This window comes from Adiantum capillus-veneris, chromosome 28, assembly GCF_014529385.1.
Source record: "Adiantum capillus-veneris isolate H3 chromosome 28, ASM1452938v2, whole genome shotgun sequence".
Classification (NCBI taxonomy): domain Eukaryota; kingdom Viridiplantae; phylum Streptophyta; class Polypodiopsida; order Polypodiales; family Pteridaceae; genus Adiantum; species Adiantum capillus-veneris.
The window spans coordinates 102,650,472-102,722,560 of NC_140958.1; positions in this window are offsets into that span (position 1 = coordinate 102,650,472).

A 72,089-nucleotide genomic window follows, 5' to 3' on the forward strand; every position below is an offset into this window, starting at 1 on the left:
TTTTTTTTTTGGCAAATGAGATCAAAACTTGTGAAACATTTTCAAATTAGAATGTACCATTCAGATCTATGGATTGATATATAGCATGCCATTAGTTTCTCTATATTTTAGAAGATTCCATTTTTTTAATGTGACAACTTTGTCTTATAAATGAAATCTCTCCCCACATTTCAATTTTAGTGGAAAGGTCATAACTTTTGCAGATCAACTCCAAATTTTTTGGAGTTTTGACAAAGAGATCATGGACTTCACCGGATTGCCCACTTTAATAAGAGAGACAAATTCAAACATCCTTGTAGGGCCCATTAGAAAGTCCAAATTTTACATAATGATGCTTCAAAGTTGCCTCCACGCTCGTCTGCTCATCTGGGACAAAGAGACTAGATAGTGGAAAAGCAATGCTCTACATTGGTCTCTTTGGGACCAAATTTAACAAGGTCTTTTTCTTGATCGCCTTTGGACCAAGATTGGAAGAGAACTCAAAAATAAAGGTTTTGGCACCCTGACATCTTTATGGAATCATCAAAAAAAGAAGGGGGATGGTAGGTAGTATATAGAAAGATTGAAGGATTTCAATAGCCTATCCTTTCAAGAAGAGGTCTCCTTGTTGATAAAATTCTAGATCTCCATTCCCACATTTCCCTCCACCTTGCTCCATAGTAGTCGAGTGGAACGCGTGGAAGTGGCTTGGGGGAATTCTATCTTTTCTCCCTCAACAAAGATCATTTATGAGAAGTTGGCTTTCTCTATGCAATGGGTAAGCCATTTCAGCAAAAATTGGACCAAAAAGTCCGACAAGATCAAATGGGCCAAGTGTATGGTTGTTTGAATGTAAAGATGTTTGAAATATTTTCTTCTAGAAATTGATTTTTGCTTTTTTTTTGGCTAGGAACAAGGCAAACGTGAGGGGTCTTGTCCGTCGTACCTGCATTAGATACAACCAATGTCATGAATATTGTTGTTTGGCCTATCTCTTGTCCCCAAATCTCATGCGACCTATTGAAGGCACTTTAGCTCCTTTATTTTTCCTCTCTAACTAGAAAATCCTATGGATAACATCAGAGACTATCCGTTGTTACTCTTCGAGACTGGTGGCACTAGATGTAGATTGTACAACAGCTAACCAACTTGATTGACAAATACCCCATCTAGGATTGGGTTGTTGGAGGTTTCCTTTTGTAACATGCTGCCTCTACACTTACCAATGTACAAATTTACTATATAAAAAGTTTTTATGTTTGCCCAGTTGTCAAAATTTAATATATACACTATAGAAAATTCGATTTTGACTTAAAAATGTATTCTTCAGTAAAGAAAAAATGGGGGTAGGAATTTTCAAAATTGAAAATGGGCATTCCTTGTTGCCCTAGCGAAGAGTCAAAGTTTGTAGAAGTATATGTTTTGACTAGAAATAGTAAGTACTTGGAACGTCCATCTTTGTTTCGAAAGAGACCTTCATGACCCCTAAATCCGCTCATACATTTTTACTAAAAAATCCACCGATGGTCAACGGGTTCCCGTTGGGTAGCGAATGTGTGCCCCATCATGAGCATTGGCCATAACATCCCGAAACACTTTGCCTACCTCACTTGTCCTACCACTAGTAAAAAATGGTGGAAAAGGTCTCTTTTACCCTCGTTGCATAAGGTAATTATCCTCTTTGTCTGCGCAAAAATGTGCCATTATTCTACATGCTTGCATGATACACGTGTTCATGTGGTACCTACATGGTGCATATGTGTATCCATGTGGATCCCACCCTATGTGGCCTACCCATGCCCAATTCTATCCTAACCACCTCCATTCTTATCCTAACCATGGCCTACCCATACACCACCGTACATGTACCATGTGAAGGCACACATGCTTGCCTTCCATAGGTGCCAAGATGGAGCGCTCCATGTGTATGTAGACCCCACCATACCTCTACCATGTGAAGACACACATTTCAAGAAACACGTGCTTCCCTTCCATAGGTGTCAATGTGGCATAGTCCATGTGCACCCATACCTTACCATACGTCCACCATGTGAAGGCACACATGCTTTTCTTGCATCTGTGCCAAGTGGGAGACTCTATGTGAAGGCATACGCTCACAACATACACCTATCCCATGCGCACCCACACCTCTTAGACCCAACGTCCCTTCTTGGACATTTTCCCTAGAGTAGATATAAAAAAGGCCCCTCCTCTCAATATGCACAGATTCTAGATGCCTCTTTGTAACCCCCTCCCGATGAGTGCCCACTTCTTGCACACCCCATGGGAACAAGCTTAATTGTGCACCTTGCTTGTTTCCAACCTCAGTTTGAGGTAGCCTCTCCATTCCCTTAATCTTATCCGACTTTCAATCCATTAAGTGTGTTGCAATACTCATCGCGCTCTCTTTGAATTGGTGTAATACACGCACTCCTCACGCCTCTATTCAAAGAGGAGTTATCACCCAAGCCAGTAAGAACAGGCGAAGAAAAAGACGCAGGAGCAAGCGGCAAAGTTTTCAGTGAAAAAGATTGATACACTTTTGAAATTACCTAGTTTTGTATTAAGCATCCTTTATTCACATTTTGTATAGATAGAGTTGTTTTTGAGAAAAGAACAAAAACATTTTTGTTGCAAAGTTGTCTATTGCAAGTTGTTGAAGTATTATTGTCTATCTACTTGCAATGATTTAACTGTGAGAATAGGTTTTCTTCTCCCTCTTGGCTGACCGATGCTTGCTTCTGTAGCTTGGCGGGATCAATAGAGCAAGATTTGGAGCAGGCCTAGGGCATATTCCCTCCTGCATTGTTGGGGTTTCTGGCATCCTTTTATGGATGGGATTTTGTGCGGAGGTTGCGTAGTACTAAGGGCACATGCTAGGGTAGTTGGAACCTACCTCATGAGGAGACATCCCCTTCGAGGAGCAAGAGGGTTGGACGAGTGACCATGCCCGAGGAGGTGATAGGGCAGATCGACCCTCTTGGCTGTCTAGGAAGAGGGAGTATGGTCGGTGAGGCCAAGCAAGTTTTAGCTAGAAGTCCGTAATTCTAGACGTGGGGAGGTTGCTATTGGACACATAGCGTTTGTATAGTTGTACAATTTTCTAGCCGCATAGGATTTTAAGGCCGGTTAGGCCCTTGTACAGAGCCTCATAAGCTAAGGCTAGTCAGGTGTGAAATTCCCTAATCAAGAAACCTATTTGTATATGGCACACGAAGTGGTAGGTTAATACAAAGACAAAAAGATATTGGTGGTTTGCACGGGTGGAAAGTCGGTGGATGGACCAAATGAGTCGGGTAGCTTTCCACAAGTTAGATGCTAGACATGTAGAGTCCAGTGTAAACTCAATTTGCAAAGGTAATCTACGGTTGTTCCTCTTCAACATCGGGAAAAAAAGCATCATTTCTTTGAGTGGACTACATAGGTTACTCTTAGGAAAATAGTAGGTTGACAAATTCAAGATTTTGAGTCATGGTTTCCTTGCAAGGTAGAGATAGATTTGTTCTTGTTTTTCTGTTAGGATTTCAAATTATTAATATGGAAGCTGAGGTGCATACAAAAAAGAGAACTCTTAAATCTAGAGGAATACAAAAATGAGCCTCTTGGAGAATGTATCTAGAGGGCCTGTTACATTGATATCAGATCCGAGAATACTCCGAAGGACTATTTGTATATGTTTTTTGTGTTGAAGGACTGACCAAAGCTGTGATATCTATAGGAGAACGAGGATGGATACAAGTGTTTTTTGGTGTTTAACTATATGTTCTCTAGAGCTTGTCAGTCATCGGATTTGTACTTTAGAGAGTCGATGTGGTTTTCTCATGTAAAACCTGACTCTACCTCACTTTGCAAGAATTGAAAGAGGATGAAATAGAGGCAAGTTTTCACATCAGCATTTTGTCTATTTCAATAGCCGAGCTGAACAAGTTAAAATCTTAGGTTTAACTTGAGAAGGATCCAGTTTATAGAAAAGTTGACGATAGTCCCCTTGTTTTGGTTCATTGGCACTCCCCAAGATACTTATGTAACCATCAATGGTGTCGATATTCTCCAAAACACTTCAGTCCAAAATGGATTTGTCACATAGTGCCGCAAGATCGAGTAGCAATTTTTCGTCACAATCAAAGGGGATTACCACCTCTTCTAGAAACCTATCATCTTTTAGAAGAAACTAAGAACTCTCAAAATTATAGGACATTGACTGACAATCAACTCCAGGCTTGAATTGATATAAATTCAAGATGTTACAAGCTACCTAAGCACCTTGTACATATCTTGAATTTGAGAAGAACGAATGGTAGAAAAGTGTGAGTCCCAAAATTCTCTTTTAATTTATTGTTTTGCACAATTTCTAGGACCACTTGGATCCATACTCACACTTCTTGCTATTCTAAATCATATTTGAGACTTTGTGCAGGTCCCCTAGCTACACTTTCCATCATACTATGATGCTTATCATCGATAATATTACTCTTCGATGCTATCGGCATACTCTAGATGGTTGGCATAGACAATGGATTTGGCCAGACATATTTTCATGTCTTTTTATATGAGATGAACACACCTAAGATTTGAAGATCAATCTCATACGTATCAAGCTAATGGAGAAGCTCAAGATGATTAGCCTCTTCTCGTTTATTGTTACCCAACATAAAGATGATTATGTAATTAGAAATGAAGCTCAATTTTTACAATTCGTTGGGTATATGATGAAGCTACAAGAATATTATCACCTAATAGAGTAGCTATTAGGAGACTTTTGGCTCTGGTTTACCCTCCTTATCTAGAAAAATTCATATCCTGAAGATCTTTGAAAAAACTCCACCCTTTCGTATTGCATAAGCCTCTACCTAACTTGCTAAGTAATTTTCTAAATGACGTCTTGTAAATAACCCACACTTGTACATTATGTATGTATTAGATAATGAAACATGATTTTCTCACTCACATTCCATCATATTGAGATCTTAAGTCTTCTCATGAAAAGGGTAATCGTCATAATTCTCTATACAGTAGAGTACAAGAAAATAATCTCTTGCTTAAGAAAATGCAACCTCCGTCCTTCAATGGGACAGGTGCCAGTATTGAGAGAGATGCAGAAGTATGGATCAACGCACTAGATGATTACTTTCTAGTTTTTATACTAGAGATGAGAATCAAGGTATGCTTTCTCGATTCTTACGAACACGAGAAGCCAAGATTAGGTGGATTCAATGGTGTAAGGATAATACACCCAATAAGTTTCTCAAATTTGCCAAGGAGTGAATGCACCCTTAGATTCTCTGCTTGAGTCAATGAGACCAACTACCTTACAAGATGCCTTGATTAGTGTAGAGACTTTGTAAAAGAAGTCAAGAGTTTTCCTAACACAAAGAGGTTTTGAACCTATGAGCATAAATCTAGAGGATATAATCAAGCCACTTCCCATGCAAACCCACGAAACTCCTTTGTCCAACACCCTAGCAATCCACTTGTTAGAGCCTATACTGTTGCCGCCCCTAAATCCTATGAGGAGATCCAATGCTTCAATTGTAATGTGCTTGGTCATTACAAGAATAAATTACCAAAGCTACATGAAAATTTGGCCAGGAAAATGCCAAAGTATCAAATAAAAAAAGTTGTTTTTGTGGATGTGGAAAGAAAATTGCATCATGCTACTCATGCTTGTGCTATGATTGGAGAACTAACAGTGGATACTGTGGAAGAATTGAGAGTTACTATAGATGTAGTCATAGAGCATCAAGGCCCTAATTGACAATTTTCAGTCATCCAAATGTCAATTTTCAGTCATCCAACCCAGGAAAGCCACTAGGGTAACTCCTTTCAGCTTTTAATTGACTATGATAGCATTCATTCTTTTCTTTCACTAAGATTTTTGCGAAAGCTACAACTTGATCAAAAATTGGTAGAGAGAATGGTTGTAGGGATGGCTTGTGGGAAATGAAGAGATATCATGATATTTTTTGGGAAACTTAGAGTTTGATCTAAGAGGTGAACAAACATTTGAATCTTTAAGGGTACTTCCCCTAGGGATTTATGATGAGATAATTGGGTTGGGCTAGTTAGTCAAAAACAAGGCAGACATTCATTGTTCCAAGGCAAGTGTCTCATTTAAAAAGGAATGGAAATAGGGTGACGATTTATGGTGAAACAAGGAAGAAACTATCTTCTTTATGCAAAGATAAGTGGCTCCTCAATGGAGCAAGGAAGGGACAATAGATCTTTCTTATCAAACTAAACAAAATAGATGAATTCACAACTGATTCTAAACCCTTGTGTCTTTTGACAAAAGTTTTTAATATTTTCCTCGAGGAGCTGACTAGTCTTCCACTCCCAAGGGATATGGATCATGCCATCAATCTGAAACGTGGAGTAGAACCAGTTTCAAAAAGACCTTATAATATGTCTCTCCCTGAAGCAATTGAGTTGAAAGAGAAACTTTGCCTACTTCTAGAGCAAGGATTCATACCTCCTAGTAGATCACCTTGGGGAGCACCCATACTCTTTTCGAGAAAATAGGATGGTACACTTTGTCTATGTATTGTTTATAGAGGATTTAATCAAGTTACAATCAAGAATAAATATCCAATCCCAAGGATCGATGAGCTCCTTGATAGCCTAGATGGATCTAAAATATTCACTAATATTGATCTCAGGTCTAGCTATTACTAGATAAGAAGTAAGAATGAGGACACAACTTTCAATACTTGATATGGTCATTATGAATTTGCGATAATGTCTTCTGGGCTAACCAATGACCCCATAACCTTTAATCATCTTATGCAAAACATGTTTCATCCATATTTGGATGAATTTTTCTTGCATTCTTTGATGACATCCTTGTCTACTCCAAGTCAATGGAAGAGCATGAGAAGCATGTGCGTATTGTGCTTGAACTCTTACGTTATTACACGCTTTATGCTAAAAAGAGTAAATGTAGCTTCTTCACACCAAACTAGAGTATCTTGGATTCATTGTCTTGAAGGAATTCATTACAATAGATCCCGCTAAAGAAAAGGATATACTGGAATGACCAACGCCCAAGTTAGTCATGGAGATTTGCAGATTCCTAGGAATCATCGAATGGTAAAGAATTGTCGGCAAAGATTATTGTCAAATAACAGGCCCCTTGACATATCTTCTTAAAAAAGAATCCAAGACTGAGTGGCTATCCATCCAGAAACAATTTTTTGAGCAACTAAAGCTTATTCTCGCTACAACACCAGTCTTAAAGCTCCCAAGTTTCTCTAAGGAATTTGAAGTCACCATTGATGTCAGTAGTATTTCTCTTGGAGGTCAAACTTGATGAATGAAATTATTCTACCGATGAGTTGGAACTCTTATATGTAAACCAATGCCTCAAACTATGGAGATATTATCTCTTGGGATAGAAATTTGAACTTATGTCTGAGCACAAGAGTTTAAAGTGGATTTTTACATAGCCTACTCCCAACACAAGCTAGAGAAGATGGATAGAGATCTTACAATAATATGATTTTGATATTCATTCCCTTAATATAAGTTACTTTTGGAAGGAATAAAGAAATATGTTCTTCCGTATCTCAAGCAATGTCTTTCTTGCCACCAGATCAAAGCCAAGAGAATAAAGATGCCATGGAAACTATAACCTTTGAATATACCCCAAATGAAGTGGGAATTTATCATCATGGGTTTTGTTACAATCCTTCCCACCATTCAAGGAGGGTATGATTTCATTCTAGTAAAGTGGTAGGCATGCTCACAAAAGTTACCCATCTCATTTGCGTAAAGCTGACCTGAAACTCCTGAGACAGTGCCCGCATATTCATCAAGAAAATGATTAGGCTTCGTGGCCTACCAAAAAATATTGTAAGTGATCAAGACACATAGTTCACTTCTATTGGAGATCACTCTTCCAAGCTATTGGGACACAACTATGCTTTAACAAATCCGATGGCCAAATAGAGTACATCAACCATGTCATGGAAGACCTTTGATGAGACTACTATAGAAAAGAGCCAAAGAAGTGGATTCAATATCTTTCACTAGTGATTTTTTTCTACAAACCTTCTCATGATCATAGCATTGGCATGTCACGTGGCAGGGAAATGAATGCCCTACCACCCATCAACCATATTGAACATTGTTTCTAGAATAAAGATGCAAAACTAACAAAAGTATTTCGATGAAAGTGCATTGACAAAAGTAATACAATGACAAAATTATACACATCATAGGCAAAATCACCTGATTGTTAAGCTTTGACCAAAATGTAATAGCTACAACACAATTTTCATTATTGAGAAAATACATCATTGACCAATAGTTACAAAAATGATGTACACACGTCATCTCATTATACATGTTATGACAAAAGAAAACTAGTGCTATCTAGCTACGGCTAGATTGATAATTAAATGTCTCATCATGTCCAAGCGGCGTATCTGTCGGATTCTGCAAAAAAAACAATAAGACTTTTTGTAAGTATAAACATATGATTACTAAACAATCTATTTTTTAGCTTATTATTAAAATACAACAAATGTAAGAGAGTAAAGTTAAATACTAACCATCTCGGAGTGAGAACTGAGAATGTCCATAAGGGTGTTTAAGCCCTTTCTGCCCGCATGCTTGCGATCGTATGATGTGGGGTCACCTCCTATCAACTTATTATTAAAATATAACAAATGCAAGAGAGTAAAGTTAAATACTAACCATCTCGGAGTGAGAACTAAGGGTGTTTAAGCCCTTTATGCCCGCATTCTTGCGATCGTATGATGTGGGGTCACGTCCTATCAGCGACAACTGTTCAAAACATGCAAAGAATATGTTATGTTAAAGTACAATTATCCATAACTGCCAAACCTAAAGGACAATGAAAAAACACTTACAAATTCATCCTCAAATGATGTCCACCTGCCACTCCCCAAGTGGTGCGAGATCCCTACCTCTACTCGCGCTTTGGCTGCCTCCTTTTGTTGCTTCCACTTGTCAGAATTCTTGCATGCTGCTCGCTTTGCATTCTTCCAATCTTTTTTGGCCAGCAAATTTGGCATGTTCCACCCATTCTTTATTTCTTTTTTCACTTTAGAACGCTTATGCTTGTAAAATTCATGCATCCACACCTTCATCAAGTCTTCATTGAAGCGCTCATCCCGACATGACAAGGGAAACTTGTCATGCAGCATGCTGATGACTTTGTCTTTTAATTCATTTGGCACTTCACTCTAGGTGTTTAGTATGTAGTGTCAAAACACCTGAGAGAAAAGTCCGTGCATGCCCAAGATCACCTTCTTGTCGTCATCATCCAAGATGATGCTACTACTGATGTCAACCCAGTACACCAAGCCTTTTGGCCTATGACGCATGAACCTGGGTATCTTGACACCGGTCTCGAGTGGCAACTTGAGTGTTATCTCAATGGGGGTATGGATGATAGGTGTCTCCACTGGAGTATGGGCCCCGAAGCAAGGAGTGTCGACTGAGGTGACTCCCGGAGGAGTAGCGAGTGGTGTGTAGCCAGGAACAGTCAATAGTCGCGCAAAACATGGAGTAGAGGGCGATGTTGTGGTTGGTGTGGGGGCAGGCAAAGAAGGGGAAGATAAGGAGCCTCCTCAACTACAAGGCACGTTCGAAGCATCAGCGGTGGCATATCCACAGCAGCCGTCACCACCACCACTATAGCCTCGGTTCCTAGAAGAGTGTTTGGATTGTCTAGTCGACACCAAACTCTTAGAGAGTGCCGATTTCTCCGAAGGAGAGGGAGATGCTGAAGGAGTGGAATGATGCAACGGTGCCCTAGAGCGATGATGCTCCTTGTACCACCTTCTCTAATCGAGGTCCAAGGAAGAAAGAAATTGGTCATCATCCATACCTACATTAAATACACAAACATTAAATCTTATTGATGAATGGAGAAGAAAATCTAAACACGTTATAATTTGGTTAATCACAATTTAAATTTCACAACTATAGCATATAGACAAGAATGGACAAAACTCCACGTGAATACAATATGTATTATAAAACATAGCAAGATTGCTTGGATACAATGTTTATGGCTTTAAGAGGTCTCTCTCTTATCCTCGCATAACTCAGCATAACTTCCTATGTCTATATAGAGCTCTCCGTTGAGGCAGACTTCCTCCGTTTCATTTTGTAGGTCCTCCACATGCATCACATGGACAGTAGAAGCGCCATGCTCGTCCGGCACCACCTCACCTCTTCTTCAACTCTAAACCTTAAAGCTTGAGTTAAATCCTAAACCTAACCCCAAAGCACTAATATTAAATCTAAACCTAAACTCTAACTTAAATATAAAACCTAAATCTTAAACCTATGTTGACTCTCTCTCCCTCTCTATCTCTCTTTATCTCTATATGTCATAGTACTTCTATTTACAAAGACAGACATTGACGAAGCTCTTCACTGACTGATGCACTATTTCATTGGATAATGCACACAATATATTAGATCCACAAAGAGTTTATCAGATTGGTCTCATAAATCATTTTAAAATTTTGAAGACGTTCAATATAACATTTCATTTCATATTCTCTCTCTCTCTCTCTCTCTCTCTCTCTCTCTCTCTCTCTCTCTCTCTCTCTCTCTCTCTCTCTCTCAATTTGTGTTTGTATGTGTTTTTTGTTTATGCAAGTGTGTACATTCTTTGCTCTCCTCTCTCTCTCTCTCTCTCTCTCTCTCTCTCTCTCTCTCTCACACACACACACACACACACACAATGTGTGTGTTCGATTGAAAAATCCAATCATTTAGAATCATATACTAAGGGAACTTAAATACTGTTTGCATTTACCATTTTGTGTAAAGACCAAAGCAAAGTACAATCTTTTTTATTAAAAACTTATTACAAGATACTTCGATACATGAAAAAGTAGGAGCTTCTAGCCGGAACTCCTAGTAGATAAAAGCGGGGATCTTTACCTGCCAACCAACCACAAGTACAATTAATAAGAATTAATTTGCAATAAATAAGTGACAGGTATATCAAGCAATCCCCACTGCTTGTTATCGCTGTCACACCCTTGGGCCCCAACCTTACTCCTAGTTGTATGTTATGTTCTCCTTGGCTTGTCTATGTAAGTAGGGTCGATTACGGTTTTTGAAAGTTTTTATAGGTTTACAAGGTTGGGGCCCAAGGGTGTGACAAGGTTATGTCACACCCTTGGGCCCCAACCTTACTCCTAGTTGTATGTTATGTTCTCCTTGGCTTGTCTTTGTAAGTAGGGTCGATTACGGTTTGTGAAAGTTTTTATAGGTTTACAAGGTTTGGAGATGGGGTCCCTAATTGCTACTGGCTTGGTTCGCGTTTTTTCATGTGCTGCCATGAGCTTGTCCAGAATCTGTTGTAGCTTAAATTCATCCCGAGTGATGCTCATCCTAGTTGTCTGCCTGTATCCCAGTTTTTCACCAATGGTTAAACTTATGAGTTAAGCTTTTTTTTTATAGATATTTTACTAATTGTTTGCCATAAGGGAAACCCTATCTTTATGGTTTCTAAGTATGCTTTCCAAGATATAAGTACATCTAATTTGAAAAACATTGGCAGCATTTCGTTTAAAAATTCGATCATTTTTCAAAAACAATCTTATTATATAATGTCATCTATCCTTCCCAAAAGTTGTCATATATCTTTATTCGAAACCGTATCTCAATCTTATATAAGATGGTATTACAGAAAAGTAACTAAGGCAAACTCTCTAGTTTATAAGAATTATTGGACATAAACCTTTCACTAAAAAATTCAAAGTTTAGCAGTCTTATATGACATCTATGCAAAGAGGAAATTGGCATATACCTTACTTCACCTCTCCTAATGCTAGGTAGTAAAAAAAACAATGGTTACGAGTCTGAGTTTAACAAATGGTTATACCTGTTTAGCATTCTGAGAGAATACACTAAATGTTGCCTTAGGGCCATCCTTAGCCTTATGTTTTACAAGTCAAGCTAATACTTTATATGCATACTTAATCCGTGAAAATTTTGGCAGAATTCCGTTTGCACGACCTCTATATTTTCAAAATCTCACAGTCTTATACAATGTCATTTTTCCTCACAGGAGGCTGTAGTATACATCTTTGATTTTCATGCTAAATGATATTCAAAAAACTGATAAGAAAGACTTGTCATTCTTACTATTAGTGCATAATATTTCATATGAATAGTTAACTATATAAACCCTGTGAAAATTTTGGCAGCATTTTGTTTGCACGACCTCTATATTTTCAAAATCTCCCAGTCTTATACAATGTCATTTTTCCTCACAGGAGGCTGTCGTATACATCTTTGATTTTTCATGCTAAATGATATTCAAAAAACTGATAAGAAAGACTTGTCATTCTTACTTATTAGTGCATAATACTTTATATGCATACTTAATCTGTCAAAATTTTGCCATCATTCCGTTTGCACGACCTCTACATTTTCAAAATCTCCCAGTCTTATACAATGTCATTTTTCCTCACAGGAGGCTGTTGTATACATCTTTGATTTTTCATGCTAAATGATATTCAAAAAACTGATAAGAAAGACTTGTCATTCTTACTTATTAGTGCATAATACTTTATATGCATACTTAATCTGTCAAAATTTTGCCATCATTCCGTTTGCACGACCTCTACATTTTCAAAATCTCCCAGTCTTATACAATGTCATTTTTCCTCACATGAGGCAGTCGTATACATCTTTGATTTTTCATGCTAATCAAAAAAACTGATAAGAAAGACTTGTCATTCTTACTTATTAGTGCATAATTCTTTATATGCATACTTAATCTGTCAAAATTTTGCCAGCATTCCGTTTGCACGACCTCTATATTTTCAAAATCTCCCAGTCTTATACAATGTCATTTTTCCTCACAGGAGGCAGTCGTATACATCTTTGATTTTTCATGCTAAATGATATTCAAACAACTGATAAGAAGGACTTGTCATTCTTACTATTAGTGCTAACATACAATTGTATCTGAGGTTTCATGTAACAAATCACGTGGTTGTTGCTTGTAGTAGCCATTTGCAGTGCTCCTCCTTTTCACGTAGTGTTCAAGGTAATGTTTCACTTGACACTAGTATCCTCGTTATGGTATTGATACTGCTCCATTCATGGTATCAAAAAGAAAAACTTTTGTTTTAAAAAAACTGTGGACTTTTTTTACTCTGTTTATAACATGTATACGCATGCTTACGTTTGTATGGCCATGTACATGTTGGTGAGTCCCATCCTAAGTGTAATGTTTGTTTCTTAAGCTCCTGCATAAGTTTATGCGTGTGTGTGTGTGTGTGTGTATACATCTTACCATGTTTGTTCCTCAACCACACTAAGTGCATCGTGTAATGCTTTAAACACATGTATTCTAATACTAAATTTCAACAATGAAGCAGACAGTGTGCATTGTGGAATCGTTTATTTTCCTATTAAGGTGCATGGTTTCTTCTGCAATAAATTCGACATAGTATGAAAAAAACTCAGCGATTACCTTGTTGTGTTTGCTCAATTAGAGACTCAGCATCGTTCGGACCTTGAGGTGAGGAGTTGTTGCTTGCGGAAGGTTACTCGTATTGCTTGGCATCGTCGCCATGTGTGTGTGTGTGTGTGTGTGTGTGTGTGTGTGTGTGTGTGTGTGTGTGTGTGTGTGTGTGTGTGTGTGTGTGTGTGTGTGTGTGTGGTGTGTGTGTGTGTGTGTGTGTGTGTGTGTGTGTGTGTGTGTGTGTGTGTGTGTGTGTGTGTGTGTGTGTTGTTGGCCTCGGCTTGTGTGTGTGTGTGAGAGAGATAGAGAGAGAGATCACCGGCTGTGAATATCTTCTGCAGATTTGGCTTCTGGGTGAGAGAGAGAGAGAGAGAGAGTGAAAGGGTGTTGAGAACGCAGGTTACTACTATTGCCAATAGTGCAAGTTATATTTTCTTATTGCCAATAACGTAAACTGTTTATTGCCAATATCGTACACTACTGCCTATTGCCAATAGGGTGTTGAGAATGCAGGCTACTGCCTATTGCCAATAGCCTTATCAAAAAAATCTTATAGCAAGGATGTAAATGCTGCAGCTCTTGTTTCTCAGCAAGTGCGTGCTTGCCATAGGAAATCCATCGCTCCTATATAGGTGATGGGGTACGCGGCGCCTTAAAGGCCCTTGGGTGGGTTGCCATAATGGTTTGCAGGAGCGCTACTGGCCAAGGGATACTTGCCATATCATATCCAGCTTTTTTTAACAACGACTCCAGGTTTATGCTAAGTATAGAAGTATTGTATTTTACTCCTTTATTGCAGTCTTTTTTTCTTTGCTATACTATCAAATTGGTTTTAATGCACCAAGTGGTACTGGGCCAATCCCCATATAGTGAGTCCAATTGGAACCGAACCCAGCAATTGTGCCGGTACCCGACATAGGTCCGTGTACTCCTTAGTTTTCCGGATAACAACACAAGTATTTGTTATTGCCTAGTTACTCTTGATATATGCCAGGTACACTTGAGAGACGTCAATTATTTACTTAATGTTGGTTAAAAACAGATACAATCCAGGGTGCATACATGCTTCCGAAAATTCTAGATTAGTTACAAGATAAAAGAACTTGTTCATAAAAAGAGGGGGGTTATTTTGTGAAATCCATCCTGCTTTGGAGGTATCCGTCCTTCCATTACTCCTCCGCCAATGATGTCGTAGCCTGTAGCATGGTTAATGGAGCCATTGTTAACACATTTTACTTCAATTATTTGGATAGTACTTATATGAGCATGTGTGTGTTTTTTGTGTTTATAATATCACAAAGTGTATCTTAACCTGTACTATGTGTTCTACATATTATGTGTGTGTGTGCGTGTGTGTGCATGTGTGTGTGTTAAAAGATGTATAAATTTCCATATGCAGTCAAAGAACCATGTTAAACAAGGGGCCGAACCAAAAGACTAGGCCTGAAGTTCCAATCATATGCCGGAGGTCAATCTTTCCATCATGTGTGTGAGAGGAGTGGGAATTTGAGTGGGTGTTATGTGTGTACTATCCCAAGGTGTTTTTTCGTCATGCCTTTTGTGTTCCAATCATTGTGTGTGTGTGTGTGTGTGTGTGTGTGTGTGTGTGTGTGTGTGTGTGTGTGTGTGTGTGTGTGTGTGTGTGTGTGTGTGTGTGTGTGGCCCTCCCCCAACCCTGAGGAAAGATGCACTTGGTGGAGGATAGGCCACCAAGTGGACCTATCCTCTACCAATTCTTTGTTTTAAGGTATTGATGGTAAATCTAATGCCTTTGGAATTGATTTCCCTCGATGAAATCAGTAATACATGTAATTATCTTTTCTTCTTTGAACCCATTTTCTACAAACATAGAGATTAGTTTATTTAAATCTAATACTGCATACGATTCCTGGGATGCATTATATAATATGGGAAGAACCTGTGATATGCATACATTATATGCCATCTTTTTTGGCCGATTACTGGCTGCATGAATAAATGACACATTAGGGCAAGGTAACTTATCTTTTTTCCATGCGGTGTATGTTACATAGTCTCCTTCAATTGAATCGCACATTTGGATGTGTGTATTTAAATATGTGGTTTGGTTTTTTGTATGTGTGGCTTTAATCCCAATAATGTCCAAAGGGTAAATTGTAAAGGGGTCCTCTTGGGACAATGGTTTTTGGTGATTTAAACATTGTTCAATAAATGGATTATTAACATATAGCAAATCATCCATATACCTCCATGAATGTAAGAATGCCTTCATCATATCAAATTGTGTAAGCCGAGACATCTTTTTTATGTACTCAATTTCATACCATGCCAAATATAGATTACACCATAATGGTGAACAGTTGTATCCCATTGGTATACCCTTATCCTGGCGATAAATATGTGTGCCTAATTTTGTAAAGCAATCATTGATGTTATGTAAATACTCAAACGTCCAGACCACTTCTCTTTTCTTTCTGGTAAGTACAATTTGTTTGCGGCACTTCTTAAATCCATGATATTTCATAGTTTTTATGAGTTTAACAATGCTGTCTAGAATCTCGAGCAATCCATGGGTGCCTTTATGGGGGATAGCTTCGTAACAAGATGTTATATCAAAGGAATGAATGTTCGTAACCCGCTTTGGTAGATTAATCAAAAAGTCGTATTAATTATTAATCATCCAATACCCATTAGTTTGTGTACCAGAAAACAAATGTATCTTTTTATGTACAGTTTTTGTGTACTATATAAACCCTTGTATTAGTCCTTTGAGTAATTTTGTGATTATGGTTGTAGCAGGAGTAAATACACAATTATGCGCATTAGTGATCCATCTGAAATTCATTTTATGGATTTTAAAGTTTCCCATAAGATATGGGAGAGAGGACATAGATGGTGTATCTAACCCAATCTCTTGGGTATAAGATCCTATGGCCTGGAAAATTTCCTCCTCTTGTGAAGAGAGAAGATGGAATTCAGGAATTTCTAGCCTTTTCTTTGCTGCTAATTGAATGAGTTTATTACATATGAATACTGGAGTTTGGGCAGATTTATCGAGTAGGCATATAAATAGAAGTTGTAAAATATATTTTATTTCATCCATCAAATCTGTGTTCTTGTACCAGGGAGTTTGGTTTTGCCTGTAAAAGGGAAATCTTTGGGAGAACATTTCATTAACTGAACCTTGGATATAATTGTAATGAGTTTTGCTATCCTCGCATCCTAAAAGGTTACATAATATCTTCCACACCTTGCTAAGTTCTTTTATTATTGACTTAGGGTTTACTGGTATTAAAGGTATATTGACTTAGGGTTTACTGGTATTAAAGGTATATGGACTTAGGGTTTACTGGTATTATTGACTTAGGGTTTACTGGTATTATTGACTTAGGGTTTACTGGTATTAAAGGTATATGATTTAACCCTTTCTTGATAAACTCTTGGAAAGTTTTATGTTAGATATGCTAGGGTTCGTGGTGATAACATGTCTTCCAAAAGGTTCTAAGTCAACTAAAAAGTTGGAAAACCTTTTATGAGTTAAACACCCACATGCTTGTGCTTCATCAATAACTTGGGCAAATACAGAAGATGGTTTGTATAGAGTATGGTTCAAGTTTTTTGTGTACTTCCAACCAAAGCAAATCCTCATCTCGGACAGGTCTTTATTAATATGAAAATCTTTTATCAATGTTTGAAAAAACTTATGAGGATTAATAAAGTCCATAAATTTGTTACAAAATAATATGTGGACAAATCTTCCATGTATCTTAGCAGTGCGTTCAAAATGTAATAATCCATTATTTCTTGTGATAAGTAGACGTACCTGGTCTTCGGAATTTGGGTATTCAAGTGCTTTGGGAGTATCCCCATAATCTTCAGATCCTCTGAATTGTCTTGGCTTCTTGTTTGTTGACACCATGCTGCTTGGTGTGTGTGTGATCTTCTTTAGCTGCTCCTTGCCTTTGGGAGGTTTGAGTAGGGTTTCGACTGTATTGGACACGGGTGTGTTGTGTAGTTTTTGAAGAAGAGGCGTCCCAGGTGTGTATAGGACCAAAACCTTTGGTTGCTTCTAGCATGTATTCATGAAACTGATAATAGATGATTACTGCATGCCTTAATTCAGTTGGAAACGAAGCAACCCATGCAATAAAGGCATATACTTGGGCAGGTCCGTATGAAAATTGAAAAAACTTTGATAAATTCTGGAAGACGTACCACAAAAACTGATCAAACCAAATGATTGAAGAGAAACAACTAGAGTTTGGATCCACCCTTTTGCATTGGCATTTAAGGAAGGGTCTATATGAATTCCAACAGTTTGGATCCACCCTTTTGCATTGGCATTTAAGGAAGGGTCTATATGAATTCCAATCGTTTCTTAGAAACCTTTTCTGATCCTTAGCTCTATCCATAAGAGAAATTCCCTTGGTGCGAGCAATGATTGAAGAGCTTGGGCATTTTTTGCTATCAACATCGGATAATTTGACATGTTTAAGCTCGAAGAGAACATCTTGTGCTAAAAGGTGCTTGGAGTGTAAGGCCAAAGTTTTACACTGCTCAACAACATTAGTGGAAATACTACACAATAACCCTAGAGAGGAAATTGTAAAAGGTGCTCGATGGTTTAAAATTTCATAATCCGAGAGCTTATGTTCAAGTTGAATCGCATCCAACTCAACCTGCCTGGGTGGTAGTAAAGGGATTACCTCGGAAAAGAGTTTAGAGACTGTCCGTTTGGGGGATACACTATTTGAATCTGCTCAGAAGTTGAGAGCTTCCTTCTCTTCTTCCTCCAATAGCTCTAGATCAAGAAGGGGATTAATCACCTTTTCTGAGTGCTTGATTTCTATAGGCACTATTGGAAGGTTATTGATAAAATATAGCTTGTTTATAATAGTGGGTAGAGAAGAAAAATAAAAGTCAAGGTCTGAACTATCTTGTGTGTCAATATTGGGTAGCTTAGCTAAGAAGGTATTAAAGGCCTCTAAAAGCTTATCCTTCTCTTTTTTGGAAAGGATCAATAAGGAGAGCCAGTCATTTATAGAAGCAGTGTTTAATACAGATATAGAGTGGGTTCTCAAAGCTTGTTTTTCAAAGTCCAACAACTTTTTGTGAAACTCTACACCTTTGAAACAAGAAATAATACACTGGGTACCAACAGGTGGAATAGGGATGCCTTCTTCTATTCCATATCCCAGACGGGTGAGAGATGGAATCCAAAAGGCCTGAATAAATCACAATACAACAAATAAGAGAAAAATTATTTTTCACAAAACAAACCATACTAAGTTTCCTTATTATATGATGGGTACCCAACCAAAGGCATCCTGGGAAAATTGTGTGTGTGTTTGATTGAAAAATCCCATCATTTAGAATCATATACTAAGGGAACTTAAATACTGTTTGCATTTACCATTTTGTGTAAAGACCAAAGCAAAGTAAAATCTTTTTTATTAAAAACTTATTACAAGATACTTCGATACATGAAAAAGTAGGAGCTTCTAGCCGGAACTCCTAGTAGATGAAAGCGGGGATCTTTACCTGCCAACCAACCACAAGTATAATTAATTAGAATTAATTTGCACTAAATGGGTGACAGGCATATCAAGCAATCCCCACTGCTTGTTATCGTTGTCACACCCTTGGGCCCCAACCTTACTCCTAGTTGTATGTTATGTTCTCCTTGGCTTGTCTATGTAAGTAAGGTCGATTACGGTCTGTGAAAGTTTTTATAGGTTTACAAGGTTTGGAGATGGGGTCCATAATTGCTACTTGTTTGGTTCGCGTTTTTTCATGGGCTGCCATGAGCTTGTCCCGAATCTGTTGTAGCTTAAATTCATCCCAAGTGATGCTCATCCTAGCTATCTGCATGTATCCCTATTTGTCACCAATGGTTAAACTTATAAGTTAAGATTTTTTTTTTATAGATATTTTACTAATTGTTTGCCATAAGGGCAGCCCTATCTTTATGGTTTCTAAGTATGCTTTCCAAGATATAAGTACATCTAATTTAAAAAAATCTGGCAGCATTTCGTTTAAAAATTTGATCATTTTTCAAAAATAACCTTATTATATAATGTCATCTGTCCTTCCCAAAAGTTGTCATATATCTTTATTCCAAACCGTATCTCAGGCTTATATAAGATGGTATTACAGAAAAGTAACTAAGGCAAATTCTTCCTAGTTTATAACAATTACTGGACATAAACCTTTCACTAAAAATTTCAAAGTTTAGCAGTCTTATATGACATCTATGCAAAGAGTAAATTGGCATATACCTTACTTCACCTCTCCTAATGCTAGGTAGTAAAAAAAACAATGGTTACGAGTCTGAATTTAACAAATGGTTATACCTGTTTAGCATTCTGAGAGAATACACTAAATGTTGCCTTAGGGCCATCCTTAGCCTTATGTTTTACAAGTCAGCCTAATACTTTATATGCATACTTATTTCGACCTCTATATTTTCAAAATCTCCCAGTCTTATACAATGTCATTTTTCCTCACAGGAGGCTATCGTATACATCTTTGATTTTCATGCTAAATGATATTCAAAAAACAGATAAGAAAGACTTGTCATTCTTACTATTAGTGCATAATATTTCATATGAATACTTAATTTGTGAAAATTTTGGCAGCATTCTGTTTGCATGACCTCTATATTTTCAAAATATCCTAGTTTTATACAATGTCATTTTTCCTCACAGGAGGCTGTCGTATACATCTTTGATTTTTCATGCTAAATGATATTCAAAAAACTGATAAGAAAAACTTGTCATTCTTACTTATTAGTGCATAATACTTTATATGCATACTTAATCTGTCAAAATTTTGCCATCATTCCGTTTGCACGACCTCTACATTTTCAAAATCTCCCAGTCTTATACAATGTCATTTTTCCTCACAGGAGGCAGTCGTATACATCTTTGATTTTTCATTCTAAATGATATCAAAAAAATTGATAAGAAAGACTTGTCATTCTTACTTATTAGTGCATAATACTTTATATGCATACTTAATCTGAGAAAATTTTGCCAGCATTCCGTTTGCACGACCTCTATATTTTCAAAATCTCCCAGTCTTATACAATGTCATTTTTCCTCACAGGAGGCAGTCGTATACATCTTTGATTTTTCATGCTAAATGATATTCAAACAACTGATGAGAAGGACTTGTCATTCTTACTATTAGTGCTAACATACAATTGTATCTGAGGTTTCATGTAACAAATCACCTGGTTGTTGCTTGTTGTAGCCATTTGCAGTGCTCCTCCTTTTCACGTTGTCGAGAAATTTGCGGTCTTACCAGGAAAGCACCGGGCTTATGGCTGTGAGAGTTTGTGAGAGAACTCAACAAAAACTATATGAAGGAGTTAAACCATAGATGCCATGAAGACTAGGGTTTGGAAAGAAGTGCAATCAAAGAAGACTCACCCTTTCTCTCTTGCACTCACACACACACAAAGAAAGAACGCAAAAGAAAATGTCAAAACAATACGAAGATGAAAACATCAAGGCTATGGTCATATCGTATCATGGGTAATATAAAAGGGTTAATGGATGAGTTAATGGCATTCAATCTTGGCTGACCAAATAGGCTACGAATTGTTCTTTGGAATTGTAGTTTTGTGCTTACCATAATATATATATTTTGTCTCGTGATTGGGATTAATTGTGTGTACAAATCCTCTTGGTTCATAGCAAGATAACTACGCTTACGTCAAAAGAAAAGTTATAGTCTATGAGAGGTAGTATGATAGGATCCGGTGATAGAAGTATTTCATTGAGCCTTTCTGGGCCAAAGAGAAACACTATACGTTGTTGAAAGTGTATTTTACGGCTAATCCATACGTTAATTCTAATAGATCGTACAGAGTGAAAGCGATAGAAATTATCATCATGTGGGTTATTCATCTAGGATAGTATGTGAGAAATGTAGATATGAGAGAAGTGAAGAGATGAGAAGTTTCCCTCCCAAGCCCTATTCTTGCCCGTAAGCAATAAGAATACTACGGGGAGAGATGTACCTGTAGCAAAGAGAACCTAGAGAGGATGAATTACTAAGAATGAGAGAGATAGGTTTGGTTAAGGAGATGAGATTAGATACATATATATATGTTGGATTAGAGATGAAAATGAAAACAACAAGAAATCAAGAAAACATCAATGTAGAACACATCTTACTTGAAACCCTTCGGCACCATTATTGATGGGAGAGAGAAGAAGAGGGGAGAATTCAACGTTGATTGATACGCCAAGTACAACACCTTCTTTGATTAGAGTTGATCCTCCAAGGATGGCGTACAAGAATGGATAGGTTTCCTCTAGGGGAAAGTGTAGGCTTGGGCTTATGTTAATGGGGCTAAGTACAATTAGGCATTACTACTCACTCCCTCAAGAATTCCTCTCATCAATGGCTTGAATGCTTGAGTTCTTTCCAAGGAAGAAGAGGTCCCCTTTTATAGGTGAAGGGAACCCACAAGGGTTTACACAAGAAGACAGGAGCCAGTGTCAACAGGAATTGGAAAAGTTGGAAATGAGCTGTCCCTGCATGATGTGGGCAGACTGGGGTCCAGTATTTTAATCATATCTCCTCAACCGTGGCTCCAAATAAAAAATTAAAAATATGGGCAAAAACTTCAGCTCATTAGCTACGATTTTCATTTTAAAATCGTTTTCCAATTCGGATTGGAACCTTGTGTAAAAAATTCATCAAAATAGGGTCCATTTATGGCAGCAAAAGTCTTCATATGGTTTTCCTAGCCTAGACTTTCATTTAATTCCAAAGGACACCTCATGCCATATGAAAGCATGACATTGCTCCTTGACAAAGTTTTGTAATCATGCTTGCAATAATGCATTAAAATAAGTTTATCTTTGAAATCATGTCACCTAGTGTCCCACTAGGATTTGATTCTCTCCTAGTAGCTATTTAAAAAGAAATATAAAAAAAGTATAAAAAATACATAGAATATATATATATATTGGAGTTTACCCTAGATATAGGATCTAGCTAGGGTGTGAGATGATAATGAAATAGTAGAAATAAAGAATCAATGCTTTTTGCCCCAAGTTAAAGAGGCAGAGCTATTGATGCTTTTCCCATAGTATTTTCTGATGGTAAAGTAAGGATATGTTACCCTTGAGAAAAATAATAGGATGAGATAGAAGGCTTATTATTATACTTAAATATGCATATGTACACTATAGGAAATATAATTATGTATCTAAAAAAATACAAGATAGATCTTGTAGCATGCGTTCCCATTATGTACGTGTCACAGCACGACATCCACCCCCTCTAAACCTGCACATCCTCCGGTATGTGCCACATTGTCTCTTTGTAAGATTAGACCTCTTCTACATCTTCCTTGTCTTCTTCTTCACTGGATGATTCCAGAGCTTCATGTTCACTTTGATCTTCACCTGTGTTTTTCTCTTCTTCGTCATCCATATCTTCTAGATCATTGTCTCCTCTTCTCTTAAACATTTTGATCCTTTTTCCTGCAATGGGAATCTTTACTTCTGTACCATCTAGTTCATACAAGCTGTAAGTAGCATTTTCATGCACATGCTTTACAACATACGGTCCAAACCATCTTTTTGAGAACTTACGCATGACTGTGTGCTGGTTATCAAGGCTACTATCATACACTAAAACCCAGTCACCTTTGTCAATTGCTTTACTCCTGAGTCGATGTCGCTTATCAAAATAGTCCTTGTTTTTCAACCTTGCATTTTTGAGTCGTTCTTTTGCAGCTTCAATGTCTCCAGGTCTTCTCTCTAGCTGCCTTATACGCAGTGCAAGGAGATCTTCCCTACTAAGCCCCTCTTGCCAAGGTAGTACATTCCATGTGGGAATTGTATCCTCAATCGGCATCACTGGCTTTTGACCATGCATTAGCTCCGTAGGCATGTAGCCAGTTACTGAGCTATGTGTTGTACGATCAGCCCATAAAGCATATGGTAACAATTTTGGCCACTCACCAACTCTTCCTTCGCAAGCCTTGGCCAAAGCTTTGATGATAGGAGGATGCCCTCTTTCACTCTTTCCATTGCCTTCAGGGTTGTAAGATGTAGTAAGAGAAAGCTTGATCCCTAATCTAGAAAAGAACTCCCTTTCTTCTTCGGCATCTAGTTCATCCTCGATCTGCAGTGATTTTTCCCACACAACCATAATGGCAAATTACCTCATCAAGAAGGAATTTGCACACAGCTTCTGTGGTTTTAGCTCTTAATGCTCTTCCTTCAACCTGGTTAGTTAGGTCCTCTCGTGCAAGAACCAAGTATCTCATCTGCCAGAGTCCTAAAGGCATCGTGACTAGATCCACAACCCATTTATAGTGCATGGCTAGTGGATATGTAGGGTGCAATCCATCACGATGTCGAACATTTGAATACATGTGACAAGTTACACATGACTCTACAAACTAAGATACATCTTTATACATACCCTTCCACCAGTATTTTTCTTTCAACTTGGAGAAGGTTGCCCACACACCCCTATGTCCAGCCCATAGACTCTCATGAAACTCTTGCATGAGCTTTACTTGAGTCTCTTTTTTATATATAACCCGTTGTGGTGTAGTACCCTTTTGTTTAGGATGCTTCCACAAGTAACCATCCCTTAAAAAGTACCCATATGCTTTCCTGTGTATCCTCTTGAATTCTTGTTCAGACCAATCATCCTGTTTTGTTAGAGTACTCAAGTACCTTCCAATAGAAAGCCAATCACCTTCATAAAGATCTTTCAAGAACAATTCAAGTGAATTAGTCATGCAGACATTGTTACCTTTGACATGAGAGATAGAATAGAATTTTGTGCCTACATCATCTCCCTCATCAATCATTTGTGAATCATCTTCATACCTTGCCCTTGATAGCATATCTGCCACTGTATTGTCTTTACCTGCAATGTGCTTAAACTTGGGATTTAAGGACTTAATGTAGGCAATCCACCGCAACATAGCAATGTCTGGTGTTGAGCAGCTTGTAATCATCCCAAGAAGTGGTAGACAAACTGTTTCTACAACCACACATGCACCAATTAGGTACTCTTTCCCACTTTTCAAGGCTATAACCATACCCCATAACTCTCTCTTTATCTATGGATAGTTTCTTTGGCGATCACTTAGTACCTTTGCCTCAAATCTTACCACATACCTGTGTCCTTCTTTGTCATCTTGCCCTATTTCCCATCCAATCCCTGTAGGACTGGTATCTACTGTCACAATCACTAGCCTTTGACACTCATAGTCTACCTTTCTCAAAGTCGTTGCTGACTGGAGTAACTCCTTTAGCTTTTTCATGGATTTTACATGTGCTTCTGTCCATTTAAACTTTTGATTCTTTCTAAGCAGCTGATAAAGAGGATCAGCTACATGTGCATAATGTGGAATCCAAATAACATAGAAGACACATGCTCCCAGAAACCTTCTAACCTCAGTGATGCTAGTGCATGTTTCTTTCATTCTTTGGATGGCATCTACCTTTGATGGACAAGGTTTCCTACCATATGGCCCGCACATGTGCCCCACAATGAGCACTTCTTTGACACCAAACATAGACTTTTTCCCTGACAATGTAAGATTCACTTCTTCCAACCTAGACAAAATTTTATCACAATCATTTATGTGATTTACCACAAACCTGCGACATCCCTTGAGATCCAAAGCTTCATCTTTGTCATTTTCTTCACATCCTTTGATAGGCAAATCATCAATGAAAGGCATTGTGATTTGAGGAATAAAGTCACGTAAGACCTTATTCATCCCATTCATCATATGTGCAACTGAGTTGGTTGCTCCCTGTGGCAAGGTACACATTCTTACCGAACCCAAAGGTGTCCTCATGGTTGTCAAGTCTCTGCTTTCGATTGCAAGCTGAAATTGATCATACCCTGAGTAGAGATCCCCCATTGAGTAGATTGCCCTCCCTGCAAACGCCTCTGCAAATTCATCCACAATTGGACCTGTACCTACATTTCTAATTGTCACCTTGTTCACTGGTTGCATATCTTGGATGAAGCGTAGAGAACCATTCTTCTTTGGAACTGTGAACCACCTGTTTGAGTATGGAGCACAAGAAGGCTCCAAGATTCCCATTTTGATTTTCTCATTCAGTAGCTCTACTAACTTTGGCAAATGAGCCTTTGGAACCGGAATAGGCCGCAGATTCCAAGGCAAATGAGGTATTGTGAAAATTACCATAGGAGCTACAATATAAGGATCAACACATCCTATCTCATGTGGCTCAAATGCAAAAGCCTTATCATGCTTTGAAAGCATTTCTTTGAAGCACTTTGTCTCCTCCTGTGTTAGAAACTCCTCGCAACCAATCTGCAACTCTTGAAAAGACTCCTTTGTGAAGGTATGCCCGATCTTTTTAGGATTCCGCAAACTTGGTTGTAAAGACGCCTGTTCAATCTTTTCCCTGTTGTTGGGTGGTAAGGGTGAAGCTACTGGTTTCACCTTCTTTGCTACACTCTTGTATTTAGTTTCAACATGGACTTCTGGGCCAACTGTTTGGCTTTCTTTAAAGGCTTCTATTACTTGATACATTTCCATAGAGCAAACTTCCACAACTTCATTTTCAAGATGCAAACTAGACCTCATTATAGCATCAAGCTCACCCATAGTATCTACAAAAGAAACTTTTTCACACAAACCCAAAACATTTTCAGTAGGCTTTAGCAACCCACTCTTTTTCATGCCTATTTGTACATTATGCACATATTGCCTCTCACATCTCTTCAAATCTTCAAGTTTTGTAAAACATACTGATCCATTCTTTATTACCAAGGAGCTCGTTGAAAATGCTTCACCTATTTTTGGATCAGGCGAGACCCTTTTTCTTTCTGTACCACTGCAATCCCGCTTTACAATGGTACTTGGCCAAAACCCATCATTTCTCTATGATCATGAAACTCTTTGCTCACCTTTGGTAGAGGATGTTCTCTGAGGTTGTCACGATTTCTTTCATAGTTTATACAAACTGTGAGAAATTGGACATCACGTTTACCATCTTTGCTACGTATCCTAGCATATGCAGAACCATTGTCCATTACCTTTGTTTCCATTCGAACTCCCACAATGTAGGGCTGTCCAAGGATGAGATGATATGAAGATGTATCTTGTACAAAGAAGTTTTGGTCAATCTTTACATCACCTATTGTTACCTTCACACCTGGACATGCTGCATACAATTCACCGGATGAATTGTTTGCCACTTTTACCATCCAGCCATGATCTGTGTCCATCGGCCATTTGCACTTGTTGTAGAGACTCTTTGACATTATGTTTATTTCTGAACCATGGTCAATTAAGGCAACAAATGGCTCTTCAAGATCACCTACCTTGACCAAAGTTTCTGTACTAGCCCTTGCCCAATGAATTCGTGAATAGTAACTCCTAGGAATATCTTCAACTTCTTCATCATCATTTGAGAAATGCACTTGTTTCACTCTCCCACTAGATTGGTAGCATCCTACCATATCTCCATCATTCTCCTTATTTTGCAGTTGCATCCCTTGTGTCTTCGAGGTTTCCCCTTCAACCTGTGGACGAGAAACTTCAGCAAGGGTTTGCCTCTTCCTCTTGATGATGCCAATGATCTCCTCATGGAATTCACGCTTTGCAATGCCAAGAACTTCTCCCAGAGTGAACTCAATCTTGCTATTCAAGATCCTTTCCTCCAAGACATTCTTTAAATCTGTAGCAACCTCAATATCAGATTTTAGTTTATAAGTTGGGCCTTTTGTCTTACCTTTTGTTGGCTCTTTCTTCTTTCCTGTTGTAGACTCCTCCATGAGTACTTCAGGTGGAGATGCTCCTTTTGTTGAGGGTGTTTGAGAAGGAATTGAGTCACTTCTTCCCCCAGTTCTAGAAGCTCTTTTTGATGGTCCTTCATCAGCATTCTCACGTCTGCGCTTCTCTTCTACAATTGCCTCATTTTGTTGGCATTTTGTAATGTAGACATGCACTGACAATGAGTCCACTGGATCATTCCATCCTGTTTCTAGACGTATGCAATCACCTGCTTCATGTAGAATCTCATTTGTAAGCTTTCCCTTTTTAGCTAATTGCATGACATTTGGCCAAATTTGACCATGATGGTCACTCACCTCTTCATCACAAAAATGCTCAATTTTTACTCCATAAGTAGCTGCCTCAACTGAAGAGGTGGCATGCTTAGTTGCCATATCTTCAACTAAGGTTTGCATTCCCCCCTTCCCAAAGTTAGTTCTCAAGGGTAGACCTGTCTCTCTTAAGTGGATTTTACCATCCTTAAAAAAGACAACATCTTCTGACAAAGCATCACTAAAATCATCACAATCCCTTCTTACATGGTCTGTACTATCACACCAAATTCATCTATTAACAAACCCTTCTTTGGGCTGTTGTCTTTGCCTAGGAAGTGGCCCTAATGGTTGGCCTTTTTCTTCAAGCTTTGAAAACTTCACCTTCAAGTCACGCATTCCCTTCACAAGCTCATCTAGCATGGACTCATCAAACTTAGGAGCGATAAAAGTAGGCTTTACCATTTTGTCAGAAGTTGAGGTGGAAGGACTTGTAGTGTTTACTACCATCTTTTCCCTTCTTCTTTGTCGTTTGGCAAGCAGTGAGACAGCACCTTCAACCTCATTCCAGTCGGTCTTTAGTCCTTGCTCAGCATCTTTATCTTCAAGAAGAAGCTCCAAATTTTCTTGAAACTCTTTACCTGCAGCTTGTAAGAAAAGATCTGTCTTCTCTACATCTAGTGTGGCCCTTTCTGTCCTAGTGAGTTGTGCATAGCGCCGCTCAAATTCCCTAAGTAGCTCTGTTATTGATAGTCCTTGCTTTGGCTTGACTACCCATTCTAAGAATGTCCTTTTGGTCACTCTCTCCGAGTCCTCCATGAAATATTCCTCCTTTAAAGCTACTTTGAGTTCTTCCCAATTTCTCCCATGCCCATCTTTAATTGCCCTAACATGCTCTCTAATTTCTGGAGCAACAACTAGCTCAAAGCTTTGAATCATCTCACCTTCTGACACGCGATGCAGCTCCATCTCCTTTACATACTCGCGTAAGTACTTGGTTACATCTTTGCCATTGAACTGATCCATTCTGTTGTTGACCGCTTGTATGGCCTTCGTTGCTGAAATCTCCCTTCTTTCAGTAGCATGTTGTTGTTGCATGAACATTGCAAATGCTTGAAACATTTGCATTGTTGCTGGGTCAAAATGCATACCCTGTTGCTCAACATGATCACCCATGGTTACCCACAAACTCTCACCCTAGCAGATTCACGTCGGGCTCACCAAAAATATGTCGAGAAATTTGCAGTCTTGCAAGGAAAGCACCGGGCTTATGGCTGTGAGAGTTTGTGAGAGAACTCAACAAAAACTATATGAAGGAGTTAAACCATAGATGCCATGAAGACTAGGGTTTGGAAAGAAGTGCAATCAAAGAAGACTCACCCTTTCTCTCTTGCACTCACACACACACAAAGAAAGAACGCAAAAGAGAATGTCAAAACAATACGAAGATGAAAACATCAAGGCTATGATCATATCGTATCATGGGTAATATGAAAGGGTTAATGGATGAGTTAATGGCATTCAATCTTGGCTGACCAAATAGGCTACGAATTGTTCTTTGGAATTGTAGTTTTGTGCTTACCATAATATATATATTTTGTCTAGTGATTGGGATTAATTGTGTGTACAAATCCTCTTGGTTCATAGCAAGATAACTACGCTTACGTCAAAAGAAAAGTTATAGTCTATGAGAGGTAGTATGATGGGATCCGGTGATAGAAGTATTTCATTGAGCCTTTCTGGGCCAAAGAGAAACACTATACGTTGTTGAAAGTGTATTTTACGGCTAATCCATACGTTAATTCTAATAGATCGTACAGAGTGAAAGCGATAGAAATTATCATCATGTGGGTTATTCATCTAGGATAGTATGTGAGAAATGCAGATATGAGAGAAGTGAAGAGATGAGCAGTTTCCCTCCCAAGCCCTATTCTTGCCCGTAAGCAATAAGGATACTGCGGGGAGAGATGTACCTGTAGCAAAGAGAACCTAGAGAGGATGAATTACTAAGAATGAGAGAGATAGTTTTGGTTAAGGAGATGAGATTAGATACATATATATATGTTGGATTAGAGATGAAAATGAAAACAACAAGAAATCAAGAAAACATCAATGTAGAACACATCTTACTTGAAACCCTTCGGCACCATTATTGATGGGAGAGAGAAGAAGAGGGGAGAATTCAACGTTGATTGATACGCCAAGTACAACACCTTCTTTTATTAGAGTTGATCCTCCAAGGATGGCGTACAAGAATGGCTAGGTTTCCTCTAGGAGAAAGTGTAGGCTTGGGCTTATGTTAATGGGGCTAAGTACAATTAGGCATTACTACTCACTCCCTCAAGAATTCCTCTCATCAATGGCTTGAATGCTTGAGTTCTTTCCAAGGAAGAAGAGGTCCCCTTTTATAGGTGAAGGGAACCCACAAGGGTTTACACAAGAAGACAGGAGCCAGTGTGAACACAAATTGGAAAAGTTGGAAATGAGCTGTCCCTACATGATGTGGGCAGACTGGGGTCCAGTATTTTGATCATATCTCCTCAACCGTGGATTTAAATAAAAAAGTAAAAATATGGACAAAAACTTCAGCTCATTAGCTACAATTTTCATTTTAAAATTGTTTTCCAATTCGGATTGGAACCTTGTGTAAAAAATTCATCAAAATAGGGTCCATTTATGGCAGCAAAAGTCTTCATGTGGTCTTCTTAGCCTAAACTTTCATTTAATTCCAAAGGACACCTCATGCCATATGAAAGCATGACATTGCTCCTTGACAAAGTTTTGTAATCATGCTTGCAATAATGCATTAAAATAAGTGTATCTTTGAAATCATGCCACCTAGTGTCCCACTAGGATTTGATTCTCTCCTAGTAGCTATTTAAAAAGAAATATAAGAAAAGTATAAAAAATACATAGAATATATATATATATTGGAGTTTACCCTAGATATAGGATCTAGCTAGGGTATGAGATGATAATGAAATAGTAGAAATAAAGAATCAATGCTTTTTGCCCCAAGTTAAAGAGGCGGAGCTATTGATGCTTTTCCCATAGTATTTTCTGATGGTAAAGTAAGGATATGTTACCCTTGAGAAAAATAATAGGATGAGATAGAAGGCTTATTATTATACTTAAATATGCATATGTACACTATAGGAAATATAATTATGTATCTAAAAAAATACAAGATAGATCTTGTAGCATGCGTTCCCACTATGTACGTGTTACAGCACGACAACGTAGTGTTCAAGGTAATGTATCACTTGACACTAGTATCCTCGTTATGGTTATGATTTATAATTATATAAGTGACAATTTATGATGATATAATCGTTGCTGCTTCCATTTCCCTCACCCATTATTCAACCACTTGGTGTGGGCCACTTCTCTAAAACCTTTGCCCTGCTGCGCCGAATCTCCTCCATTCATCTCGCATTCCTACGGGGAATACAAACAGCTCTATCTCTCTTACTCACACACACACACACACACACATTCACACACAACTATCTTCGCTCTGCTTTATGACGAGCGCTCTCTGTGCTTAGCAATTTTACTCGAGTGTTGATACTTGCAAAGAACCTGCTACCCGCCCTTTTCATTCTAGGTGTGAAGCTCGCCATCATCGTCTCTCTGGAAAGCAAAGGCGGATTACAGCTCAACGCGTGAGTGCTACCCAATTTTACTCCTTCATGCCCTCCACAGCAGTACCGACCTATTGCATCCTTGTCACAAAACCGGCCAGTGCCTTCTGGGCATCTTCGCCCATTTACCAAACTACTACCCGTTTTTACTCCTCCATGCCCTCCACAGCAGTACCGACCTACTTGCTGCTAAGTATGGAGCCTGAGTTACCCTTGTAATTTTCTGTGGTAAAAGCGCACATTTGTAAGGCCCCCATTATGAGGAGAAGCCATCGTGCGTGAAGGAAAATCACTCACCGGAAACCAAAATTTTGATGGACAAGAATCAGGGGCAACTTTAAAGGCCTCGGGGACGGAGGCCCCCGAGACTTTTTTTTTCGCCGGAATATTATGGCCGGACGGCGGCCGAAAAGTGGTCGGAAAACAACCGATCGGTTGGCCGGTGGTCGGTAGTCAATGGCCGATGGCCGGTGGTCGAAAGTCAATGGCCGGTGGCCGCATTCAATGGCCGGTGGCCGAATTCAAAAGCGGACTTGTCTTCTCAAGGGCGGCCACACATGGGCGGATTGGAGGGTCCGATTTGGACTTATTCGCACAAGGGCGGCTACACATGGCTGTCTCTCATAAGAGAGGGCAGCCCTTTTGGCCTATAAAAGGAGGCCATTTCTACACACATTTCATAGTGTGAAGTTGATGCAACAAAGTGAGTGTGAGATGGTGAGAGTGAAGCAAGGCGGGAGCTCCATTAAGGGTATAATCCCTTTGTAAACTACTTCTTGTTTTGAAGTACTAAAGCCATTGAGTGGTTGCTTTCCCGTGGACGTAGCCCACATTGGGTGAACCACGTATATCGTGTGTACTCTCTCTCTCTCTCTCTACTCTATAATCTCGTGTATATAAATCTGTCTCTCTCCATTAAGTAATCTACTCAATTAACTATTTAGCTACGTCTTATTTCCTAACAACTGGTATCAGAGCAAGGTTTGCTCGTAGCTAAATTATCTCAAGGAAAGGATTCCTTGAATTGAGTGGGAGTTCTGGTGGAGGAAGGGAAGCTCAAGATTGAGAAGTTCAACGGCAAAAACTACCAACATTGGAAGATGTAGATTGAAGACTATCTCTACCAGAAGGACCTCTATTTGCCACTAGGCGGTCTTGCGAAGAAGCCGGCAACAATGGCAGATGAAGCATGGATTGTCCTTGATCGAAAGGCACTGGGAACAATCCGGTTAAGCTTGGCGTCAACGGTGGCCTTCAATGTTTCGGAGATGAAGACCACGGAGGACTTGATGAAGTCACTTGACGACTTCTACGAGAAACCATCGGCATCCAATAAGGTATTTCTTATGAAGCGCTTGTTCAATCTAAAGATGGCAGAGAATGGTTCAGTTGCAGAACACCTAAATGACTTTAACACAAACATAAGTCAACTTAGATCAGTGAAAATCAATTTCGATGACGAAGTGCGAGCTCTCCTTATACTATCATCTCTACCGGATAGTTGGGACAGCCTTGTGATGGCTGTAAGTAATTCTATCTCTGGCACAAATACTCTTAAGTTTGATGATGTTGTGGGTGTTCTCCTAAGCGAGAAAATGCGAAGGAGAAGCACAGGAGAATCATCAAGTGCTGCACTATCAGTGGAAACAAGAGGAAGGCTTAAGGAGAGGTTCAAAAACCAAAAGGGTCGTGATCGCTCAAGGCGGAGCAAGTCACGCACAAAGTCAGTTCTTGAATGTTGGAACTGCGGCAAGAAGGGCCACATCAAGAAGGATTGCTGGTCCAAGAAGAAGAAGGAGACAGAGTCTCAAGACAACAAGCCAACATCGGAGGCCAATGTGGCAGGTAAAGTAGAGCAAGATGCTCTAATTCTCTCATTAGACAATGTGTCTAAATCCTGGATAGTAGATTCCGGGGCTTCATTCCATGCTACACCACACAAGCAACATTTCCAAGACTACACCAAAGGTAATTTTGGGTATGTATACTTGGGAGATGATGAAGCTTGTGAGATTGTCGGCAAAGGTACAGTTTCTGTCAAAACTGCTAACGGAAATGAATGGAAGCTTAAAGATGTTAGGCATGTTCCTTCTCTTCGCAAAAATTTGATCTCTACAGGACAATTGGACGATGAAGGTCACAACATTGCATTCGGAAACAAACGGTGGAAGATCTCAAAGGGATCTTTGGTGGTTGCCAAGGGTGAAAAAGTCGGTACACTTTACTTGTGTATTGTTAGCACGCAACCTTCAGCTTGTGCAGCAACTACAGAAGTTGGCAGTGCGGTGTGGCACTACCGACTTGGGCATATGAGTGCCAAAGGAATGCAAATCCTTCAAACAAAGAAGCTTCTACCAGGTTTGAAAGAAGTGGACTTAGAGTTTTGTGAAGATTGTGTTTATGGTAAACAAAAGAGGGTAAAATTTCAAAAATCAGGAAATGAAAGAAAAAATAAAAAACTTGAGTTGGTTCATTCTGATGTTTGGGGTCCTGCAAGTACACCATCACTTGGTGGCTCATTGTACTATGTAACATTCATAGACAATGCGACTAGAAAAACATGGGTTTATGTCATGAAGAATAAATCCGATGTATTTTTCATATTTCAAAGGTGGAAAGCCTTTGTGGAGAATGAAACAGGTATCAAGGTTAAATGCCTCAGATCCGACAATGGAGGCGAATATTGCAGCCAAGCTTTTGAAAGCTTTTGTGCTAGCAATGGCATTCGGAGGCAAAGGACAACCCCAAGGACACCTCAACAAAATGGGATTTCGGAAAGGATGAACAGGACAATCATGGAACGAGCACGAAGCATGCGGCTACATGCAGGCCTACCGCTTGAGCTTTGGGTGGAAGCTGTAAGTACGTCTGTGTACTTAATCAATCGGTCACCCTCAACGGCATTGGATGGGGGATTTCCAGAAGAGGTATGGATAGGTAAACCGGTGAATTATGCATTTCTCAAAGTGTTTGGGTGTGAGGCTTTCATGCACATAGATAGAAGCCTAAGATCAAAGTTAGATGCAAAGTCCAAAAAGTGTTTCTTCATTGGCTATGGAGAAGGAGACTTTGGGTATCGCCTATGGAATCCTGAAGATGGTAAAATCTTAAGGAGTAGGGATGTAATTTTTAATGAACAAAATATGTACAAAGATTACTTGGAAAGAAAACAAACAAAAGAAATAGGTGATGAGTACATGGAGCTTGAGGACAGTGAAGACTCAAGGATTGCAAATGGTGACAATGTGCAACAACGTCAACCAAATGAGGAGCCTCAACCTATTCCCCAAAGATCTACAAGAGCAAGTAGACCTCCAGAAAGGTTTGTTCCTTCCTTCAACCATCTCTTGATCTCAGATTCTGGAGAGCCGGAATCATATGAAGAAGCTATGCAACATGAATCCAAAGAAGAATGGACGAAGAGCATGCAAGTGGATATGGACTCACTACATCGCAACCAAACATGGGAGTTGGTTGAGTTGCCTAAAGGTAAGCGGGTACTTCAAAACAAATGGGTGTACAAGCTAAAGGAAGAAGAAGGTGGGAAGAAAAGGTACAAGTCCAGGCTTGTGGTAAAAGGTTTTTCTCAAAAGAAAGGTATTGACTTCAATGAAATATTTTCTCCTATTGTAAAAATGAACTCAATTAGGCTTGTCTTAAGCCTTGTGGCTGCTCATGATCTAAATCTCGAGCAAATGGATGTAAATACGGCATTCCCTCACGGTGACTTAGAGGAGGAAATCTACATGCTTCAACCAAAGGGGTATGAAGTAAAAGGTAAGGAGAAAATGGTTTGTAGATTAAAGAAGAGCTTGTATGGTTTAAAGCAAGCATCAAGACAATGGTACTTGAAGTTTGATCGATGGATGTTGGATCATGGATTCACAAGATGCAACTCGGATCACTGCGTCTACACGGAGAATTTGGGAGATGGGAAATTCATCATCCTAATGTTGTATGTTGATGACATGTTGATTGCAAGTGCTAACATGCAGGACATCAAAGACCTAAAAGAGGAGTTGTCCAAATCTTTTTCAATGAAAGATTTAGGTGCTGCAAAGAGGATACTTGGTATGAAAATATCAAGGGACAGGACGAAGAAGACAATAAAGCTATCTCAAGAAGATTACATCAAGAAGGTACTAGAAAGGTTTGCAATGCAAAATGCAAAACCAGTTTCTACACCTTTGGCTGGTCATTTTAAACTAACAAAGGATATGTGTCCAAAGACACAAGAGGAGATAGCCTATATGTCTAAAGTTCCATATGCTGCAGCGGTAGGTTCTCTAATGTATGTTATGGTCTCGACAAGGCCAGACATTGCACATGCAGTGGGAGCTGTGAGTAGGTTCATGGACAACCCAGGTAAAGAGCATTGGCAAGCTGTGAAGTGGATACTTAGGTATCTAAAAGGGACAACAACAAATGCTTTGTATTTTGGAGGAACTGATATTTTTCTAGAAGGGTATGCTGATGCAGATATGGCAGGTGACAAAGATACTCGAAGGAGCACTACTGGCTATGTGTTCACGGTTGGAGGCACAACAGTAAGTTGGGCTTCAAAGCTGCAGAAAGTGGTTTCACTTTCTACCACGGAAGCAGAGTATGTAGCAATGACGGAGTCAAGCAAAGAAATTATGTGGCTTCACAGATTCTTAGAAGAGCTTGGATTCAAACAAGACAATTGTGTCTTGTACAGTGATAGCCAAAGCGCTATCCATCTTGCGAAGAACTCAGCCTTTCATTCAAGGACAAAGCACATTGAGGTGAGATATCACTTCATACGCACTCTTTTGGAAGAGGGACAACTAAAGCTAGGAAAGGTGTATACAAGTGAAAATCCTGCAGACATGTTTACAAAGGTGGTCAACAAGAAGAAGTTGAGCTTTTGCTCATCTTCAATCGGCATTCAAGGATAAGAAGCCAGAATGGAAAGCAGTCAGAGGTTTGGTTTGGAGATCAGTCTCCAAGTGGGAGATTGTTAAGTATGGAGCCTGATTTACCCTTGTAATTTTCTGTGGTAAAAGCGCACATTTGTAAGGCCCCCATTATGAGGAGAAGCCATCGTGCATGAAGGAAAATCACTCACCGAAAACCAAAATTTTGATGGACAAGAATCAGGGGCAACTTTAAAGGCCTCGGGGGCGGAGGCCCCCGAGACTTTTCTTTTCGCCGGAATATTATGGCCAGACGGCGACCGAAAAGTGGTCGTAAAACAACCGGTCGGTTGGCCGGTGGCCGGTAGTCAATGGCCGTTGGTCGGTGGTCGAAAGTCAATGGCCGGTGGCCGGTGGCCGCATTCAATGGCCGGTGGCCGAATTCAAAAGCGAACTTGTCTTCTCAAGGGTGGCCACACATGGGCGGATTGGAGGGTCTGATTTGGACTTATTCGCACAAGGGCGGCTACACATGGCTGTCTCTCATAAGAGAGGGCAGCCCTTTTGGCCTATAAAAGGAGGCCATTTCTACACACATTTCATAGTGTGAAGTTGATGCAACAAAGTGAGTGTGAGGTGGTGAGAGTGAAGCAAGGCGGAAGCTCCATTAAGGGTATAATCCCTTTGTAAACTACTTCTTGTTTTGAAGTACTAAAGCCATTGAGTGGCTGCTTTCCCGTGGATGTAGCCCACATTGGGTGAACCACGTATATCGTGTGTACTCTCTCTCTCTCTCTCTACTCTATAATCTCGTGTATATAAATCTTTCTCTCTCCATTAAGTAATCTACTCAATTATCTATTTAGCTACGTCTTATTTCCTAACACTTGCTTCCTTGTCGCAAAGCCAACCATTGCCTTCTGTGCATATTCGCCCACTTCCCAACCAGCTCCTTATGTGCATCTCCGCCCACTTCCCAACCTGCCTTTGTCCCTATGCCTTGTGCCACACCCATCAAAGCCACGGATTTTGGGTGCCTGTATACCCCTGTACCCACCACATCTAGAAGTACAAAGGCAGAACAGAACAGATAATGTTTTCCCTTGCCTTCATTCCCTTCCTCCCCCTTGCCCTCACTCCCTTCTTCCCTCTCTCGCTTGTTGCCGAGCCAACGAGTGCATTCTGTTCATCTTCACCCACTTCCCAACCTGCCTTTGTCCCTCTGCCTTGTGCCACACCCATCAAAGCCACGAATTTTGGGTGGCCATATACCCCTGTACCCCGCCACATCTAGTAGGAGAAAGGCATAATAGGTAAGTGTTTCCCCTTGCCCTCACTCCCTTCCTCCCTCTCTCGCTTCCTCTCAAGCTAGTTCACCTCTGCTTCAGAAACTCACTTATAGCAGCACCACCTAGCCTCATGTTGTATTGGCTTTTTGCAACCTTCAACATTGAAAATCTAAAATAGCTACAGCACCCACTATTGACGGTTCTACGGCCAATTGTCTGCGGGTCTGTCTCCAAGAGAGAGGGTTTTTCCTCAACATGATCGAGAAACTCATTTTCAAAGGGCCTGCAATGTGTAGGCCACCCATTACACAAGAGCATGCCATTTTTATTTCACAAGGATCAATGGAAATGCTTCATCAGCATTGGCCTGTGATACCCACGATTCCAGCTTGACATAATCTATTGTTCTCTCCCAATCCACTTCCCCTTTACTTTGGTAAGCACCTCTACCTAAACACTCTGATTTTGCTTAGCCAGGATTGACGAGGATGCTCCATCTGAGTTTTCTCATCCAAGGATGCTTCAGTATAATCATGCATCTGCCTAAACCCATGTTATAATACCTTTTTTTCCCCCCTCTCCAAAGCCCCATTCCCATTACTCAATAAAGTGCCTTTGCCAATTCTCCCTCTATACCTTACGTATGGTATTAAGTGAACCTTTTCCATGGTTATCTCCCTTGATTTACGCTTTTTTAGTTGTCACTTGAGCTAGGAAACAGGAAGTTAAGCATTGCAACATGCCCTTACTGCAAACCCCCGCCTCCCCCTCCCCCTCCCCCTCCCCCTTCCCCACCCCCCTCCTTGCCCGTTTGCTTCATTTTTCATTTTTTAGCTAATGAGTAACTTCTACTCATTATCTCCTACATTGCTTGTAGATGCAATGAGTATGTTCTGGAAAGAGTTTAGAAGATGAGAAACTTCTACTAAGTATCTCCTACATTGCTTGTAGATGCAATGAGTATGTTGTGGAAAGAGTTTAGAAGATGCGGCAAGCCAACAAACTTTAGCCACTTAATGAGACCAAAAGCCTGTTGGAGTGTCTAAGGTCTTTGAAACATCCAATAATTGCATCCACAAGTGATGATTCTTGCTCTTGTGGACTTCCTTTGTTCCACAAGTGATGATCCATGCCAGATCTAGGTCCCTTGCCCTTGCATGAACATCCAGTCTAACCAGTTTCTCTTGATGTTGAGACCTGAAGAGTAGCTAGCTCAAACTTTATTCCTTTGCCCTTTCAATAGTTAAAACTCCACTTGTTGCATAGATCTGCTCACTTCACACTACCCAAGCCGATCAATCGCCATTTCCATAAAACCCATGAGCAGAGAAAACCTCACTTTCCCACCTTCAAGCGCCCCTTATTGTCGCCATGCAATCATTTCTCTCTACTTGACTATCCACTACCATAACCAATTTTTCAACATACAAGGTCCTTTTTAGCTTTGCTAACCTCGAGGCAACTTTACTATCCTTTGCTAGAAGACCTTAGTGATTAACCTACCCTCACGGCCTTGCACCCCATCTTACAATTGTACAAATTGTCTATTAATCTCCACATGCATTCGGTGCAGATGTAGCCCTTCTAAGTAATTTATCACTTTACCCTCTTCTTAAAGGCACCAATCTTATAGCTATTTGTGGATTATATCCCCCTTCTACATGTGTTCTATCCCTTCATCTTGTACATCTGCACCTTGCTAAAATTTAATAGCTTTGTGTTCTTTGACCCCACCTTCCTTGTATGTTATAACCCACAACTTTAATCATCCTTGACCCTACCTTGAAAGATAATTCCATTTTTTCCACCTTGTAGATTCCCCGGTCTTTGCCTCACCTAGTTGGTGACCTAGAATTAAGTTGAACCTGACCTCATAAAACTCTAATGCTAAACCTTGCCCCTTCTTGGTTGACTTAAAACCTTGCATACTATAACCCACAACTTTAATCATCCTCGACCTTACCTTGAAAGATAATTCCTTTTTTCCACCTTGAGCATTCCCCGGTCTTTGCCTCACCTAGTTGGTGATCTAGAACTAAGTTGAACCTGACCTCATAAAACTCTAATGCTAAACCATATTAAACCTTGCCCCTTTTTGGTTGACTTAAAACCTTGAATACCTTAACCTATCTTAAAAATGCCCCTACCTGCTTTGTATTTGCACGTAGTTGGATACAGTGGTACTATCATAACCAACCTCTGTTTACTTAAATTATCCACTCGTAGGACACATTTAACAACCTACTGACACAGACTTACACCCCACGTTACAATTTTTAAGTCTCCACATACATCCGATGGAGATACAACCCTTCCAAGTCCGCATGCATCCATGGAGATGAAACCCTTCCAAGTTCATTTATAAGTTTAGCCTATGGTAAATCGCACCAATTTTATAGCTTGTCATCGCTTTTTGCCTCGCTAGGTTGGTGTCTGGTACTAAGATAGCCTTGACCTCATAAAAACTCTAATCCTAAGCAAAGTTAACCTTGCCCCCATAACCCCCCAAGTTTCTGTTAAGCTAAATGTTTGCCTCCACCAGACTCTTGGCCCAAACCTCAACCTAACCTTCCACCACACTCTGGGCCCAAACCTTAACCTAAGCTAGCCATGTACATCAAATTCATTGTTGCACAGCTCAAGAATTCAATCTTGTATAACAAAGGAGGGGTTACGAAAAAATCTCTTGGATAAATCTAATGTTTTGACCCTTATCAAGGATTCTAGTGCTTCATGAAACCCCCTAGCCATTGCTACCACTTTATGAAATCTCTCTAAAGACCACCAAAAGTTAACACCTTAAAAATTTCCCACTCCCAAGAAAATACACTTGACTTTCAACAAAGCCAATCTATTTTTCATCCATCACCATGAAGTTGTACACAAGCCCATTTAATTTTCAACTAGAGTAAGCCAATCTTTTTCTCGGTATACACCCATCACCATTTTAAACTCTTGAAGTGGTACACAAGCCCAATGAAGGCCCACCAAATCCAATCTATTTCTTGGTCTACATCCATCACCATCACCATTTAAACTCTTGAAACTGTACTCAAGCCCAATGAACGCCCAGCTACCCACATTTCCCTACAAAAGTCTTAGAAATTTTTCCCTCCAAAAGTGCTTATAAAACCAAAAGCCTAAAGAGAGGAATTTTTGTATTCATGGTATGCCCTGATGAGACTCAATAAGTTGAAACGCGTTGGCAAAAGCCATGTTTTTAGTGAAATTCTCTCTTTCCCTTTACCATTGTGTTTTTTTCAAATTACTCCTTTCGTATTTTCCCTTGGTGAAGTACTCGCACGCTTCATTTATAATTATATAATTGTTTGCCATAAGGGTAGCCCTATCTTTATGGTTTCTAAGTATGCTTTCCAAGATATAAGTACATCTAATTTGAAAAAATCTGGCAGCCTAGCATTAGGAGAATATATTTGCATGACCTCTATATTTTACTACCTAGCATTAGGAGAGGTGAAGTAAGGTATATGCCAATTTACTCTTTGCATAGATGTCAAATAAGACTGGTAAACTCTGAAATTTTTAGTGAAAGGTTTATGTCCAATAATTGTTATAAACTAGGAAGAGTTTGCCTTAGTTACTTTTCTGTAATACCATCTTATATAAGAATGAGATACGGTTTCGAATAAAGATATATGACAACTTTTGGCAAGGACAGATGACATTATATAATAAGGTTGTTTTATATGCATACTTAATCTAGAAAATTTTGCCAGCATTCTGTTTGCATAACCTCTATATTTTCAAAATCTCCCAGTCTTATACAATGTCATTTTTTCTCACCAGAGGCAGTCGTATACATCTTTGATTTTTCATGCTAAATGATATTCAAACAACTGATAAGAAGGACTTGTCATTCTTACTATTGATAGCCGTTTTTTCCGCTCTTTGTAATTGCCACAGTGAGTTACCTCACCCTACCAAAATCACCCAAACACAGTGGCTATCCCTACCATTTCACTGTACGTAGGCGTGCGTGAGTCACGGGACTTTTCCCATATCTTCTTTAAAAACCCTCAATTAGCTAGTCATTGGGCTAGTTGAGCCAAAAAAATAAAAATAAATAAAAAATATAAGTATATTATGGCCCATGCGTATGTAAATATTTCTTTGTATATAGTGCCTAAATAAAAGATTTTTTCATAATTATTTTGGTATTTATTTAAATATTTCTACCTAGGTGTGTGCTATTTATGCTCTGTACATTGCCTCACCATTACCACAATTTTTTCTTACCATTTTTTCATACTCTTTATTCCATATAGAAATATTTTCATGTAAGCTTCTCTTATATTTGGTGTAACTCCACCCCAACAAAAATCCAAAAAAACCAGTTTTATTTATGTGTATATTTTTTCACTATTGTGATTTTTCCCTTCCTACATCTATTTTGTTTTTTTTCTAAAAAATTAGAACACCAAAAATATTTATCTTTTTATGGTAGCCTCATAATGAGAGAGATTTCTTTTGACCCCTTTATATTTTTTTCCACTTATATTATTTATATTTGACATGTACATATTTTTTAGACCCCTCAATATTTGATTTTCTTAGTTGTACTATTCACTTATATCATGATCTCAACAATATCTTCAATTATAGACCTACCAAATAAGGTCAAGGGTAGGTGGCATGCATACATGCACTATGGAGGGCTCACTCTTGGAGGTATTCAAAAGAATCATCCAAAGAAGGACCCCAAAAGGACCTTGTGCAGTGGAAAAAAACGGTCGGTTTTGCTGAATATTTAAAGTTCACTTGCTCTTCGAATTTCACAAAGTGATACATACAAAAGTTGTAGCTCGTGGGCTGAAATTTTGCCTCAAATTTTTTCATGTTTTTTTGAGCTACGACCTGTGAGCTATGATTTTATTAGTGGACCCCAGTTTTCCCATGCTATGCAGCCACACTCTCTCTTCCACTTTATCATTTTCCTCTTTCACACACACTTCTCCACTCATCATCCCCACCTCTTTCACCACTCCTCTCTGCACCCTACTCACCTTCTCCTCAACCTTGAAGAATAAGAGAAACCATGGTGAACTCATACCTCCCACACACAATTCCATTCCAAAATTGACCACCTAGTCTCATTTTTCCTCCTCCAATTTACCCATATCTATCAAAAAAACCACAAAATTCAGCCTCTTCTCTTAAAAGACAGCATCATGGTGGTTGATTACTCAGCTTCAATTACCTTATCTCTCGAGGAAGGTCAAGAGTGGAGAAAAAATGTACCGTCAAAGCTAGTGGACCGTCAACAAGCGTCAAAAATTGGCCCTACTCAAGACACTTGGAGCATCAACCTTGTAAGAAATCCACCTTTTCTTACCTCTTAAGAGTTTTTCTTCCTTATTTGTATCCTACATGGATACTCCCATTGTAAATATCCAATTCCATTTGTAAATTAATACTAACTCTACTAACACTAACCCAGTATGAAAAGTCCTATCACCTCCATTTCTCTCCTCTCTCTTTCCCCACCAACTTCTTGATAATTCCAAGCAAAAGAAATTAGATAAATTGCGGAAAATCTAACCCAACCATGGTTAGAGGAGTAACCCTAGCCTTCAAAATTGCTATAAAATGAGGGTGTAGATAGCACAAAAAAGGAGCCATAAGCAAGAGCACTATGCTATAGCTTGAGAAGCCAAGCTCAACCTCTCTAGAAGGAGCTCTTGAGTGGAAGCTCATTGTCTTATGCATGTGCATGTGTTGTAATAGGGGATTAGCAAGGGAACTCTATGCCATTTGTAAGAGAGAGAGTGTTCATTCAATTGAGAGTAGGAAATCTATCATTTCTCCTACTAGTGTAAGCCCAACATTTGCTGAATCAAGGAGCGTGGATTTGGACTAAGCTTGGATACTTTGTCTCCCTTCCAACTTGAAGTAATGGACAACAATGATGCGTAAGTGTCTTGGTGTTCTTTGTTAAGTTCTTGATAGCTTGTCTCTGGTGTTGTCATCAATCTAGCCATAAATCCCACATACTGTAAGAGGGCGACAGGGTGGAGAGGACTCCCCTGGCCTTAAGACAGTGATTGGGGTGGTTTTTCTTGTGATGCGTTGTGGTGAAATTTACGCAAGCTATGTTGAACAAATACTAATCTCACTTTGATTTGTCATGACAGATTTGTAAGAAGGTATTAATGCAACAAGCACCCTCTCCCCCTTTTTCTCTCTTTCTTACATATATATATTTATGTTTTCTTGATCATTAACGATACACTTCAAAGCAGCCCGAGCACCATCTCTCTCTCTCTCTCTCTCTCTCTCTCTCTCTCTCTCTCTCTCTCTCTCTCTCTCTCTCTCTCTCTCTCTCTCTCTCTCTCGTATTTAGTGTGTGAGAGTATTCCATTGGTGTTAGGGTTAGTGTAAATTCCTTGCTTGTTTGTGGGTTGCTCTAACGATTCTCCTCTTTTGCGTCCTAGTTCGCTCTTAAACTAGGTGGTGCCCCTTGTGTAGTTGGGATTTGGCTGGGGGTTTGTTGTTTTGGTTTGTGTTGTGTTGTGCCCCAGCCCCATTGAGCAGCACGGGAGCCTTGAAGGGTGTCTAGAGGTTGCTCTTCTTGTTGCCCGCCCCGGACCGCTTCACTATTAGTGCTAACATACAATTGTATCTGAGGTTTCATGTAACAAATCACCTGGTTGTTTCTTGTAGTAGCCATTTTGAGTGCTCCTCCTTTTCACGTAGTGTTCAAGGTAATGTATCACTTGACACTAGTATCCTCGTTATGGTATTGATATTGCTCCATTCATGGTATCAAAAAGAAAAACTTTTGTTTTAAAAACACTGTGTACTTTTGTTACTCTGCTTATAACATGTATACACTTGCTTACATTTGGATGGCCATGTACATGTTGGTGAGTCCCATCCTAAGTGTAATGTTTGTTTCTTAAGCTCCTGCATAAGTGTATGCGTGTGTGTCTGTGTGTATACATCTTACCATGTTTGTTCCTCAACCACACTAAGTGCATCGTGTAATGCTTTAAACACATGTATTCTAATACTAAATTTCAACAATGAAGCAGACAGTGTGCATTGTGGAATCGTTTATTTTCCTATTAAGGTGCATGGTTTCTTCTGCAATAAATTCGGCATAGTATGAAAAAAACTCAGCTATTACCTTATTGTGTTTGCTCAATCAGAGACTCAGTAGCGTTCGGTCCTTGGGGTGAGGAGTTGTTGCTTGCGGAAGGTTACTCGTATTGCTTGGTGTTGGCACCGTGTGTGTGTGTGTGTGTGTGTGTGTGTGTGTGTGTGTGTGTGTGTGTGTGTGTGTGTGTGTGTGTGTGTGTGTGTGTGTGTGTGTGTGTGTGTGTGTGTGTGTGTGTGTGTGTGTGTGTGTGTGTGTGTCTGTGTGTGTGTGTGTGTGTGTGTGTGTGTGTGTTGTTGGCCTCGGCTTGTGTGCGTGTGAGAGAGATAGAGAGAGAGATCACCGGCTGTGAATATCTTCTATAGCTTTGGCTTGTGGGTGTGTGTGAGAGAGAGAGAGCGAAAGGGTGTTGAGAACGCAGGTTACTGCTTATTGCCAATAGCGCAAGTTATATTTTCTTATTGCCAATAACCTAAACTATTTATTGCCAATATCGCAAGCTACTGCCTATTGCCAATAGGGTGTTGAGAATGGAGGCTACTGCCTATTGCCAATAGCCTTATCAAAAAAATCTTATAGCAAGGATGTAAACGATGCAGCTCTTGTTTCTCAGCAAGTGTGTGCTTGCCGTAGGAAATCCATCGCTCCTTTATAGGTGATGGGGTACGCGGCGCCTTAAAGTCCCTTGGGTGGGTTGCCATAATGGTTTGCAGGAGCGCAACTGGCCAAGGGATACTCGCCAATTGGTTGGTACATACTACTGGTAGCTTCATCAGTTTATTCAATTCAACGCAGATTCCTATGTGAATCTCATCCTCTGGCTTCTGAGGAGTCAGGACCTCACCCTTTAAAAGTGGAATGCCAGGAATCGATCTCAAGCCCCAAGGGCGTGCGGAGAAAATTGCTACCAGGCCTAACCACAAGCACCGGTTGTTGGTGTTACCACCGCCGGTGATTCGTAAATTATAGAAAGAGCAGCAAACTCTCCACCTGCGCCATCTTCGCCTCTATCTCCTGCTGCTTCGCCACCTCATACTTTTTCATTGTGCATCGCCCACCTCTGCTTTTGAGGTATCCATCCTTCCATTACTCCTCCACCAATGATGTCGTAGCCTGTAGCATGGTTAATGGAGTCATTGTTATAACATTTTACTTCAATTATTTGGTTAGTACTTATATGAGAATGTGTGTGTTTTTGTGTTTATAATATCATAAAGTGTATCTTAACATGTACTATGTGTTCTACATATTATGTGTGTGTGTGTGCGTGTGTGTGCATGTCTGTGTGTTAAAAGATGTATAAATTTCCATATGCAATCAAAGAACCAAGTATTTTAAACAAGGGGCCGAAACAAAAGACTAGGCCTGAAGTGCCAATCATATGCCAGAGGTCAATCTTTCCATCATGTGTGTGAGAGGGGTGGGAATTTGAGTGGGTGTATTACAGGTTGCAGACTACAGGTTACAGGTTACAGGTTACAGGTTACAGGGACAGGTACAGCTACAGGTGATTCACACAGGTACAGGTAGCTGGAGTACAATGATATACTAGCAGTGGTGTCACTTGCAGTTGTTGTGGGTATGCATCATTTGGCACCGCCTGTTTGAGCGCATTGTCTACTAGTATTGTACGTTACTTGTGGAAACTGCAATTGTATGCCTTTGTGGAGCCTACTTGGTTTTATTTGGCAGTCCCAACCATTTCTAAGACTTGGTCTGGAAGATAGTCATTTCTGAGACTTGACTATACGCGATTTGCATAAGCCTTCGTGTGAGGGTCGATAGCGTGAGGTTTTATTGAGCTGGGGGATTCTCAAATGTGGAGATCCTTTCGGTGATATAGGTAGCTGGAGCACCCTTTTTGTGACCTCGCCATAGGCTATGTACTAGTGATTCCTACTTGATGCTCGGGTTCTATTGTTGGCAGTTTATGCATACATATACAGTCTATATTTTGGGTTCCTACTGCTCTACTTCTGAGGAAACTCTGTCAAAATTTTTCCAAGTTATGATGGCTAGTTTTTTGGTCTTTTGAGCCATTTATGTTGTTATGTTGCTGAAATTCTGGAAAAATCAGAGAATAAGTCAGGTGTGCCTTCTTGGGAGCTGCATGGTTGACTTTAATGGATGATCAAAATGGCCCTCAATTCACTCCTTTTCATTTAACTCAGAGAATCTAGATAAATGTTCATGTGTCCAGGAAGATTTTTTTCCAGCAGCATACAGTCTTTATATTCGGGCCAAGAAGATTATGAGAGATCCTGGAATGTCCTTTGCCTGTTGTAGTTTCAATGATTAACTATGAAAACTTCTTTGATGTGCATGTGTTTGTCCTTATCTAAAGCTGAGCTCCATTGAAGTTTCTGGGGATTGGGTAGTGAAAAGTTTTGGGTTCTTGCACGTGTGTTCGAAGGGGTTCTCAAAGCATTGAAACTTGGGTAGCCATGGCTTTAGGCTTATCCGGAGTTTCATGGAAGAAGTGATGAAGATGTGGAAGACTTTTTGGAAAAGATGAAGGTTGCCTGCATTAGCAACCAGATTCATGACCCGGCACAGATGTTACGTCTTCTTCAAATCTGTTTGAAGAGTGATGCACGAGTTTGGTCCAAAGCATTTGAAGAGGAGTTGTGTGTGGCTGATCCACCTATAAGATTGAGTTGGGACAATCTACGACATGGGTTGGAAGTGGAGTTTGTAAAGATAGAAGATCCTGATAAAGTGTGGCACGAAGTACAAGGTTTGGTGCCAAAGGAAGGTGAGCCAGTAGATGCGTACATACGTTGTCGTGCAAAAAGCATTGATTCTTTATTTCTACTATCTCATTATCATCTCACACCCTAGCTAGATCTTATATCTAGGGTAAACTCCAATATATATATATATATTCTATGTATTTTTTATACTTTTCTTATATTTCTTTTTAAATAGCTACTAGGAGGGAATCAAATCCTAGTGGGACACTAGGTGGCATGATTTCAAAGATACACTTATTTTAATGCATTATTGCAAGCATGATTACAAAACTTTGTCAAGGAGCAATGTCATGCTTTCATATGCCATGAGGTGTCCTTTGGAATTAAATGAAAGTTTAGGCTAAGGGGACCACGCGAAGACTTTTGCTGCCAGAAATGGACCCTATTTTGATGAATTTTTTACACAAGGTTCCAATCCAAATTGGAAAATGATTTTAAAATTAAAATCGTAGCTAATGAGCTGAAGTTTTTGCCCATATTTTTACTTTTTTATTTGGAGCCAAGATTGAGGAGATATGATCAAAATACTGGACCCTAGTCTGCCCACATCATGCAGGGACAGCTCATTTCCAACTTTTCCAATTCCTATTCACACTGGCTCCTCTCTTCTTGTGTAAACCCTTGGGGGTTCCCTTCACCTATAAAAGGGAACCTCTTCTTCCTTGAAAAGGAACTCAAGCATTCAAGCCATTGATGAGAGGAATTCTTAAGGGAGTGAGTAGTAATGCCTAATTGTACTTAGCCATTAACATAAGCCTAAGCCTACACTTTCTCCTAGAAGAAGACTAGCCATTCTTGCAACAAGCTAACCTTGCAAGATCAACTCTAATCAAAGAAGGTCTTGCACTTGATGTGTCAATCAAAGTGGAATTATCCACTCTTCTTCTCTCTCCATCAATAATGGTGCCGAAGGGTTTGTCAAGTAAGATGTGTTCTACATTGATGTTTTCTTGATTTCTTGTTGTTTCCATTTTCATCTCTAATCCAAAATATATATATATCTATCTAATGTCATCTCCTTAACCAAACCTATCTCTCTCACTCTTAGTAATTCATCATCTCTACAAATTTTAGGTTCTCCTTGCTACAGGTACATCTCTCCCCGCAGTATCCTTATTGCCTACGGGCAAGAATAGGGCTTGGGAGGGAAACTTCTCATCTCTTCACTTCTCTCATATCTACATTTTTCTCATATCTACATTTCCCACATACTATCCTAGATGAATAACCCCCATGATGATCATTTCTATCGCTTTCACTCTGTAAGATCTATTAGAATTAACGTATGGATTAGCCATAAAATACACTTTCAACAACGTATAGTGTTTCTCTTCGGCCCTGAAAGGCTCAATGAAATACTTCTATCACCGGATCCCATCATACTACCTCTCATAGACTATAATTTTTCTTTTGATGTAAGCGTAGTTATCTTGCTATGAACCAAGAGGATTTGTACACACAATTAATCCCAATCACTAGACAAAATATATATATTATGATAAGCACAAAACCAGAATTCCAAAGAACAATTCGTAGTCTATTTGGTCAGCCAAGATTGAATGCCATTAACTCATCTATTAACCCTTTCATATTACCCATGATACGATATGACCATAGCCTTGATGTTTTCATCTTCGTATTGTTTTGACATTCTCTTTTGTGTTCTTTCTTTGTGTGTGTGAGTGCAAGAGAGAAAGAGTGAGTCTTCTTTGATTGCACTTCTTTCCAAACCCTAGTCTTCATGGCATCTATGGTTTAACTCCTTCATATAGTTTTTATTGAGTTCTCTCACAAACTCTCACAGCCATAAGCCCGGTGCTTTCCTGGCAAGACCGCAAATTTCTCGACATATTTTTGGTGAACCCGATGCGAATCTGCTAGAGTGAGAGTTTGTGGGTAACCATGGGTGATCATGTTGAGCAACAGGGTATGCATTTTGACCCAGCAACAATGCAAATGTTTCAAGCATTTGCAATGTTTATGCAACAACAACATGCTACTGAAAGAAGGGAGATTTCAGCAACGAAGGCCATACAAGCGGTCGTCAATAGAATGGATCAATTCAATGACAAAGATGTAACCATGTACTTACGCGAGTATGTGAAGGAGATGGAGCTGCATCGTGTGTCAGAAGGTGAGATTATTCAAAGCTTTGAGCTAGTTGTTGCTCCAGAAATTAGGGAGCATGTTAGGGTTTTTAAAGATGGGCATGGGAGAAATTGGGAAGAACTCAAAGTATCTTTAAAGGAGGAATATTTCATGGAGGACTCGGAGAGAGTGACCAAAAGGACATTCTTAGAATGGTTAGTCAAGCCAAAGCAAGGACTATCAATAACAGAGCTACTTAGGGAATTTGAGCGGCGCAATGCACAACTCACTAGGACAGAAAGGGCCACACTAGATGCAGAGAAGACAGATCTTTTCTTACAAGTTGCAGGTAAAGAGTTTTAAGAAAATTTGGAGATTCTTCTTGAAGATAAAGATGGTGAGCAAGGACTAAAGATCGACTGAAATGAGGTTGAAGGTGTTGTCTCACTGCTTGCCAAACGACAAAGAAGAAGGGACAAGATGGTAGTAAACACTACAAGTCCTTCCACCTCAACTTCTGACAAAATGGTAAAGCCTACTTTTATCGCTGCTAAGTTTGGTGAGTCCATGCTAGATGAGCTTGTGAAGGGAATGCTTGACTTGAAGGTGAAGTTTGCAAAGCTTGAAGAAAAAGGCCAACCATCAGGGCCACTTCCTAGGCAAAGACAACAGCCCAAAGAAGGGTTTGTTAATAGATGTATTTGGTGTGATAGTACAGACCATGTAAGAAGGGGTTGTGATGATTTTAGTGATGCTTTGTCAAAAGATGTTGTCTTTTTTAAGGATGGTAAAATCCACTTAAGAGAGACAGGTCTACCCTTGAGAACTAACTTTGGGAAGGAGGGAATGCAAACCTTAGTTGAAGATATGGCAACCAAGCATGCCACCTCTTCAGTTGAGGCAGCTACTTATGAAGTAAAAATTGAACATTTTTGTGATGAAGAGGTGAGTGACCATCATGGTCAAATTTGGCCAAATGTCATGCAATTAGCTAAAAAGGGAAATCTTACAAAAGAGATTCTACATGAAGCAGGTGATTGCATACGTCTAGAAATAGGACGGAATGATCCAGTGGACTCATTGTCAGTGCATGCCTACATTACAAAATGCCAACAAAATGAGGCAATTGTAGAAGAGAAGCGCAGACGTGAGAATGTTGATGAAGGACCATCAAAAAAATCGTTTAGAAGTGGGGGAATAAGCGACTCAATACCTTCTCAAACACCCTCAACACAAGGAGAATCTCCACCTGAAGTACTCATGGAGGAGTCTACAACAGGAAAGAACAAAGAGCCAACGAAAGGTAAGACAAAAGGCCCAACTTATAAACTACAATCTGATATTGAGGTTGCTACAGATTTAAAGAAAGTCTTAGAGGAAAGGATCTTGAATAGCAAGATTGAGTTTACTCTGGGAGAAATTCTTGGCATTGCAAAGAGTGAATTCCATGAGGAGATCATTGACATCATCAAGAGGAAGAGGCAAACCCTTGCTGAAGTTTCTCGTCCATAGGTTGAAGGGGAAACCTCAAAGACACAAGGGATGCAACTGCAAAATAAGAAGAATGATGGAGTTGTGGTAGGATGTTACCAATCTAGTGGGAGAGCGAAGCAAGTGCATTGCAAAGCGTGAATTCCATGAGGAGATCATTGACATCATCAAGAGGAAGAGGCAAACCCTTGCTGAAGTTTCTCGTCCATAGGTTGAAGGGGAAACCTCAAAGACACAAGGGATGCAACTGCAAAATAAGGAGAATGATGGAGCTGTGGTAGGATGCTACCAATCTAGTGGGAGAGCGAAGCAAGTGCATTTCTCAAATGATGATGAAGAAGTTGAAGATATTCTTAGGAGCCACTATTCACGAAGTCATTGGGCAAGGGCTACTACAGAAACTTTGGTCAAGGTAGGTGATCTTGAAGAGCCATTTGTTGCCTTGATTGACCATGGTTCAGAAATAAACATAATGTCAAAGAGTCTCTACAACAAGTACAAATGGCCAATGGACACAGATCATGGCTGGATGGTAAAAGTGGCAAACAATTCATCCGGTGAATAGTATGCAGCATGTCCAGGTGTGAAGGTAAAAATAGGTGATGTAAAGATTGACCGAAACTTCTTTGTACAGGATACATCTTCATATCATCTCATCCTTGGACAGCCCTACATTGTGGGATTTTGAATGGAAACAAAGGTAATGGATGATGGTTCAGCATATGCTAGGATACGTAGCAAAGATGGTAAACGAACTGTCCAATTGCTCACAGTTTGTGTGAACCATGAAAGAAATCGTGACAACCTCAGAGAACATCCTCTACCAAAGGTGAGCAAAGAGTTTCATGATCATAGAGAAATGATGGGTTTTGGCCAAGTACCATTGTAAAGCGGGATTGCAGTGGTACAAAAAGAAAAAGGGTCTCGCCTGATCCAAAAATAGGTGAAGCGTTTTCAATGAGCTCCTTGGTAACAAAGAATGGATCAGTATGTTTTACAAAACTTGAAGATTTGAAGAGATGTGAGAGGCAATATGTGCATAATGTACAAATAGGCATGAAAAAGAGTGGGGTGCTAGAGCCTACTGAAAATGTTTTGGGTTTGTGTCAACAAGTTTCTTTTGTAGATACTATGGGTGAGCTTGATGCTATAATGAGGTCTAGTTTGCATCTTGAAAATGAAGTTGTGGAAGTTTGCTCTATGGAAATGTATCAAGTATTAGAAGCCTTTAAAGAAAGCCAAACAGTTGGCCCAGAAGTCCATGTTGAAACTAAATACAAGAGTGTAGCAAAGAAGGTGAAACCTGTAGCTTCACCCTTACCACCCAACAACAGGGAAAAGATTGAACAGGCTTCTTTACAACCAAGTTTGCGGAATCCTAAAAAGATCGGGCATACCTTCACAAAGGAGTCTTTTCAAAAGTTGCAGATTGGTTGCGAGGAGTTTCTAACACAGGAGGAGACAAAGTGCTTCAAAGAAATGCTTTCAAAGCATGATAAGGCTTTTGCATTTGAGCCACATGAGATAGGATGTGTTGATCCTTATATTGTAGCTCCTATGGTAATTTTCACAATACCTCATGTGCCTTGGAATCTGCGGCCTATTCCGGTTCCAAAGGCTCATTTGCCAAAGTTAGTAGAGCTACTGAATGAGAAAATCAAAATGGGAATCTTGGAGCCTTCTTGCGCTCCATACTCAAACAGGTGGTTCACAGTTCCAAAGAAGAATGGTTCTCTACGCTTCATCCAAGATATGCAACCAGTGAACAAGGTGACAATTAGAAATGTAGGTACAGGTCCAATTGTGGATGAATTTGCAGAGGCGTTTGCAGGGAGGGCAATCTACTCAATGGGGGATCTCTACTCAGGGTATGATCAATTTCAGCTTGCAATCTAAAGCAGAGACTTGACAACCATGAGGAAACCTTTGGGTTCAGTAAGGATGTGTACCTTGCCACAGGGAGCAACCAACTCAGTTGCACATATGATGAATGGGATGAATAAGGTCTTACGTGACTTTATTCCTCAAATCACAATGCCTTTCATTGATGATTTGCCTATCAAACGATGTGAAGAAAATGACAAAGATGAAGCTTTGGATCTCAAGGGATGTCGCAGGTTTGTGGTAAATCACATAAATGATTGTGATAAAATTTTGTCTAGGTTGGAAGAAGTGAATCTTACATTGTCAGGGAAAAAGTCTATGTTTGGTGTCAAAGAAGTGCTCATTGTGGGGCACATGTGCGGGCCATATGGTAGGAAACCTTGTCCATCAAAGGTAGATGCCATCCAAAGAATGAAAGAAACATGCACTAGCATCACTGAGGTTAGAAGGTTTCTAGGAGCATGTGTCTTCTATGTTATTTGGATTCCACATTATGCACATGTAGCTGATCCTCTTTATCAGCTGCTTAGAAAGAATCAAAAGTTTAAATGGACAGAAGCACATGTAAAATCCATGAAAAAGCTAAAGGAGTTACTCCAGTCAGCAACGACTTTGAGAAAGGTAGACTATGAGTGTCAAAGGCCAGTGATTGTGACAGTAGATACCAGTCCTACAGGGATTAGATGGGCAATAGGGCAAGATGACAAAGAAGGACACAGGTATGTGGTAAGATTTGGAGCAAAGGTACTAAGTGCTCACCAAAGAAACTATCCACAGATAAAGAGAGAGTTATGGGGTATGGTTACAGCCTTGAAAAGTGGGAAAGAGTACCTAATTGGTCTAACAAAACAGGATGATTGGTCTGAACAAGAATTCAAGAGGATACGCAGGAAAGCATATGGGTACTTTTTGAGGGATTTTTACTTGTGGAAGCATCCTAAACAAAAGGGTGCTACACCACAACGGGTTATATGCAAAAAAGAGACTCAAGTAAAGCTCATGCAAGAGTTTCATGAGAGTCTATGGGCTGGACACAAGGGTGTGTGGGCAACCTTCTCCAAGTTGAAAGAAAAATACTGGTGGAAGGGTATGTATAAAGATGTATCTCCGTTTGTAGAGTATTCAAATGTTCGACATCGTGATGGATTGCACCCTACATATCCACTAGCCATGCACTATAAATGGGTTGTGGATCTAGTCACAATGCCTTTAGGACTCTGGAAGATGAGATACTTGGTTCTTGCACGAGAAGACCTAACTAATCAGGTTGATGAAAGAGCATTAAGAGCTAAAACCACAGAAGCTGTGTGTAGATTCCTTCTTGATGAGGTGATTTGCCGTTATGGTTGTGTGGGAAAGATCACTGCAGATAGAGGTGAGCTGGATGCCGAAGAAGCAAGGGAGTTATTTTCTAGATTAGGAATCAAGCTTTCTCTTACCACAGCTTACAACCCTGAAGGCAATGGAAAGAGTGAAAGAGGGCATCCTCCTATCATCAAAGCTTTGGCCAATGCTTGTGAAGGAAGAGTTGGTGAGTGGACAAAACTGTTACCATATGCTTTATGGGCTGATCGTACAACACATAGCTCAGTAACTGGCTACATGCCTGCGGAGCTAATGTATGGTCAAAAGCCAGTGATGCCGATTGAAGATACAATTCCCACATGGAATGTACTACCTTGGCAAGAGAGGCTTAGCAGGGAAGATCTCCTTGCACTGCGTATAAGGCAACTACAGAGAAGACCTGGAGACATTGAAGCTGCAAAAGAATGACTCAAAAATGCAAGGTTGAAAAACAAGGACTACTTTGATAAGCGACATCGACTCAGGGGCAAAGCAATTGACAAAGGTGACTGGGTTTTAGTGTATGATAGTAGCCTTGATAACCAGCACACAGTCATGCGTAAGTTTTCAAAAAGATGGTTTGGACCGTATGTTGTAAAGCATGTGCAAGAAAATGCTACTTATAGCTTGTCTAAACTAGATGGTACAGAAGTAAAGATTCCCATTGCAGGAAAAAGGATCAAAATGTTTAAGAGAAGAGGAGACAATGATCCAGAAGATGTTGATGAGGAAGAAGAGCAAACCACAGGTAAAGATCAAAGTCAAGATGAAGATTTGGAATCATCTAGTGAAGAAGAAAGCAAGGACGATGTACAAGAGGGCTGATCTTACAAAGAAATAATGTGGCACATACCGGAGGATGTGCAGGTTCAGAGGGGGTGGATGTCGTGTTGTGACACGTACATAGTGGGAACGCGTGCTACAAGATCTATCTTGAAACTTTTTAGATACATAATTATCTTTTCTATAATGTACATATGCATATTTAAGTATAATAATAAGCTTTCTATCTCATCCTATTATTTTTCTCAAGGGTAACCTATCCTTACTTTACCATCAGAAAATACTATGGGAAAAGCTCAATAGCTCCGCCTCTTTAACTTGGGGCAAAAAGCATTGATTCTTAATTTCTACTATCTCATTATCATCTCACACCCTAGCTAGATCTTATATCTAGGGTAAACTCCAATATATATATATATTCTATGTATTTTTTACACTTTTCCTATATTTCTTTTTAAATAGCTACTAGGAGGGAATCAAATCCTAGTGGGACACTAGGTGGCGTTGATAGCCGTTTTTCGGCTCTCCATAATTTCCATACTAAGTTACTCCACCCTACCAAATTCACCTAAACGCTATGGCTATCCCTACCATTTCACTGTACATAGGCGTGTGTGAGTTAGGGGTTTTTCCCATATCTTCTTAAAAACCCTCAGCTAGCTAGTCACTGGGCTAGTTGAGCCAAAAAAATAAAAAAAATAAAAAAATAAAAGTATATTATGGCCTCTTTGTGTGTAAATATTTCATTGTATATATGGCCTAAATATAGGGATTTTTTATTATTATTTTGGTATTTTATTTAAATATTTCTACTTAGGTGTGTGTTTTATTAAACCTATGTACACCTTCTTTCATCCTCTTACACCATAATTATATTTTTTGCCAATATGCACATACTCTAACCTCATATTTTTCCTTTATACAAATCACTCCCACATTTTCATCCTCACCCTCGTGAAAACAAAAAATTGATTTCTACTCATTGGTTACGTTTATTATATTATTTACTTGCATACATTTTCCTCTTTCACCCAAAATAATTCAAGGAGGGACCATATCTTTCCATATCCATAACTCCTCCAATATCTTTCCATATCCATAACTCCTCCATATTTTTATTATTATTTTTACTCATTATTCTAACACCATGTGCTCATTGAGCTAAAGTCCATGAATAGTCCATACACTAGTCCCACCATGTATATATTTCTTTATTCACCAATAATCCTCCTCCATGCATGGGTCAAGGGCAACTTGGATGCTTTGTATTATAATATGACAAAGGAGGGGCTCACTTTTGGATGCATTGTACAAATTCAACAAAGGAGGGGGCCACTAAAAGACTTTTGCAGGCATAAAAACAGGCTTTTTTGGTGAAAATTTTGGCACCTATCTCCACTCTGAATTTGGAGTGGTAGTCAAACGTAAAAATGGAGCCCACGCTCTGAGTAATCACCTCAAATTTTTTCATGATTTTTGGAGCTACCAGCGGTGAGCTATGATTTTTTGAGTGGACCCCAGTCTGTCCACTTTTCTCACAAGTAGCCCTTAGTCTTCTCTCACCCTTCCACACACCTACTCACTCTTACACATCCCTCCCTCTCCTTCCCTCACTCAAACCTACAATTTCCATGGCTTCTCCCACCCTCTTCACCATTACCCTTCTCTCTCATCCCTATAGTTCTTTTATGAACCTCTACATACATACACCCTCTCCATGTCTCTCTCTATTGCTTCTATGTTACAATTTCATTTACCTCTCCTAAAAATATCTAAAATTCAGCATCTTAACCATGATAACTTCTGCAAATTGATGATTTTTCATCAACAAATCCTCTTTTCATCGTGGTGGTCAACCGTGGCGGCGGCGTAAAGAAGCGAAGAAGAAGAAGAAGACCAGCGGTCATTTTTTCCACAATCTACACAAGGGTGAGTTCAAGCTTCTTCAAAGCTTCACCATCTCAATGATTCTCTTTTAATTCACCCCTCTTCCTTCATCAAATCAACTCATCCTACCCATTGTAACTGTATCATTAACAATTCTAGTGATTATTACCACTAACAACTAACTTCTCTTGTAAAAATGCACCCACACTATCAACATATGGAGTAGGCAACCGCACAAGTAAACCAAATTCACTCACTCTCATGGAAGTTTCTCTCCTTTCACCACATCAATAATTCTCTTACTTGAGCCCACATCCATGTGACTCAAGAGAAAAGAGAGACCCCGTTCTCATTTGAAATTCATAAAAATTCATAATCCTTGATCTTTCCTAATAAAATTGATTAGGCTTAATCCTAATCAAGGCTTCTAAAACCTATAAATAGAACCCATTCCTCCTTGTAAAAGACATCACTATACCATTGCACACTAGATTGAACGTAGCACACGCCAGTTCTATCTTGGTTGTAAAGAGAGAGTAAGCTTTCTATACACCATCACTTTGGTGCATAGAAAAGCTTGAGCTAGTTTGAGTAAGTGCGAGTAGAAGATATTCTTCCTACCATTGTTGTATCTACCCCAACATCAATGAATTGGTAGTTTTGGGTGCAATTCATGTCCAAAGGCTCATGCTTCTCCTCCAATTTGGCTTGGCAAACTCATTCAGCTTCATAAGGTGACTTGTTTCATTGAAGGTTGTTGTTTTGTTTCTTGTGATTCATTGGCTATTGTTTGGCTACCATTGTAAAAGGGTGGATCGTGAGAGGGCTCCCATAACCCTAAGACAATGTGCTAGTGATGCTATAACCAAATCTTGTCACTTGATTCCGCAAGCTCTAAGTTCTTTTTTGTGCAAAATATAAAGTTGAAGCTAAGTTGTACACCATCTCTCTCTCTCTCTCTCTCTCTCTCTCTCTCTCTCTCTCTCTCTCTCTCTCGTGTTTTAGTGTGTGAGAGTGTTCCATTGGTGTTAGGGTTAGTATAAATTCCTTGCTTGTTTGTGGGTTGCTCTAACGATTCTCCTCTTTTGCATCCTAGTTCTCTCTTAAACTAAATGGTGCCCCTTGTGTAGTTGGGATTTGGCTGTGGGTTTGTTGTTTTGGTTTGTGTTGTGTTTTTCCCCAGCCCCATTGAGCAGCACGGGAGCCTTGAAGGGTGTCTAGAGGTTGCTCTTCTCGTTGCCCGCCCCGGACCACCTCAATTTTGGTGCCCCCACTGAGGACAGGCTTGTGTATGTTTTGTGAAGGCTCAACCTTTAGCATAATCAAGTAGCTTGCATGAATCACGAAAATTTGTATGATCCCTTCATTCCCATTGCAAGGCAAAAGGTACACATAATTGTTAGTACTAAGTTGCAATTTCAGCGAGTAATTCGTAGAATTTTAAGTCCTCTTAGGTTGGTAGAGATAAACGCATCAGTAAATCCTTTTAATTTGCCTCTCATTAGGTACGACCTTAGTTTGGACGTCTATATTTTTGTTTTGTTTTAAGAATTAGGTCATGCATAGACCATGAATAATGGCCCAAGAATACAGGTTTTTCCCTTTCATTTCACTCCACACATTAGAGTAAACATTGCAATTAGTAGAAAAATCCATTTTCAACAACCTATGGTATTCATGTTTGGTGCCCAAAGAGTAGGAGAAATTCTCGCGTCACCAAACCCTGTCATTCTACCTCTTATTGATTATCATAGATCATTTGATGTGAATATTTTTATTTTGTTGTAGAATAGATTGCAATTTAGAAAATATTATTGTGTAAATCTTTTAAAGAAAGAAAAAACAAAAACGCGTCACTTTGAAATCAATTCAATGGAGAGCCAACGCCAAATGTCTGGATATCCTCTTTTCTTTGGAGAGCCTGGACAGGATGCAGAATTATTTCTAGAGAATTTCAAGATGTCTTGCCGTATCAAGAGGATAGTAACTGATCAAGAACGTGTAGAAATGTTTGAGGTGGTCCTTAGGAAAGATGCTAGCACTTGGTTTGACTCTTTGCCTGAGGAAGTTAAAGGGAATTACACGGAAGTTTTGAATCGTTTCAAGAAATACTTCTTTGATCCCCAAAACACTCAGAAATTATAGCAAGACATTGTTTCTCATAAGCAAAAAGACTTAGATGACTACTACTTGTACAAGCAAGAGTTCCTACGTCTTTGGGCTCTATGGATATGAAATGTTGCTAACCCTGGTGATGGTGCAGAATTTCTAAAGAAGGAGAGGTTCATAGCCGGCCTCTTTCCTGACCTTAAGGTAAAAGTTGAGGCGGGTGCACCTGCTACCTTTGATGCAGCTGAAACTAGGGCTGCTGAGAAATATAGGAAACTCAAGTGCTTAAGGGGGTAGGTTTCAATAGAAGGTCTTAGACCCAAAGGTAAGTCACAAGCATCCACATCTAAGGAGCTTCCTGAGGTAACGGCGGAAGTGATTGAGAAGTTGAATGAATCTTTAAGCAGCTTGCAATTCACCTTGCACAAGCCGTAGGTCCAAAGGGACAAGCAAAGAAGTCTGAAGAGCGAGACCCACAACCTAGGAGAGTCTTGCAATGTTGGAATTGCGGTGAGTCTGGACATGGGATGTATAATTGTCCTTGGCCCCGTGGGGAGCCAGGGAGACCTAACTTGAATTACCCAGTGATGAATGCAGGTGAAGGAACTAGTCAGCAACCACGGCTTATACAAAGGCCAAATGGAGCAAGACCACCTCCACAAGGAGTGGAAGGAGTTCCACCTTTGCCAGACCCAAACGTGCATGTGGTAGAGGTGACAAATTCAAGAGAGGTTGACATGGAAGCAAATGGCATTAAGCGTGGCCGAGGGAAAGGTAAGGAGAAAGAAGGAGTTACATCACAAAGTGACCATGGACGACAAAAGAAGGCAAAGGAGACCAAGGAAGCTAAGAGGACTCGACGTCGTATCAACCTCCAAGACTTTCCTCTTGGACATGGAATGGCTCCATACAACCTGTTGGAAGACATGAGAGGTAAGGGTCCTGATATCTCATGGCCTCAATTTCTTGCATTATGTCCACAAGTTAGGAGGGATTTAACAAGGGCAGCTAGCACTAGGAGAAAGGTAAAAGAGAGTGTGCCTGTTGTAAAAATTGCACAAGCTGAAATGAATGAGGACATTACACCTGTGCTAGAATATTACATAAAAGGGAGATTGGTTAGGAAAGGTCTACTGGATGGGGGTGCATAAATTTGCATCATGACAGAGGGACTCATGCAAAAACTAGGCATGCACATCCATGAGACACCTGAAATTAAGGTCAAGATGGCAAACAATAGCAAGGCTAGGTGCGTAGGCATTTGTAAAAATGTTTTTGTGGAGGCCTTTGGCATTAAGAAGGCAGTGGATTTCTATGTCATGTCTACCAAAGGAAATGGTTACCCATTTATCCTAGGGAGACCATGGCTAATGAAAATGCGAGCTTTGCAAGATTGGGAGAGTGGAAAGCTAATTTGCAGGAACGAAAATCATAAGAAGGTTGTCTTTGACATAAAGGAGCAACGCCAAGAGGAGCTCCATGAAGAATCATCTCAAAGTGAGACGGAAGAAGGTTGGACCGATAACACTTCAGAAGAAGAAAGTAGCGGCAGCATTACTGAAGAGGAGTCTTCCATCGAAGTCATGGGGGTAAGGTTTAAGCCAACCAACCAAGAGACCTCTTGTCAAGGTTTGGAGGAGGTAGGTTCCCAAGAGAACCAAAAAGTGGAAGATGAAAGAATGCTAGAAGGTATGCTATCTACAACACTTACAAAGGATGAAAGAGAGGAGTTCAAATGTGTGCTAAGGAAATTTCCTAGGCTTTTTGCTAAAGACTACACCGATGTGCGTGGAGTAGATGCTGTTCAACACAAAATTGAGTTGAAGCCAGAGGCCACACCTAAGGCTCAGAAGCTACGAAGGCTAGGAGTCATCAAGGAGCAGGCTTTACTCAAGGAGGTAAGAAAGCTTCTAGCAGCAGGTTTCATTTAGCCAGTGGAGAATTCAGAGTGGGTATCTCTCGTTGTTGTCACTCCTAAGAAAATTGGAAAGTGGAGGGTGTGTGTGGATTACCGTCCACTCAATGAGGCAACAAAAAGAGATCACTTTCCCCTCCCATTTCAGGATGAGATACTAAATGAGGTAGCTGGTCATGAGAAGTACACTGTGTGTGATGGCTACTCAGGCTACTTTCAAATAGGTATTGCATTGGAAGATCAATTGAAAACAACCTTTATCACTCCTTGGGGTTGTTATGCTTTTAGAGTCATGCCATTTGGTCTGACAAATGCTCCTGCAACATTCCAACGTTTCATGAACATGGTGTTTCAAGCATTCTTTGGAAAGTCAATTAGAGTGTTCATTGATGATTTCTGCATTTATAGCTCAAAATCATTGCATCTACAAAGGGTAGAAGAAGGTTTAAAGAAGCTCTACGACATGGGAGGTCAACTCAACCCCGACAAGTGCCACATAGGCGAGGATGAAGTGATCTTGCTCGGTCACAAGGTTTCCTATAAAGGCATTGAGTTGGATCCTTCAAAGGCAAAGGCTCTTATTGACCTCCCATCACCGAAGAGTCTTAAGGAGGTCATCTCTTTCATTCAGAAGGTGAAGTATATGTCACGCTTCATTCACTTAGCCTCGGAGTTGCTTCATCCTTTGCAAAAGTTGACACAACAAGTAGAATTTGCATGGTCTGATGAGCTTGAAGAGTATTTTCGTAACATTAAAGTCATTTTGTCAGAGCTACCAACACTCATGCCTCCTTGTTGGGAGTACACATTCTTTGTTAGCTCTAGTGTTGGAAGGGAAACAATTGGTGCTGTGTTGCTACAACAAGATCCCCACAGTACAAGGATGCGACCCATCTACATTGCTAGTAGGGTCATGAATGCTTTGGAGAGAGACTACACAGAAGCAAAACTCATGATGCTTTCTCTCATGTTTGCGGTGAGAAAGTTTAGATCCTACCTGCTACCAAAACCTTTTGTAATTCTCACTGCAAAAAATTTGTTCCCTTGGGTGTCATCTCAAATGAATCTTAGTACTAGGATCTCAAAGTGGATTATGGAGTTGCAAGAGTTCCAATACTCTTTCAAGGTAGAAGATAGTGTGCGTGCACAATTGGCAAGGATTCTCACTTATAGGGTACATGAGAAGGAAATTAAGGTGCCTCAAGTAAAGACCCTACCATTGCCACCACCAAAAAGTATTCCCAATGCCTTTACCTTGTTCTTTGATGGAGCTTTTTGACGAGCCACAGGGAAAGCAGGGGGAGGGCTAGTGTTGCTCAACCCAAGTGGAGAGGTGGTCATGAAAGAGAAGGTCAATCTACCAGGTTCAACTAGCAAAAATGAAGCAGAATACGACACACTACTTCATGGTTTGAAGATGTGCATTGGCCAAGGGATAAAACGTCTCATGGTAAAGGGAGATGCACTTCTCATTGTTAAACAGATTTTAGGCATTTGGGCATGCAAGAATAAAAGCTTAAGGACAAAAGTTCACGCCATTCGTAAGATGTTTAATCAATTTGAAGAAGTGCAACTATATCATATTCCGAGGAAACAAAATGAAGATGCCGATTTACTTGCATAACAAGCAGTTACATGTGTTGAGAGAGAAGTGCAGGTCATCATGGTGGCAGCAGCTGTCAAGCAACCGAGATACCAGGGATTGGAGTCATTGGCTCCCATTATTGGCTAAATTTTGGAGGGTGAGTTTCCACAAGACTTCACGAAGGCTTAGAAGAGGAGACTCATGAAGAAGGCAGGTTTCTATCTCTTCCTAGAAGGCTCCCTCTATCAAAAAGGGAAGGATCAAGTGTGCAGAAGAGTACCAACTATCGAGGAAATTCCAGCCATTCTAAAAGGTTAGCATGAAGAGGCATGTGGTGGTCATTTTGCCCAAGAATCAACTGTGAAGAAGATTTTTCTTGCGGGGTATGTTTGGCCAAGTTGCATGTGGACGTTCAACATTGGTGTAAAAGCTGTCACAATTGTCAGATAAATGGAAATAGAAGGTTGGTGCATGGCCCGAGGCAAATAGTTCTTGCAAATGGACCCTTTGAAAAGTGGGGCATTGATGCTATGGGTCCTCTGCCTAGGAAAAAAAATGGTAAACTCTACATTCTAGTGGTTGTAGACTATATGACTAGGTGGGTGGAAGCTCAAAGTGTGGCAAGAGTGAATGAGAGGATAGTTAGCAAGTTTGTGTACAATCACATTTGTTGCAAATTTGGCACACCTTTGGAGATTGTTTCTGATAATGGTCCAGCATTTAGGAAGGGCTTGCTCACAGAAGTTTGTGAAGAGCTTCACATTCTACATCGTCATAGCACACCATACTACCCACAGTCAAATGGTTTGGTGGAGAAGGCTAATGGTGTCGTTGCAGCAATCATTAGAAAGATGGTGCAAAACAAGACAAAATTATGGGATAACTTCTTGGATGGTGCCTTGTAGGCATATCGAACCACATATAGGGAAGCCACGGAGTTCACACCATTTCACTTGGTCTATGGTCAAGAGGCTTTGCAGCCTATCGAGCTCAACATTCCAACAATGCGACTTCATAGCAAAGGAGCACAAGATGATCAAGAGGTATGGATGGATCGACTTCTTACGTTAGTGGAGCTTGAGTGGAAAAGAGAAGCAGCATATGAGTGCTACAAGAGGAAAGCCACACAAGCGAAAGAAACGCACGACAAGAAACTGAAGGACAAAGGCATCAAGGAAGGAGAGCTTGTGCTAAGGTATGACAATCGACTTGACAATCGTTTTGATGCCAAGTTTGAAACTAGATGGCAAGGGCCATACATAGTCAAGAAGGCTTTCAATTATAATTACTATTAGCTTATGGACTTGAATGGTAAAGAGCACTCCAGGAAGGTAAACGGGTATCGCTTGAAGCCCTATTTGAGTCGCCTTCTACCAAAGGATCTACCAAAGATCTGTCCAAAAGCCGTTGTCTCATGTAAGTATTTTTACATGAAGCATGAGTGTAACTCCAGCCAAAATTCTGAGGGGCCAAACAATGAAGATCTCGTCAAGGACTCTGAACCACTCTCTTCGGAAAAGATGCTCTATGATGGTACATGAATATACCATCATCCTGGGGGGAGGGCTAATGATAGCCGTTTTTCGGCTCTCCATAATTGCCATACTAAGTTACTCCACCCTACCAAATTCACCCAAACGCTATGGCTATCCCTACCATTTCACTGTACATAGGCGTGTGTGAGTTAGGGGGCTTTTCCCATATCTTCTTAAAAACCCTCAACTAGCTAGTCACTGGGCTAGATGAGCCAAAAAAATAAAAAAAATAAAAAATAAAAGTATATTATGGCCTCTTTGTGTGTAAATATTTCATTGTATATATGGCCTAAATATAGAGATTTTTTATTATTATTTTGGTATTTTATTTAAATATTTCTACTTAGGCGTGTGTTTTATTAAACCTATGTACACCTTCTTTCATCCTCTTACACCATAATTATATTTTTTGCCAATATGCACATACTCTAACCTCATATTTTTCCTTTATACAAATCACTCCCACATTTTCACCCTCACCCTCGTGAAAACAAAAAATTGATTTCTACTCATTGGTTACGTTTATTATATTATTTACTTGCATACATTTTCCTCTTTCACCCAAAATAATTCAAGGAGGGACCATATCATATGATTCCAATATCTTTCCATATCCATAACTCCTCCATATTTTTATTATTATTTTTACTCATTATTCTAACACCATGTGCTCATTGAGCTAAAGTCCATGAATAGTCCATACACTAGTCCCACCATGTATATATTTCTTTATTCACCAATAATCCTCCTCCATGCATGGGTCAAGGGCAACTTGGATGCTTTGTATTATAATATGACAAAGGAGGGGCTCACTCTTGGATGCATTGTACAAATTCAACAAAGGAGGGGGCCACTAAAAGACTTTTGCAGACATAAAAACAGATTTTTTTGGTGAGAATTTTGGCACCTATCTCCACTCCGAATTTGGAGCGGTAGCCAGCAGTAAAAATAGATCCCACGCTCTGAATAATCACCTCAAATTTTTTCATGATTTTTGGAGCTACCAGCGGTGAGCTATGATTTTTTGAGTGGACCCCAGTCTTCCCACTTTTCTCACAAGTAGCCCTTAGTCTTCTCTCACCCTTCCACACACCTACTCACTCTTACACATCCCTCCCTCTCCTTCCCTCACTCAAACCTACAATTTCCATGGCTTCTCCCACCCTCTTCACCATTACCCTTCTCTCTCATCCCTATAGTTCTTTTATGAACCTCTACATACATACACCCTCTCCATGTCTCTCTCTACTCCTTCTATGTTACAATTTCATTTACCTCTCCTAAAAATATCTAAAATTCAGCATCTTAACCATGATAACTTCTGCAAATTGATGATTTTTCATCACCAAATCCTCTTTTCATCGTGGTGGTCAACCGTGGCGACAGCGTAAAGAAGCGAAGAAGAAGAAGAAGACCAGCGGTCATTTTTTCCACAATCTACACAAGTGTGAGTTCAAGCTTCTTCAAAGCTTCACCATCTCAATGATTCTCTTTTAATTCACCCCTCTTCCCTCATCAAATCAACTCATCCTACCCATTGTAAATGTATCACTAACAATTCTAGTGATTATTACCACTAACAATGATAGCCGTTCTTCCGCTCTTTGTAATTGCCACAGTGAGTTACCTCACCCTACCAAAATCACCCAAACACTGTGGCTATCCCTACCATTTCACTGTACATAGGCGTGCGTGAGTCACGGGACTTTTCCCATATCTTCTTAAAAAAACCCTCAATTAGCTAGTCATTAGGCTAGTTGAGCCAAAAAAATTAAAAAAAATTAAAAACATAAGTATATTATAGCCCATGCGTATGTAAATATTTCTTTGTATATAGGGCCAAAATAAAAGATTTTTTCATAATTATTTTGATATTTATTTAAATATTTCTACCTAGGTGTGTGTTATTTATGCTCTGTACATTGCCTCACCATTACCACAATTTTTCTTACGATTTTTCATACTCTTTATTCCATATAGAAATATTTTAATGTAAGCTTCTCTTATATTTGGTGTAACTCCACCCCAACAAAAATCCAAAAAAACTAGTTTTATTTATGTGTATATTTTTTCACTATTGTGATTTTTCCCTTCCTACATCTATTTTGTTTTTTTTTCTAAAAAATTAGAACACCAAAAATATTTATATTTTTATGGTAGCCTCATAATGAGAGAGATTTCTTTTGACCCCTTTATATTTTTTCCACTTATATTATTTATATTTGACATGTACATTTTTTTTAGACCCCTCAATATTTGATTTTCTTAGTTGTACTATTCACTTATATCATAATCTCAACAATATCTTCGATTATAGACCTACCAAATAAGGTCAAGGGTAGGTGGCATGCATACATGCACTATGGAGGGCTCACTCTTGGAGGTATTCAAAAGAATCATCCAAAGAAGGACCCCACAAGGACCTTGTGCAGTGGAAGAAAACGATCGGTTTTGCTAAATTTTTAAAGTTCACTTGCTCTCCGAGTTTGAAAAGGTGATACAAACAAAAGTTGTAGCTCGTGGGCTGAACTTTTGCCTCACATTTTTTCATATTTTTTGGAGCTACGAGCTGTGAGCTATGATTTTATTAGTGGACCCCAGTTTTCCCATGCTATGCAGCCATACTCTCTCTTCCACTTTATCATTTTCCTCTTTCACACACACTTCTCCACTCATCATCCCCACCTCTCTCACCACTCCTCTCTGCACCCTACTCACCTTCTCCTCAACCTTGAAGAATAAGAGGAACCATGGTGAACTCATACCTCCCACACACAATTCCATTCCAAAATTGACCACCTAGTCTCATTTTTCCTCCTCCAATTTACCCATATCTATGAAAAAAACCACAAAATTCAGCCTCTTCTCTTAAAAGACAGCATCATGGTGGTTGATTACTCAGCTTCAATTACCTTGTCTCTCAAGGAAGGTCAAGAGTGGAGAAAAAATGTACCGTCAAAGCTAGTGGACCGTCAACAGGTGTAAAAATTGGCCCTACTCAAGACACTTGGAGCATCAACCTTGTAAGAAATCCACCTTTTCTTACCTCTTAAGAGTTTTTCTTCCTTATTTGTATCCTACGTGGATACTCCCATTGTAAATATCCAATTCCATTTGTAAATTATACTAACTCTACTAACACTAACCCACTATGAAAAGTCCTATCACCTCCATTTCTCTCCTCTCTCTTTCCCCACCAACTTCTTGATAATTCCAAGCAAAAGAAATTAGATAAATTGTTGAAAATCTAACCCAACCATGGTTAGAGGAGTAACCCTAGCCTTCAAAATTGCTATAAAAGGAGGGTGTAGCTAGCACAAAAGGGGGAGCCATAAGCAAGAGCACTATGCTATAGCTTGAGAAGCCAAGCTCAACCTCTCTAGAAGGAGCTCTTGAGTGGAAGCTCATTGTCTTATGCATGTGCATGTGTTGTAATAGGGGATTAGCAAGGGAACTCTATGCCATTTGTAAGAGAGAGAGTGTTCATTCAATTGAGAGTAGGAAATCTATCATTTCTCCTACTAGTGTAACCCCAACATTTGCTGATTCGTAAGATGTTTAATCAATTTGAAGAAGTGCAACTATATCATATTCCGAGGAAACAAAATGAAGATGCCGATTTACTTGCATAACAAGCAGTTACATGTGTTGAGAGAGAAGTGCAGGTCATCATGGTGGCAGCAGCTGTCAAGCAACCGAGATACCAGGGATTGGAGTCATTGGCTCCCATTATTGGCTAAATTTTGGAGGGTGAGTTTCCACAAGACTTCACGAAGGCTTAGAAGAGGAGACTCATGAAGAAGGCAGGTTTCTATCTCTTCCTAGAAGGCTCCCTCTATCAAAAAGGGAAGGATCAAGTATGCAGAAGAGTACCAACTATTGAGGAAATTCCAGCCATTCTAAAAGGTTTGCATGAAGAAGCATGTGGTGGTCATTTTGCCCAAGAATTAACTGTGAAGAACATTTTGCTTGCAGGGTATGTTTGGCCAAGTCTGCATGTGGATGTCCAACATTGGTGTAAAAGTTGTCACAATTGTCAGGTAAATGGGAATAGAAGATTGGTTTATCGTCCAAGGCAAATCGTGCTTGCAAATGGACCGTTTGAAAAGTGGGGCATTGATGCTATGGGTCCTCTGCCTAGGACAAAAAATGGTAAACTCTACATTCTAGTGGCTGTAGACTATATGACTAGGTGGGTGGAAGCACAAAGTGTGGCAAAGGTAAATGAGAGGACAGTGAGCAAATTTGTCTACACTCACATTTCTTGTAGATTTGGCATACCTTTGGAGATTTTTTCTGATAATGGTCCAGGGTTTAGAAAGGGATTGCTCACAGAAGTCTGTGAAGAACTTCGCATTCTACATTGTCACAGTACACCCTACTATCCCCAATCAAATGGTTTGGTAGAAAAAGCTAATGGTGTCATTGCAGGCATCATTAGAAAGATGGTGAAAAACAAGACAAAGTTGTGGGATGACTTCTTGGATGGTGCCTTGTGGGCGTATCGAACCACATATAGGGAAGCCACGGAGTTCACACCATTTCACTTGGTCTATGGTCAAGAGGCTTTACAGCCAATTGAGCTAAACATTTTAACAATGCGACTTCATGGCAAATCAGCACAAGATGATCAAGAAACATGGATGGATCGACTTCTTACCTTAGCTGAGCCATAGTGGAAAAGAGAAGCAGCATACGAGTGCTATAAGAGGAAAGCCACACAGACAAAGGAGAAGCTTGACAAGAAACTGAAGGACAAAGGCATCAATGAAGGAGATCTTGTGCTAAGGTATGACAATCGACTCGATAATCGTTTTGATGCCAAATTTGAAACAAGATGGCAAGGGCCATACATAGTCAAGAAGGCTTTCAATTCAAGTTACTATCAGCTTATGGACTTGAATGGTAAACAGCACTCCAGGAAAGTAAACGAGTATCGCTTGAAGCCCTATTTGAGTCGCCTTCTACCAAAGGATCTACCAAAGATCTGTCAAAAGGCCACTGTCTCATGTAAGTATTGTTACATGAAGCATGAGTGTAACTCTAGCCAAAATTCTGAGGGGCCAAACAATAAAAATCTCGTCAAGGACTCTGAAGCACTCTCTTTGGAAAAGATGCTCTATGATGGTACATGAATATACCATCATCCAGGGGGAGGGCTAATGATAGCCGTTTTTCGGCTCTTTGTAATTGCCACAGTGAGTTACCTCACCCTACCAAAATCACCCAAACACTGTGGCTATCCCTACCATTTCACTGTACATAGGCGTGCGTGAGTCACGGGACTTTTCCCATATCTTCTTTAAAAAACCCTCAATTAGCTAGTCATTGGGCTAGTTGAGCCAAAAAAATAAAAAATAATTTAAAAAATAAGTATATTATAGCCCATGCGTATGTAAATATTTCTTTGTATATAGGGCCAAAATAAAAGATTTTTTCATAATTATTTTGATATTTATTTAAATATTTCTACCTAGGTGTGTGTTATTTATGCTCTGTACATTGCCTCACCATTACCACAATTTTTCTTACCTTTTTTCATACTCTTTATTCCATATAGAAATATTTTAATGTAAGCTTCTCTTATATTTGGTGTAACTCCACCCCAACAAAAATCCAAAAAAACTAGTTTTATTTATGTGTATATTTTTTCACTATTGTGATTTTTCCCTTCCTACATCTATTTTGTTTTTTTTTCTAAAAAATTAGAACACCAAAAATATTTATCTTTTTATGGTAGCCTCATAATGAGAGAGATTTCTTTTGACCCCTTTATATTTTTTCCACTTATATTATTTATATTTGACATGTACATATTTTTTAGACCCCTCAATATTTGATTTTCTTAGTTGTACTATTCACTTATATCATAATCTCAACAATATCTTCAATTGTAGACCTACCACATAAGGTCAAGGGTAGGTGGCATGCATACATGCACTATGGAGGGCTCACTCTTGGAGGTATTCAAAAGAATCATCCAAAGAAGGACCCCACAAGGACCTTGTGCAGTGGAAAAAAAACGATCGGTTTTGCTGAATTTTTAAAGTTCACTTGCCCTCTGAGTTTGAAAAGATGATACAAACAAAAGTTGTAGCTCGTGGGCTGAACTTTTGCCTCACATTTTTTCATATTTTTTGGAGCTACGAGCTGTGAGCTATGATTTTATTAGTGGACCCCAGTTTTCCCATGCTATGCAGCCATACTCTCTCTTCCACTTTATCATTTTCCTCTTTCACACACACTTCTCCACTCATCATCCCCACCTCTCTCACCACTCCTCTCTGCACCCTACTCACCTTCTCCTCAACCTTGAAGAATAAGAGGAACCATGGTGAACTCATACCTCCCACACACAATTCCATTCCAAAATTGACCACCTAGTCTCATTTTTCCTCCTCCAATTTACCCATATCTATCAAAAAAACACAAAATGCAGCCTCTTCTCTTAAAAGACAGCATCATGGTGGTTGATTACTCAGCTTCAATTACCTTGTCTCTCAAGGAAGGTCAAGAGTGGAGAAAAAATGTACCGTCAAAGCTAGTGGACCGTCAACAGGCGTCAAAATTGGCCCTACTCAAGAAACTTGGAGCATCAACCTTGTAAGAAATCCACCTTTTCTTACCTCTTAAGAGTTTTTCTTCCTTATTTGTATCCTACATGGATACTCCCATTGTAAATATCCAATTCCATTTGTAAATTAATACTAACTCTACTAACACTAACCCACTATGAAAAGTCCTATCACCTCCATTTCTCTCCTCTCTCTTTCCCCACCAACTTCTTTATAATTCCAAGCAAAAGAAATTAGATAAATTGCTGAAAATCTAACCCAACCATGGTTAGAGGAGTAACCCTAGCCTTCAAAATTGCTATAAAAGGAGGGTGTAGCTAGCACAAAAGGGGGAGCCATAAGCAAGAGCACTATGCTATAGCTTGAGAAGCCAAGCTCAACCTCTCTAGAAGGAGCTCTTGAGTGGAAGCTCATTGTCTTATGCATGTGCATGTGTTGTAATAGGGGATTAGCAAGGGAACTCTATGCCATTTGTAAGAGAGAGAGTGTTCATTCAATTGAGAGTAGGAAATCTATCATTTCTCCTACTAGTGTAAGCCCAACATTCGCTGAATCAAGGAGGGTGGATTTGGACTAAGCTTGGATACTTTGTCTCCCTTCCAACGTGAAGTAATGGACAACAATGATGCGTAAGTGTCTTGGTGTTTTTTGTTAAGTTCTTGATAGCTTGTCTCTGGTGTTGTCATCAATCTAGCCATAAATCCCACATACTGTAAGAGGGCGACAGGGTGGAGAGGACTCCCTTGGCCTTAAGACAGTGATTGGGGTGGTTTTTTCTTGTGATGCGTTGTGGTGAAATTTACGCAAGCTATGTTGAAAAAATACTAATCTCACTTTGATTTGTCATGACAGATTTGTAAGAAGGTATTAATGCAACAAGCACCCTCTCCCCCTTTTTCTCTCTTTCTTACATATATATATTTATGTTTGCTTGATCATTAACGATACACATCAAAGCAGCCCGAGCACCATCTCTCTCTCTCTCTCTCTCTCTCTCTCTCTCTCTCTCTCTCTCTCTCTCTCTCTCTCTCTCTCGTGTTTTAGTGTGTGAGTGTATTCCATTGGTGTTAGGGTTAGTGTAAATTCCTTGCTTGTTTGTGGGTTGCTCTAACGATTCTCCTCTTTTGCGTCCTAGTTCGCTCTTAAACTAGGTGGTGCCCCTTGTGTAGTTGGGATTTGGCTGGGGGTTTGTTGTTTTGGTTTGTGTTGTGTTGTGCCCCGGCCCCATTGAGCAGCACGGGAGCCTTGAAGGGTGTCTAGAGGCTGCTCTTCTTGTTGCCCGCCCCGGAACGCCTCAACAACTAACTTCTCTTGTAAAAATGCACCCACACTATCAACATATGGAGTAGGCAACCGCACAAGTAAACCAAATTCACTCACTCCCATGGAAGTTTCTCTCCTTTCACCACATCAATAATTCTCTTACTTGAGCCCACATCCATGTGACTCAAGAGAAAAGAGAGACCCCATTCTCATTTGAAATTCATAAAAATTCATAATCCTTGATCTTTCCTAATAAAATTGATTAGGCTTAATCCTAATCAAGGCTTCTAAAACCTATAAATAGAACCCATTCCTCCTTGTAAAAGACATCACTATACCATTGCACACTAGATTGAGCGTAGCACACGCCAGTTCTATCTTGGTTGTAAAGAGAGAGTAAGCTTTCTATACACCATCACTTTGGTGCATAGAAAAGCTTGAGCTAGTTTGA